Source organism: Equus przewalskii, chromosome 18, assembly GCF_037783145.1.
Source record: "Equus przewalskii isolate Varuska chromosome 18, EquPr2, whole genome shotgun sequence".
NCBI classification, from domain to species: Eukaryota; Metazoa; Chordata; class Mammalia; order Perissodactyla; family Equidae; genus Equus; species Equus przewalskii.
This window is the reverse complement of record NC_091848.1, coordinates 21,935,275-22,007,363: the sequence shown is the minus strand read 5'-3', so window position 1 is coordinate 22,007,363 and position 72,089 is coordinate 21,935,275. Positions and strand designations below refer to the sequence as shown.

At 36.4% G+C, this 72,089-nt stretch overlaps 1 long non-coding RNA gene across 1 annotated transcript; it reads left to right on the top strand.

The window, feature by feature from the left end:
• The first annotated feature begins 29,061 nt into the window (after positions 1–29,061).
• Positions 29,062–58,910, top strand: LOC139077101 (uncharacterized). The gene is made up of 3 exons (XR_011529355.1): positions 29,062–29,161; positions 34,691–35,093; positions 58,479–58,910. It is a non-coding gene; the product is annotated as an uncharacterized lncRNA (long non-coding RNA).
• Positions 58,911–72,089: the final 13,179 nt, after the last annotated feature.

Below are 72,089 nucleotides of genomic sequence, written 5' to 3'. Positions count from 1 at the left end.
AGTTAATGATTCTGAGCAGTCTGTATACAATAAATACGAGGGAGGAAAAGAAAAAGAAAGAGAGTTTTCTATCCATTTGTTTATAACACAACCAGTCTGGGATATGTTAAAATTATTCTTTTCTTTCTTCATTCATATCCTACTGACCCAGATGGCTTCCTCAATCTTTCAGCTTCCCAGTGTTACTGTTTTTAAACTTCTCTAAGTATCGTGGATCGCTACTTAGCTCTTCAAAGTTCTTCACACTCCACTCCCTGCCCATTCGACATGGCTATTACTTAAAAACATGTGGGAGTGTAAAACCAACCTAGTCAAAGTGATTCTTGCTAACACGTAAATGATGGATAGATGCTGGATTCTTCTTTCATACAAGCACTTTGCAAAAAATGCTCAGTAACCTAAGTGAGTATGTAAGGATTAAAATTTCAGGCCTTGAAGCTATGTAAGTAAAGCAGATATTTTCCACAGAAACCTTAATGTATGAGCAGAAGGGATTTTGAGACACATGTGATGGTGCCGTGTATGAGATGTAAGAGACTGTGCAGGCAGGCCAGCGGTGCCTGAGAATGAGCTTCTTTAATGATTTTTAATTTGGGAGGAACAATCATCAATCGTTTTGAGAGTATGTTGAAGGCTATGGGCTACCTCCCCAGTTACATATGATCTTTTTGCATATTACTTCATGAAATTTATAGACCTTTGAGGAAACCATGAGGTTGGAGGTTAAAAAACTCTGCCCAAAGCTGCTGCTTTATGTGTCTGTGTATGTGGGGGGTTCTTTCTCTTTACTTCTAAGCAGATGGATCTTAAACATGATTTCAGGTTAGAAATTAACTAGGGAGGCCACCATCAGATACTCTGATGTAAAAGGCCTGTAGTGGGTCCCAAGTGGCAGTACTCCAAAAAAAAGCTATCCTAGTGATTCTGGGATGTGGTACTGATGTTCAGCTAAGTTTGAGAACCATTGTTCTAAGCCAGTGGTTCTCAAAGCACTGCCCTGGACCAGCAGCATCGGCATCACTTGGAAACTTATTAGAAATACAAATTCTTAGACCCACCCCACACTTACCAAACCAGAAAACTCTGGAGGTGGACTCAAGAAATCGGTTTTGTTTTGTTTTTTTAAAGATTGGCACTTGAGCTAACAACTGTTGCCAATCTTCGTCTTCTTTTTTTTCTCTCTGCTTTTTCTCCCCAAATTGCCCCCCCGTATATAGTTGTATATTTTAGTTGTGGGTCCTTCTGGTTGTGGCACATGGGATGCCACCTCAACACGGCCTGACAAGCTGTGCCATGTCCACGTCCAGGATCCGAACCCAGCGAAACCCTGGGCCGCTGAAGCAGAGCATGTGAACTTAATCACTTGGCCACAGGACCGGCCCCATCAAGAAACCAGTTTTAACAAGCCCTCCGGTAAATTCTGATGCATGTTAAAGTTTGAGAACTGCTGTTTTTCTAAGTTGTTGAACTTCTAACTCCTGAACTTCTAAGCTGTTCGCAACCTTCAGACCTTCAAGTAACGACTCCGTGGCAGTGGCCTCATACCTGCTTGGCTCTCGAGGCCAGTAGGGGCCACTTGTGAATGAGGGGTTGCTTTAATTCATGCATAGCTTGAGAGGGATGAGAGCACAGAAGCAATCATACTGTCAGGACAAGAGATATAGACTTGAGAAACATTGTAACTGAAATGGCAGTTTAAACCAGCGGAGTAGAGGAATTACCTGAAAGTATGTAGCATATACAGTGAGAAAATTACCACAAGGGCAGCAACTCAGAGAATACCCACAGTTTTGAGTTAAGAAGGGGAAGAAACATTGGCAAAGGAGAAAGATAACTGGCAGAGAGACAGGAAGGGAATCTGGACAATGCAGTGGCTTAGAAACTCAAAGATAGGCTGATCAATCAGCAATTTCAAATGATGCCTGACATTGCTTGGGTTGATCTTAGAAAAGGACAAAGGAGTTGGCTAGAAAGAAGTTATTGATAACCTTTGATTGAGGAATTTTATATTGGGTTGGAGGAAAAGAGAGACTGTAGAGATTCAGAAGAGAATGGGAGGCGAGGAATGAGATGCAGTGGCTATAAACAACAACTTTGAAGACTTTGGGAAAGAAGGAAGAGGGTATGATTGGGAGCAGCAGCTCAAAGAAGCCACATAAAAACAGGAAAAGTATACATATTTTAAAAACGAAAGGAAGAAGCCTTCTGGAGACTATATTTTTACAGAAGGAGGGGAAAAGGAGATATCGTAACAAAGTCAGGTGTATGTATAAAAGAAGTAAAAGGACTCAGTTGCCTTTAGGAGTGGAAAAAGAAAGGAAAGATGGAAGGATTCATGGGGGAGAACAGTTTATGAAAGTAAAGATGATGGGGTATGAAATAGGTCATGCCTGATGGCATCAAACTTCTTTCTGAAGTAGGAGTAAAATAATTTACTAAGGCTTTAATTTTTTTTTTCTTTTTTTGGATAAGGGATGGCAGAAGGTAGAGGTGCATAGGGATTTAGAAGAGGAAAAAACTAGAATGAGAAAATATGCATTTCTGTATGACTTGGCACTGGCTACCTCTTCTTACTTCCAAGTTTCTATTTTGCATAATTCTATAATGTTAACTCTCTCCTGCTTGACTTAGTTTTCCTGATTTTTCAGTGCCTCTTTTTCTACGTGCTCCATAGCAGGTCATGGTCCCCAGAGTTTGCCCTGAACCCTCTTCTCTTTTCAGTCGTCACTTTCTCCTCGGACATCACTCCCATGGCTTTATCAATTTGGTTACCAAATTCAAAGCCAGCCCTAATCTTTCTCTTGAGTTCTAAATTCATATTTAACTGTCCACTGGACATTTAGTACCTCAGCTTTACTACGTTTAAAATCAAATTCTTTCTCTGCTTCACTGTGAACCAATGCAAGCATGCTCCTCTGTCTTCAGCATGCTTCCCCATTAATTACTGTGGTCTCCAAAGCAAGAAGTCATCAATGACCTCTTCTCATTCATCAATTCTGATAACTAATAATTGTTCGATTTTATTAATTGTATTTTTAAAATATTGCATCTTTTTAAATTCATATTTCAAAGTTTCATCCTCCATTGTCTCTCACAATAACTTTCTACCAGATCTTTTGGCTTTTCATATGTCCCATCCTCCATTTCACGGAGATGTCATTCTAAAATGCCGGTCTGTCTATGTCTCTCATATTTCATGACTATGCATTTCCTATAGCTATGGTTTTTGAACTGTGTTCTGGAATCAAAGTTTCCTTAGAGTGCTTTCAAAGACTCCAAAATCAAACTATAAATATGATACTGAAAATGCATTTATATCATAGAACAAAGTCTATTATGGAATCATACATGATAGAGATGCACATGCCAGTGGAGAAAAGTGTACTAATAAATAGACTGTTAGAGAAAGACAGTTGACAGCCTTGTCTTATAACACATCCAGAGAAAACTCCAAAAATAGGCATCTATGATGCTTAGGAATAAGCGTGAAGGCTGATACCTCAAGAAAACTTCCCAAACCAACTGGGCCGAAGTATAAATACTACCAATTCTTCTATTTTGCATGCAATAAGAGAGATGTATTACTAATAAAAAACATAATACAAACATAGGAGAAAGTACTTAGATCAGCTTTGAAACATCAGATCTGGTGGGAAGAATGTGGAAAGATGTATTTGTACTCCTGGCATAAAAGCAGTGGTAGGGAAAATAGCAGGCACAGAGATTTTGTATCAAAGCTATCACTGAAAATACGTTTGAGGAGTTATCTAATTTGCATAGAGAAGCATTAACCCTTAATAAAATGTTTTCTTTTCAAAGCAGTTTTAGTTTATTCTACACAGATCACCAATTTTACTAAAGCATAGCTTTTAAATAAAAGACTGCTCAAACTTATTTTTTATGCACTTACATTTTTAAACATTTATTAACTGCCTAGTAGGTGCACTGGGTAATATAGTGTGAATTTCATAATTTACTTTTTTGTAACTGAAATTTGCCATTCCTCTCCCAAAAAGTGTTGGTGTGACTATTCCAAATGAACAATAATCCACACTTAGATAAATCTTTCTCAACTGTACAAGAATTGTGTCAGCTTTCATATCTTTCTGATAACTGTTTATCAGCTGAAAAGCCAAATTTGGTAATGCTTACCACGACAGATGAAGGGCGAGTGATGAAAAAGAAACAAAGTTAAGACTCAATGTATATAAAACAAAGTAAGTGGGAATCTTTAAAAGTTAAATATTTGACCGCATTATATTTTATCAGTTTCAGTATCTATGACAACATCTCCCTGCCCCCACCCATCTTCTAGTCTTCCTTTTACTTTAAGTTGTGTACTTCTATATGCTTAAGGTCACACCCATGTGACTGTGCTCGGGCTGTGTGTGTGTGTTTTCCAAGAAAAGTGATTAAAAGTCTGAGTTCTAGAATTAGACCTAGGTTTGATTAACAACTCTGCCACTTACTAACTTTATAACTCCAAGATTAAACTCTTGGTGACTTAGTTTTCTTATGCATAGAAGAGAATCATACTAATAATGGTAGCTGCCTCATTTAATTGTTAGGGGAAATAAATAACAGAATGTATCGGAAACACTTAGCCTGACATACAATAAACTAAATTTCAATTAGTTGTTGTTATTACTGTTGTTACATTGTTATTTTTTACCTACTCCTATTCAAGAGTCAGTTCAAATAACCTCCTCCCTTCTTGAAGTGGCCATAGCTGGGATGGAATGTGGATTAGACCTTGAAGGGGAGACATGGTCCAGACTGCTGTGCCACGAAGGGAGAGAAAGCAGGTGGCGAAGAGAACAGGTCCTGCCACATGCATTCTGTACAGCTTTAGGCAGGTGACTTAATCCCTTTTAATCTGACTTCATTATCTATAAAATGAGGTTAATAATTACAAATTTCTGCCAAGTTCTTTCGGGAAAAAAATAAGGTAGCCTATGGGAAAGCTCCTAACCCAGTGCCTGGCACTTAGGAGCAGCACCAGTTTCCTCTCCTACTGTCAGCCAGACCATCTGCTTCTTCTTTTCCCTTCTTTGCTCTGCTTGAACCCTAGTTGGGGCCCTTTCCATAGGCTACGCCCACATTTAATCTCCATACACAGCTGCCAGGGACTCCCTGTAACTGAATCGCTTTCTCCTCATCAGAGTGGACACCTCTACTGAAAACAAACTCTGTGTCTCCGTAGAATAGGAAAGAAACTGGCAACATTGTCATCATCATCACCATTTTTTGAAGCATCTCTTTAAAATGTCCTGTAGACTCGCTGAAAAGGCATCTTCTTTTTACTCACCTTATTGTTTTCATTATTTTTGCCCTCGAGCAAGCATATTCAACAATTAAAACAAGTTGGATTCAAGCTTTTTCAATGTTTTGATTAAGATTTTATGTTCAGTAGTCAGTGGTATGTAATTTTGGAAGTGTGATGCCAATTTTAATTAATTTTCATAGGTTTGCTAATTAAAACAATTAAGAGGTAGAGCTTACCCATTGGAAAAATAATTGGAGGATCTCTTGAGTGTTATCCTTGAGGTTTCACATAAGCACAAAATGGTGTAAATTTGTTTTAAAAATAGCTATAAATCTGAAAGAAGTAATTATAATATCAAACCAAAGTTGTGTCTGCATTTATTTTTCTTAAAAATAGGAGATAAAATTTTCTTTGAGCTTCTGGAAGCTGCTTCTGCCTGCCTTTTACTCATGGTGGTGGTAATAATTAGGAATAACAGCAGACTATTTTTTCAATCACAGCATGATACGTAACGTTTAAACTTTGGAGATAAATGTCGACAAGACACAGTATTGAGAGACGAGAAAATGAGGAAAGAAACATTGAGAAAGCTGAGGGAACGGTAGGAGAAATATCTAATGTTAATTAAACCACTCTACTGCCAACAGGAGGCAGTCCTTGAAATAAATGAGTTTCCAACTTCTTTGAAGTCACAGACCTTTAGAGTCAAAACATATTTCCTAGACACTTAACACAAGACATAATCCTTGACAGTAGTAGGATATTATAGGAGTGAATACACACAGAAGAAGGAACAAGACACAGGATACTCAAGCAGTTTAGATAGTGGTTAAATGCAAGAACTCTGGAGTCACACTGTCTAGGTTTTAATCCTTGCTCCACCTCTAAAATAGGGATATAGAGCCTATCCCAAAGGGTTGTGGTAAGGATTAAATGAGGTAATATATGTAAATGACTTAGAACAATGCTCTATCCAAAATAAAAGTTAGTTATTTTTATAATTATCCTCACTCACATTTGAAATAGGAAATACTTAGTAATCTCCCCAAGACACTCCAAGTCAATCTCCACTGGTGTAGTTTACCCAAATGATGTTGTATACAATCCTGCAGAGGCCCAGAGTTTTGGGGAACAAGGATTCAAAACCTCAGTCTATTTATCAGGAGTCTTAAAAATGTTAATACCCTTTGATTCCATTATTTCCCTTTAAGGAACCTAGCCTAAGGAAATGATAAAAATATAAACAATCATATATAAAGATATTCACCACAGCATTTTTTAAAAATAAAAATTTGGAAAATCTAAATGTCTAAAAATAAGGGAATAAATAAGAAATTATTTAAGTAGATGATGGTATATTTATAAGATGGAATATAAACAACCATTAAAAATATTGGCCTCTGGTTATCTTTCATAATGAATGTTAATTACATGCAAAAATGCTGATGGTATAACGGTAAGTGAAATCAGCAAAATATATAACTGTATTTATATTATGATCTTGACTATCTAAAGATATGTCTAGAACATACCTTTGAAAAATGCACTAATAAATTAACATTATTTCAGAGGGTTAGAAAATGGATCAGCAAAGTTTTTCCGTAAAGGGCCATGTAGGAAACATTTTAGGTTTTGCAGGCTGTATAGTTTGTCACAACTATTCTGCTGTTGTGGAGTGGAAAGCAGTCATTGATAATAACAAACAAATGGGTCTGGCTGCGTTCCAATTGCTTACAAAAAACAGGTCATTGGCCTGCTGGTCATCATTTGGCAACCTCTGGGTTAGATTTATAGATATATTTATTGCCTTGTTAAAATATTTTTCTCTACATTCTAAATTTTCTACACTGAGAAAGGCACAAATTACTTTCATAATCTAAAACAACAAGTGCTATAAAAAGTAAAATAACTTTTGCTATGAAGAATAGGAAACACCATAGATAGTTAGAAGTGGCTATAGTAGACTTCTCTAATTTAAAAATGCATATTAGGTCACGTCAAAAATGACATGTTCAAAAATAAAAGCCTCCAATCCTTCCATATCACACTTAGAATGATGTCTGAAATATTTTACCTAGCCTGCAAGGCCTAAAACATCTGGCCTCTGGCTATATCTCAGAGTTCGTTTCCTACCGCTCTCTCTTGACCACCTGCTCCAGCCATGCTTGCGTTGGCCTGGGGCATTGGGGTTGAGCATTTAATACAGACTTTCATAAACAGATAGTAGTACCACGAGCTTCCTCATCTTCTCAGACAATCCAAGGGCCCCGGAAATAACTTTAAGAAATTTACTCAATCTTCTAAATTCTTAAAAAACAATCTAGGTATTTGTATTTTGTACATAAAATATCCTAGTATTTGATTCAGTTTTCTGTATTTTTCATCCAGTTATTTGTATTAAAAAAATACAGCCTATGGCAACAGAAAAAGATCCAGACTCTTACAGATAGACGATTCTTTTTTTTTAAGGTATCCTTTCTTTATTATTATTTTTTTTAGTGGTTGAGGTAACATTGGTTTATAATATTATATAATTTCAGGTGTACATCATTACATTTCGATTTCTGGGTAGGCTACATTACGGTCACCACTCAAAGACTAATTACCACCCATCACCATAAACATGTGCCCTGTCACCCTTTGCCCTCCTCCCTCCCCCCTGCCCTCTAGTAACCATCAACCTAATCTCTGAATCTATGTGCTTGTTTGTTGTTGTTGTTTTTATCTTCTACTTATGAGTGAGATCATACAGTATCTTACTTTCTCCAGCTGGCTTATTTTACTTGGCATAAGGCCCTCAAGGTCCATCCGTGTTTTCAAAAATGGCAAGACTTCATCTTTTTTTAATAACTGAGTAGTATTCCATTGCATATATCTACTATATCTTCTTTATCCATTCATATATTGGTAGGCACTTAGGTTGTTTCCAAGTCTTGGCTATTGTGAATAATGCTACAATGAACATAGGGGACTGAAATAATAAAATTTCTAGAAGAAAATATAGGCAGTACACTCTTTGACTGATGTCTTAGCAGCATCTTTTTGAATACCATGTCTCACCAGGCAAGGGAAACAGGAAAAATAAACAAATGGGACTACATCAAACTAAAAAGCTTCTGTACAGCAAAGGAAGCCATCAACAAAGTGAAAAGACAACTAACAAGTGGGAGAATAATTGCAAACCATATATCTGATAAAGGGTTAATAACCAAAACATAGAAATAAGTCATACAACTCAACAATAAAGAAACAAACAACCCAATCAAAAATTAGGCAAAGGATCTGAACAGACATTTTTCCAAAGAAGATACACATACGGACAACAGGCACATGAAAAGATGTTCAACATCACTAATAATTAGGGAAATGCAAATCAAAACTGCAATGAGATATCACCTCACACCTGTCACAATGGCTTTATTCAACAAGAGAATTAACAAGTGTTGGAGAGGATGTGGAGAGAAGGGAGCCTTGTACATTGCTGGTGGGAGTGCAAACTGGTGCAGCCACTATGGAAAACAGTACGGAGATTACTCAAAAAATTAAAACTAGAACTACCATACAATTCAGCCATTCCATTGCTGGGTATTTTATCCAAAGAACACGAAAACACGAATGTGTAAAGGAGACTCTTGATTGAGCAAGAGTCTGAACAAGTATAAGGAACACAAAAACACCAAATAACCTCAGATCTTATTTTTGAATTTAGAAAACTAAAATTTTATAGAAAGCCACAGATAATTTATTTTCCTTTTCCCCCTCCCTTTTGTGTATCCATGTTACCTACCCTTGATCTTGGGCACATCAATACACAATGTACTGATCAATATATTTATCAAACTTTTTAAGACTTTTGCCAAGCTGGTATAAAAGGAATGTTTTTATGGTTTTAATTTGCATTTCTTTTATTACGAGAGAGTTTAAGCACATTTTTATATGTTTAAAAGCCATTTATGTTTCCTAGTCTGTGACCTGTATTCATGACCTTTGGTTTTCCACCATCTTTTAGTCGTCTGTTTCTTAGTATGTTGTAGGAACTTTTAATATGTTATGGAAATTAGCTTTTGTCTGTCATGTGTGTTGCAAATAACTTTTCCATTTTGTCTTTTGATTTTATTTATATGTTATTTACTTACTTACCTGCCTATGCAGAAATTTTAAAACTCTTTACTGTCAAATTGATAGGTTTTTGTTGAAGTCTGAAATTTATGTCCTGCTTTGAAAGATCTTCCCTACTCCAAGATTGTAAAACAAAATTAATTTGTTCCCCTTAGATCGTTGTTCCATCTGGGATTTATTTTACAGTATGGAGTGATGGAGGGAAAAGTGCATACTGTATTCCTCTGCTAATTTAGTCAGGCAGGACTCTCTGATTGCAGAAGGATACAACTTGGTTTCTTTAAGCCATCAGGTACTTAACACTCAAAACACTGCAGAACCATCCAACAAAATAACTCCCGTAGCAAACAATGTTAACACGTGGCAACACATTTTCAATCCTTTGGATCAGCATTTCCTGAACTTCAGTCATTTGAACGCTAGCTACCTCGAAAACTTTTGATATTTTCACATTAACTCCTATAATATTATCTACTTAATGCTTTTATTTTAATTGCCTCTTTTTATTTAAGCAATTTTAACTAAAAAGGTGACTTTACATCATACTTTAATATTCTAATTACATTTCTGAAAGCATACTAAAATAAATAAATATTAAAATAAAATTTCACCTATACACCACTAATATCTCATTTATCACCTTGAAAAAAGTGATCTACTCAGAGCTAAATACATAGAAGTATGGAGCTGTGTAAAACAAAATATTGGGATGACTGACAGAAATGTTGAGTTTTCATATTTGAAGTGTTGGTGATACTCTTTTTTTCCTGTGTTGTTACCTCACAGAATCTAGTGAAAATTTAATTTACTTACTTATGTTACATTATTTGGTGTTTTAATACATGACAACAAAACCTGAATTTTAACTGGTCTGGTAAACACTATACATACACATACTCTTTTTTACTAAAACAAAAATAAGTAGAAAAGCTCATCCTGTCTCTATGGATGAGGCAGTCTCTACAACTCTAAAGAAACAAGTTCCACTGTTCAAAACAAGTCTCACTCTTTGCAGATTAAAGCACCTGCCACTATATAAAAAATAATGAAACAGGATGGCCCAAGAGGAGTTGTAAAGAATATTCCGTTTTGCCGAGTTTTTGTAAATAGATAGCTTCAACATTAATTCCAGGTAGTACACAATACAAATCCAGGTAGTACAGTTCCTTTGAGAATAATGATAATCCTACTTGGGTCTAACTGGCTCCCTAGACATACGGAATAAAATGTCTGCTGAGGATAGATTCTTTTGACTGTATATTTACATTGTATATTACTCCTCATAACTAAAAGCGGATGATGATTTTACAACCACATATTTGGACAACAGGATTTAGTGAGATCATCTGAAGCAATGTACTGTGTAGACTCCTGGAGAAGAAGGCAGCTGAAGAAGAAATACAGGAAAGGATGTTAGTTTCCATTTGGACTATATGCACAGCCACTAAGTGAAAAGGGAACATGCTGGGTTGGTCTATGGTATCTATAGTTAAAAAAAAAGGTCTGTGTTGAAGTGGTAACTAGTGATGTAAAACCTCTTGGACATCTAGCAGTCTGTATTCAGGACGCAATGCTATTTCTAGTTACTGCTTCATCAATAATGAAAACAATGATAGCTAGTATTTAGCAAGTGCTATGCTTACCATGTACCAGGTGTTTTAGAAATACCATCTTATTTAATCCTCATCATATTATTTCCCTCATAGTAGAGATGAGAAAGTAGAGTCTCTGAGAAGTAAAGTAATCTTGCCCAAGTCACACAATTAGAAAGCAGAAGAGCTGCGATGAAACTCAGGCCCTTACAAAATCAAGCTTTTCCCATGAAATCATGATGCTTCCCCAATCAGTCCAGCACCTTCCACCTCCTGAGGATAGGCCTTCTTCTTCTGTCTTGGAGGGGGAACCCAAGCAGAATAAAGCACCTGACACCTCACACACAGCCTCTCCCAGGAGACAGGGAGAAGAGCAGCTCAGAGAGTTGAGTATGGCTTACACTTAAGAAGGATGATGATGACAAATGGAGTGATTGTTCAAAACACTGCAGGAGCTGCATAAAGCCAATTTCTCAAGACAAAAAGTTTTAGACTTTTGCAATAACTAGTCTGTCATTCAGGCCACTAGTATTTATTCAGCATCCATGGGGGTGTAGAGCTCTGTATTAGCTTCCTGCACCCCTTCATCCACTCCCTGATTTGGTTCAAATGATTCATGCAGTTTGGGCTGAAAAGAAACAACATTTGTAGGACTCCATTTCACAAATCCCCCTGCTGGAAATTGACTGGCAGCTCACTGCATTTCTTCTAGCACATTTCACATCCCCAGGGTGTGCAAAACACTTGACTAATGTAAAATATGAGAATATCAAATGAAATGTTTACAGGGATTTTTCTACCACTGCTACTTAGGAACCCTTTCTCTGTAGAAATGTTGCCAAGATTATCAAAAATTAAACAGAAATATCCTCCTAATTAGAGCCAGCAAATAAAAAACTTGTGTTAGCATTTCCTATAAGGTCATGATGTCATATTCTAAAGGTGATTCTCAGACAATTTGGGGAAATATATTATTAGGTACTATAAAAGTGTAGCCAGTCAAAAGTAGTTGCCTAAAATAAACATAATATTGTTTCATATACAGAGAATAGGCTTGAGTGACAGCTCTAAGTTCTAGACTCTGATCCTCGCTTCTTAGCTGACTAATCCTACCAAATGAAGGAGTCTGTGAGAAACAATGTCCTCGTCTGTAAAATTAGGATACCATCTATCTCAGGGAGCAGTAATGGGGATTAAATGAAATAGTGACCACAAATAAAGCACCTTGCAAGCTTTCTGGCCCTTAGAATGTATTCAACAAATGTTAGTTCCTTTCCCCTTCTGCACCCCAAATAGTTTCAAAATATTGATTACTTACCATTTACTTGATTTCTAATCGACAAATAAAAGCTACAGGGAAAAACATAACCTCAAAGAGATCAAGATCAAGGTGGTCAGATATTTCTTTTAGCAAAGTACTCAGCATTATAAGTACTTTTGGTCTAGGGTTGAAGTTTCTTTGCAGAACACATTAGGATGCCATGTGATCTAGTCTACAGAAAAATACAGGGCATTTCAATAGCGGCTCCATTTTATAATTTTTATGAGTATTATCACCAGAGTGACTTTTGGGTATATACTAATTCTCATTTTGTTAATTTATTTTTGATATTCCTAGAGGTATCCCAAATGTTTTGTGAATTTACTTATTAAAAGCTACTGTAAGATAAGGTATGATGTATAACTTAATCATGGGATAATAATAATGAAACAATAATTATAAATAACGTTAGCTAAAATATAGCAGCTATCACAGCCACACATCTGATGTGTGCATTTTAGCTGTTTTACCCCATTTAATCCACTCAACAATTCAAAGAGAAGGGCACTATTATTCTCCTGTTTTACAGATGAGGGAAACAGGCACAGCGAGGTGAAGTGGTGTGCCCAAGATCTGGAGGAGATGTGAAAAGTAGGAGACACAAAGCAGGGGGAAGGAAGATAAAGCTTCTGTGGCTCTTTACAAAATTTTAGCTTTCTAAACTCAAAAATAAAATCGGAGTCTATCTGGTGTTTTTGTAGGTTCCTTGAATTTGTTCAGGCTGTTGCTCTGTCAAGAATCTGTAACAAGCTGGATTTGTTTTCTGTTGCCACAGGTTGTGTTTTTCTAAAAATAATTATCTGGATGAAAACTACAGAAAACTAAGTCAAATCCTGGAGAGAGTTTTTGTACTCAATACGAACACCTACATTTTTCAAGAAGTATTCCAAGGACTGAATAATTTTTTAAAAGTTATTTCCAAGATCCTTGGATTTATAGGCAGAGTCTTAGTGTGAGAAGCTAGCAATTCCACTATCTGTTATGACATATGTGGTTCTGGGATAGTGGGCTATAAAGGTGAATAAGACATCATTCTGCCTGGAATGAATGAGGTACTTGTATTGGCAATATTAGCTGTTTGATTTCCTGAAATATTCTGCTAGATAATATGGTTATATCTGTACTATCTGGAAAATGACCCACTCATCGGTTCCAAATATTCCTTAACAGCAACTGCCAGTCAGTGTCAAATCTGGCTTGAACACACTATAATTTCAATTAAGTGGCACACCATTTAAATATGCACATAAATAAATAGCACAGAAAAATTATAGAAGGAGAGCAGAATGATCTAACAATAATGCACGTCAAACTTACGGTAAACACCTATCATGACAAATTTCCCTGACATTCTTCCTTCTAGCGAAAATATATACAGTAATATTTCTATTAAAGATGCTTTTAACAATAAACTTTGATGTCAGAAGCCTGGTTATGAGGGGAAGGAAGAATAGAGACAGTTTTTGGGGGCTTCTTGTCTCACCACACTTTAATGGGGCACTGAACTCAAGTGTCAAGTAAATATTGCTGTGGACTTTCGTCTTCTGGCCTTCATGGGGAGATTCTTTCCACTCTTAAGAGGATCTTAAAAGGTCAAAGGGCAGGGGGCATTTTTGCTGGTCTCAGGCCACTCAACCCAGAGAGTAAGGTCTGCCTTTCAGTGAGCTTCTGTCCAGGTTCGCTGTGGAAAAGTCTGTATATGAGACGGTATTCTTCTCTTCTACCACAGTGGTTGCCATGAACCCAGATCTGAGGACACGAGATCTGGTCCAATCTTCCTCCCACTTAAGTGTCCCCAAGTCCAAGTCAAATGTGTGACTGTGAACATGTGACAATCTCTTCATGCCTCAGTTTTCTCATCTGTAAATTTTAGATGACAATAGTACATACCTTATAAGGTGGTTGTGAGGATTAGTGTTACCTGCCGTTAGATGATTGTTTGGTGGGACAGATCTGATCTGGGTTCAAATACTGTCTTTTTTTTTTTTTTAAGGAAGATTAGCCCTGAGCTAACATCTGCTGCCAATCCTCCTCTTTTTGCTGAGGAAGACTGGCCTGAGCTAACATCCGTGATCATCTCCCTCTACTTTATATGTGGGACGCCTGCCACAGCATGGCTTGACAAGCAGTGTGTAGGTCCGCACCTGGGATCCAAACCTGTGGACCCTGGGCCACCGAAGCAGAACATGTGAACTTAATTGCTGTGTCACTGGGCCGGCCCCTCAAATACTGTCTTTGCTATGTCCTACCTTTGTGACCTCGGGCAAAATATTAAATCTCTCTGAGCCACAGTTTCTGCACACTGAAAATGGGAAAACTTCACCTACATTTTAGGGTGGATATGAGAATAAAAATTAATGTATGAAAATGACCTAGAACATAGTAAGTATTCATGAATGTTAGCTATTTAAAGTTAAGCCCTCATTTGTGTGTCTACTATGTTTAAGGCCCTGTGATACCTGCCATAAGGAACATGTGGATTCATAGTGTGGCTGGTGAATATCTTGAATTATGAAGAAGGAAGTTATTATACCACTGTTTCAGCCATTACTTTCTCATATTCCTATCTTGTGGTACAAATATATAATACCCCTAAAGTGGTTTGAGGATAAAGTGCTTAATTGTCTCTAAGCATTTATTAGTTTCCCCAGTTATCAAATGGCTTATTCTGACACTGAGCCCATCTGTTATACATGGACAAAAAAATTATTTTCTTCCAAGTCACTTTGCATCTGACTGATATATAAATTATACTTTGGACTTTTCCACTAGTAAGTACAGTATCTGTAAATCACATACACATTAGCTATTTGTAATCATATATTTTAAAACATGAAGTCCCTTATTTTATACATACAAAACAAAAATGTATATATTGTATTGTTTGGTAGGCATAAATGTTATATACATAACATATCATATACTCTATATTATGTTTTATATAAGTTATGTTATATATGTATTATATATTATATGTATATAATAAAGAATAATAAAACAAGAACCCATGTACCCTCCACTCTACTTAAGAAGTAGAAGTGTCCTTCCCTATCCTCTTTTTCTTTAGGAAAGAGTAACCACTCTTGAGTTTTGGGTTTCTCTTTTTTTTCTTTTTATCCTACCTAGTGTTGTTACATTTATATGTATGTCTACATACACCTCACTAACTTGCAAATTATTTGATGAAAGGGAAAATGTTTTTTGTATCTCTGTATTCCTCTCCACGTTCTAGAAGATACCAAACATAACCAAAAGAACAAATCCTCTACATATGATGGCTCTATCAACTCAAGAAATTCACTTAACCTCTCTGAGACTCAGTTTCTCATCTGTGAAATGGGAATAAACAATCTACTTTGTGAGGAATATTAAGCCTTCAGTGAATTCATGTTTTCAAAATCTTCTTCATAGCGCCCGTTTACTGCAGCTGTTCATCGAATATTAGGTCCGTTCTTTCTCACTGCTTTGAACTGTGCCAGAAGACTTCAAAAATCCCCAGCACACAACTTTATCAAACTGAGGTCTCCAGTTGCTGATATTGTATTCACAATTCCTAGCTATTTCTGGGTGGGCAGGATGAATATTGACATGTCTTTCTGACATGTCACTTCCATTCTCAGGAAGTATGGAAGATATATTCTCAGGAAACATCTTTATTGAATGGCATTGGTTTTATAAACTGTCTTGTACTGAGATAGGTTCGGATCTCTCAAACTCTTTTTTTTTTTTTTTAAGATTTTATTTTTCCTTTTTCTCCCCAAAGCTCCCTGGTACATAGTTGTGTATTTTTAGTTGTGGGTTCTTCTAGTTGTGGCATGCGGCATGCCACCTCAACATGGCCTGATGAGCGGTGCCATGTCTGCGCCCAGGATCCAAACCAGCGAAACTCTGGGCCGCTGAAGCAGAGCGTATGAACTTAACCACTCAGCCATTGGGCTGACCTCTGATCTCTCAAACTCTTAATGGACAAACTATTCTCATTACTTATTTCATCCTTATATGTTTCTCTCTATTGTTAAAATCATCATTGGATGAATGTATTTTGCATGTGTCTTACATTTCCCCCATGAAAAGGCACACCTCGGAGACTTTTAACTGGAGTTATTGCCCATGTGGATGGCCAGGGCTTAGAAATTATTTTTGGACATAGATTCTACATTGCTGTGCAAATGGGCCTGTCTTTATTCTCACATTGTCTTTCAGTGTTGTAATGTTATTTTAAATATCCTTGATCCAAGATTATTTGATGTCCCATCTCTAAGAAAGATAAATCATAACCCATATAATGTCAATGTACACATTAGCCTGTATATGCCAATTGCTTCTTGGAATTATTGAGAATGATCATTAATGCTAACTTTGAGAAACCTTAATGCCAAGTGGCTAAGATTATTTCCATTTTGCAGAGAGAAAGTAGAGGTAAAACGATTTGTTTTAACCTAGTGGGGGAATATATCAGAGGGATATTAGTCATTCACAGTGCTACCTCTCGATTTTAGATTATCTTTTAAAAGGAAGACTTAGGGGCCAACCCATGGCCAAGTGGTTAAGTTCGTGTGTTCCACTTCAGCGGCCCTGAGTTTCACCAGTTGGGATCCTGGGCGTGGACATGGCACCGCTCATCAGGCCATGTTGAGGTGGCATGCCACATGCCACATGCCACAACTAGAAGGACCCACAACTAAAAAAATACATGTACAACTAAAACTGGGGGGATTAGGGGAGAAAAAGGAAAAAAAAGAAGATTGGCAACAGTTGTTAGTTCAGGTGCCAATCTTTAAAAAAAAAGGAAGACTTAGATGCTTATGAAATTTTTGCACAGAAAAATAGATCCATTCCTATAAATCATTCCTTTGCTCATCTTTTGGATTACACAATATAAATTCATTTAAAAATAAACTACCAATATTTATTTTAAAAGACCTACTTATTCCTTACATAATTTTCAAAATACAATGAGAGAAAATGTTCTTTAGCTGATTTCAGAAAAAAGAACAAAGAATTATCTTATTTGATCAGTCTACCACTGCTCTGAGGCAGAAGAAATGTAAGATTCAGCAGCCATGCAAACAACCAAAGTCTGGAAGAATCTTCATGAGTATAATCTAAGTTGGCTGAAACTCTGGCATGGTTCCAAGTGATCCCAGTAGGCCAATCATGAAAAAACAGTATTGGACAGGCTCCCTCGGAAGCACTCAGCAAGACAGATGACGTCTGTGATACAAAGGCTTGGAAGGAAAATAGTAAGGCTTTGACCTCATCAGGAAGAGACCAAACTATACATATATTTCCACTTCCCTCACGATCCATTCATCCACCCATCTATCTATATCTATCAGTCTGTCTGCCAATGTATCCAACAATCACCAGCTTTTAATAGAGCACTACAGGCCCTGAAGTGTTCACCAAAATAGACTAAATGAGAGTGAGTGCTCTCTACAAGACTGCAGTACACATCATCAGTTCTTTTTCCATAAATGGTTCTGGAAATTCAAAGGAATACATGAGTATCCAAAAAGAATTACATTAGGTTCAACTTTACTAAACAGTCATAGGTTCATGAAACTGGAAGGGAACTTGTGCAATCATCTAGAAGGAGGAAGAAAAGAATGCAGTCTTTACTTAAATAGAAAAAAATCACAGTTATGTAGACTTAAGTTTTCCAAAAGAACAGGAGACTGACACGAAGAAATAAACACAATCTATAAAGCGCTGGTGAGCGCACTTTTAGCACAATTGACTAACATGTCCAGAAATGGTAGAGATACCTTTGCCATAAATAATAAAATTTTACTCAGACATTGCTTACTATTTGATAATGTTGCCTCTGAACTTTCAGGTCAATAATACAAATTATATTAAGATTTCTTTTAGGTACAAAATTCTATCAAAATACCAGGAAATTATGTCATGCAAAAAAAAAAAATAACAAATGGCACACTGGGGGAAAGAGAAACATTTAAATAAAATACCTTCAATTTTCCCTGAACTCAAGTAATAGCTTTCTATTTTATCATATTTTTACAGTTTCCTTGATAGAAAAGTGAGACCAGAAGTAAGACCCTTATTTTAGAACACATGGTCACTGGACAGCATTTTTCCCTAGAGATAAGGTTATCTCCTGACTTTTGAAAGATTATTTTGACCATCATTTTGCTGTTCTCATATAAATCTTACTCTCATCCTGAAATGAGACCAATTCCAGTATGGAGACCTCAGTTACAAATTATCCATGACCAAAATCATTACACTGGGAAAATGAAGTTCAAGCTAGTGTGAGCTGTGGCATGAAGAAAGTCATTGAAAGGTTCTGCTCTTCGGGTTCCTATTATCTTAAAGCCTGATTTATCCAACTGCTCCATTCATGGAAAACATGGTCTGATTCAAAAGCTAAAGGCGCAAGGTTGTTTTTAGTTTTTACTTGTTTTTATTGCTTTTATTTTTATAGGAAAGTATAACCCAAGCAAAACAGATACAACTATGTTGGTTACAGATAAAAAGATGGACCAAAATACGCTCATTTTAGAGGAAGAAAGCATACCTTTAAAAAGTGAATGTGGCCAAATACTTTTCATTAATAATATTTGAATGAGTAAATAAATGAATAAATCTATCAACTACGTATCAAAAAGTGCATTGCACGCATAGTGTGAAAAGCTCAGTGCTAGTTGTTGTGAGGTAGACAAAGATGCATACATTGCAAAAGCCATTGGGAATTAAAATCTAATGGACACTCTTTGGAAAAATGAGTAATATCTAGAATCTTCCCACTGCAAAGTTACAGAGTTCCCATAGTAGCTTTTTTCTTTCAGCTCTTCTCACAACATATACATTTTATTTGTGCATGTAGTATGAAGTGGCCATCTTAACTGGCAATTTTTCAAATCCTTAGCTCCTATTTGCTGAATAATCCTTTTCCTCATTAACTAGTTATGTTATACATTATTTTTCATATATTAAATTGTTATATATAATAGAAACTAAATGGAGTAGAAATTATATATGCATATGTGTGAATATGTATTTGTACATAAATATATATTTTATGTACATAATATCTGAACTATTCTACCCTAATGCTTAATTAGTATTCTGGCACTACCCTTTTTATTATCATAGCTTAAGTATGTTTTAAAAAATGGTAGGGTGGGTCTGGCCTCGTGGTGTGGTGGTTGGGTTCACGAGTTTGGATCCCAGGTGCAGACCTACATACCACTCATGAAGCCACACTGTGGTGGTGTCCCACATACAAAGTAGAGGAAGATTGGCAGAGATGCTACCACAACGACAATCTTCCTCAAGCAAAAAGAGGAAGATTGGCAACAGATGTTAGCTCAGGATTAGTCTTCCTCCTCAAAAAAAAAAAAAAAAAAAAAAATGGCAGGGTTACCTTACCTCTAATACATTTCTTTTTCAAAAATTTCTTTGCATTTTGCTTGTTTAGTCCTCCAGTGTATTTTAGGAACCAGCCCTCAATTTGTTTAGGCTATTTATTGAAATAATATTACATGTTTACATTATTTGGCAAAATTAGTTTTTACAGTGTTTAGTTTCTCCAATCATGAATACGTTATAGCCGTACATTTATTAGTCTTTTAACAGTAGTTTTTAGTTTTCTTCACATAAGTTACGTACTTTCCTTGTGAAGGTTTTCATAAAACTACTTAGAAATTTAAAAGTATATTTTTTGTTTCTTTTGCAGATAGGACCCCTTTAACACTTCTATTTTCCATAATTTTCCAGCTATACTGTTGATTTTCTGTACTCAAGATGTGTTGAATTTTTATTTTTCTGGCCTAAGTTTACAATACATCTATAAAAATGGAAACTGTTTTCCAATATTTATAATTCCTATTTCTGTTAAAAGTCTAATCATGCAGTTGAGAAAGTGATGATGCTATAGCAGACACTGAGGCAGATATTTCAACAAAAACAGATATTTTTAATTCTTGTTACAGATGTAAGTCCAAACTCTTTTGTGAATCTCAAGCCTGTAGAACTGGACGAAGCTGAGTGTCAAATTTACTTTCTTCTCTAAACCTGTCAGACTTGTTTTATTCCTTTAAATACGTAATCTTTTGAGAACATAAGGCAGACAACATTGTTTGTTTTCCTCTTTACTATAAATATTGTTCAGTTCATAGCCAGTCTTTTGGTTAACACTTTACTCTTTCTTTTGCAAAAAACTCATTGCTCGAAACTATTCTGTGCTTACAAGATAAAACGATTTGTAACTTCCTTAGGGAAATTCTGAATTTTTCATTGTTTCCATCTCTAATTTTGTGTTGGTTTTCCAAAATCATAATATGTCTCAAATCATTTGAAAAAAATCACTCTTCTAATGAACTAACTTTCATTCATTTTTTCCTGATGGTTTGTATTTGATCATAACAAGTTTTCTTGGGTACCTATTAAGAACTGAGCACTATGGGACAGAACTAGAGAAAATGTTGAAGAAATAAAAGAAATGGTCCCCAGGCTGTAAATATACAAGAGGGAGAAGTATGGAACCTGGTGTCACTCAGCTTTATTGAGGAGGTCCTTGAAGAATGAGTGGCATGTAAAGATGAAGATAGAAGAGGCTTGGGGTGGTGGCATACCAGGAAGGTGGGAAATCTGAGAGCCTGGAAGTGGGCCCAGATGAGCACTGCCTTAGTAGAGAAATGGCAGGTGACATCTGAAAGCTCAAGGAGAACATATCCCCCTTCACCCTATCCTCACCTGTACTACTCCTGTGATAAATATTTCAGTTTTATTTTTACTCAAAATAAAGTTATTTAAAATGAAATGAAGTAAGAAAATTTGGTAAATGTCCTCTATTGTCTCTTACCATTGGATTACAACAAGAAAAAGGAAGAAAACAACAAACTGGTGACATATTCAAAATCTAAAATGAGTCTAAAATAAAGAGTTCACAGATCTCCAAGTGTCTTATATTTAAGCATCGACCCTTCTTATGAAAGAACTTGTATGAACTGACTTGGACAATAGAGTAAAATAAACATGCAATTTGTTAGACACTGTGGATTTATAAAATCATAGGATTAAGTCTTTAACCTTTATTCATAAAGGATTAGTTGGGATAATTTTTAAATTTATTTTAAGGAGATATTTTCAGAATTAAACAGTTTACAATGGCCCAGACTAAAGGAGTTCACCTTAGGTTTAATTTAGGTCCAGCTTCTATCATTTATCCATGACAACTGACTTCTTATCAACACATATTATTTCATTCTTGAATTAGATACGGAAAAGATCTAATATGCACAATCTGTGTATCTTCAATTGCATCATAATATATTCATAATCTATTCAAATTAGGAAACAGAAATAATACATCTGAATAGAGTTCTCACTTTGGGAGGTACAGAGACATTAGTAAATTAATGTAGAGGTTGATTAGTGAAAGATACCCTATTGACCTGAATGACTTTACCTGCTGAGCCGTTTATACACAGTAACTAATTTACAGACTGGGAAAATCTTATTATTTGTTTATTCTCTCTTCCTCTTAATATATTGTTCAACAAACCTTTCAAAACAGTATAATGACTTCTAGGCATAGACATGGGACCACAGTAATCCAGACAAGTGATTAAAAAGAAATGAATTCAGAGTTTTACAGCATGTGGAAAAGGCCAAGCTTTAACTTTTGTAGTACAACGAGGAGAACCAAGAATCAAAGGAATAAAACATTATTTTACATGCAACTTTTCTATCCCATTTTAATTCCTCTTCCAGAATTACCTGGGGAATATTTGACAGGCAGAAGGAGAGTATAATTCTAAATCAATGATTCTGAAAGTGTGGTCTGAAAACCCCTAGAGATGCTGAGACCCTTTCAGGGGGTCCATGAAGTCAAAAATATTTTTAAGATAATACTAAGCTATTACTTGCTTTTTTTACTGTTGGTATTTTGCACTGATTACACACAATGGTGGGTCAACTGCTGGTGACTTAAGGCAGTGGCACTAAACTCTGCCAGCAGTCATTATATTCTTCACTTCTGCACACTCCACTACAAAAAAAAAAAATCCAGTTTCACTTGAGAATTTCCTTGATTAAACAGTAAAAGTTATCGATTATTAAATCATGTCCCTTGACATGTCTTTTTAACATTCTGTGTAACGAAATGGGAAATACGCATAAAGCACTTCTGCTGCGTACTGAAGTAGGATGGTTGTCTCAAGGAGAGCACTAGTGTGATTGTTTGAGTTGCAAGCTGACTTTCTGATGAGATCAGTGATGATATTAATTAATATGATTTGATTTTTAAATATTGCATAATGAAATATGTCAACATTGGAAGATCTGAAGTGAATAGATATTTTCCAAAAGACTAACAAGTTATTTCAAAACCATGCAGGGGTGAAAGACCCATCCAAGGTGCCAAATACACCAGTGGATTTTAATACGACAGTGTACAAAAGTTCACTGATAGTATTTCAAATTCCATATTGAAACTAACCTTTAAAAAACCACATTTGCCAAGTTTTTGTGTCTTGTCAAAAAATAATATCCATAATTATCTGAAAAGTCTATTAAAATATCCCTCTCTTTTCCAACTACACATTTGTAAGAGGCCAGATTTTCTTTTTCTTTTCCTTCTTTTGAGGGAGATTAGCCCTGAGCTAACATCTGCCGCCAGTCCTCCTGTTTTGCTGAGGAGACTGGCTCTGAACTGACATCCGTGCCCATCTTCCTCTACTTTATATGTGGGATGCCTACCACAGCATGGCTTGACAAGTAGTGTGTAGGTCTGTACCTGGGACCCTAACCGGTGAACCCTGGACCACCAAAGCAGAATGTGCAAACTTAACCACTGCATGACTGGGCTGGTCCCCAGATTTTCTTGATATGCTTGAAAAAACACATAGCAATGGAGATTGGATTGGTGGTTACGATAGGGGAAGGGGTGGGGAGGGCAAAAGGGGTGATTAGGCTCACATGTGAGGGGATGGACTATAATGAGTTTTTGGGTGGTGAACATGATGTAATCTACACAGAATTCGAAATATATTATGATGTACAACTGAAAGCTATATAGTGTTATAACCCAATGTTACCGCAATTAAAAAAATAAAAATTTAAAAACATCACAACAGATTGAGTGTAGAAGCAGACATCAGCATTCAGCTGTCTTCTGTTCAGCCAGATATTATAGAATTTGAAAAAATATAAAGTAATGCCACTTTTTCATGAAATAACTGTAGCTATTTTTCAAAACATATATTAGTTATATTCACATCTAATGGGTTATTGCTATTTTTAACTAAATCATGAAATGTTTTAAAAGTTTCTCAGTTTTAATTTCTAATCTGATAAATATCGATAGATATAATTTATATAAACAAAAGGTCTTTGGCATCTTCAACAATTTTTAAGGATACAAAGGGTTTCTGAGGCCAATAAAATTTGAGAACCACTAGTCTAAATGAACGCTTTCAATATGTAGAATTAGATTTTATTATCACCTAAGAGTTAAAAGGTAAAGAAATGGTTATATTGCTCTTTTCTTTTTTCTTTCTTTCTTTTTTTTTTAAGAAAAAAGGAATGCCATTCTTTTAAGGCTCATGTCCAAATCAGCACAATAAGTTTTGTGCAGATCATTTGGAATTTCCACCCCAGCACTAACAGACTATATAACTTTGACCAGGCTTACTCTCTCCATGAACAAGTTTCTCATCTGTAAAATGAAATAATAATGACGATGATGATGATAATAATAATAATAATACCTACCTCAATAGTGTTGTGAGGATTAAATGAGATAGCCCATGTTGAGTACTTGAATACAATGCCTGTCACTGAATAAGTATTTGTTGTGTTGCCTTGAGGATAGTTTCCTCCTTGATTTTATAGTAACGGAATGTGAATAATACCTCGTATATCTTGAAGTTTTCAGATATCTATATAAATATACTGGACGACATAATCCAAATATTCTTTTACTATTGCTTCATGGAATTGTAGAAAAAAAAATTTAAGGGAAAATGCTTAAGGGGAAATACGTAGTGGCTTTCAGAAAGGTAGGCAAAGAATCTTTTTTCCTGTCTTTGGAAAAGATTGTGTTTTCTGAACATTGGCAATGTTCAGTCTTACGATTTAGAAATATTTTTGTGATGAGTCCTTTTCTTTTTTTGCTGAGGAAGATTAGCCCTGAGCTAACATCTGTGCCAATCTTCCTCTATTTTATGCATGGTTCGCTGCCACAGCATGGCTGACAAGTGGTGTAGGTCTGTGCCCAGGATCTGAACCTGCGAACCCGGGCCTTGAAAGTGGAGTGTGCCAAACTTAACCACTAGGCCACAGGGCCAGCCCTGATGAGTTCTTTTTAATGAGTTAACCCAGCAGGAAGATTAGTATCTGCTGACACATGGGTTTATGCTTCATTGTAACTGAAGGAAAGAGGTTAATTTAAGACATTGAATAACCTGTCTTCTGACACAATTCAATCAATGGGATTCCACTAATGAAAGGGAAGGGAATTAGCCTGAATTGGGAGGAGACTGTGTTACTGGAGGTAATATGCAGGTCTGCGTAGTAATCTTTAATCTTCATGATGAATCTAAGAAGTATGTATAATTGTTTCCACTTTATAGGTGAGGAAACTGAGTCTCAGAGATCTCTAAGTAACTTTCCTAAGAAGGTGAGGGAAGAGAAACAAAGAATGAAGCTTTTTTTGACTGAGAGGAGAGGAGAGAGCGAATTTCAAATATAACAGATAAGGAATATTAACTACAAGGGTGGAAAGTCATGATGTTTGTTTGTCCTCTATTAACTATAAAGCTAGAGAGAAAATGGTGGGTTTGAAGTGCCATACAGACTGAATAATGGGAAGCACTGCTGCTTGATTGTTAAAACGCTATGGCTGCACCTACAAAATTCCAACCCAACTGCCCGTTAAGCATACTCAGTGGAAAAAGTCAAACTGTCAATTTGATACAATGTGGATAAAATAATCACTTCATTGAGCAATAATTTCACTTTACACTTTGGGCTTTCTTCATTTCATATAGTTATAGTCTAGAAAAATGAATGTATTAATGTAGGTTCTAACACCACTTGGATTCTAAGAATTAGTTTAAATCTAACTTCATGTATTTTCTTTTACATCTGTCAAAAGAAGAATGTAGGAGAATGAATTAGGTAGGAGTGAAAGTTGAACCATATAAGGTGCCACTTTTATAACCCTAGGATTATTCAGCAGATGCGAGGTTCAGAAAGTTTACCATAAATCTCTGAATAACCATAAATCAGAACTATGAGTAGTTGGATAGAAAGCTAGAATCAATTCTCTTTCTACATTCAAAACATAGTCTTGTAAATATGCAGCATAAATAACATAATAGCAAATGTTTAAAATAGTATTAGTGAGATATGCTACTATATTTCACTCTTTTTCTGCATTTTTACATTTTTATTGAAAAAAAGAAACAAAAGTCAAATCTTTTTAGCTGTAATGAAGTTGTAAAAGTCATAACAAGGTAACTTTAGGTACGATTCTTCAGTGGTTACTTTCTAGCATTAAGAAAATTAGACAGCTTTCCAAAAACATTAAAAAAAAATCAAACACGCCTTGATTCACTTTTCTGATAAGGCTCCAGTTTCCTGGAAAAAGTACAGAATAAATATGATGAGCTCAGAATATTTTAAAACTTTCAACCTATTTTCTACCCATGCAAGCTACATGTTTTTATCATTCAAAATAAATAATTAAATAACAAAAATGTATATATAAAATAAGGCATCTAAAGGAAAGCTTTTTGTATTTTGGATACCACGTACACCAAATTTGGAAAGACAGAGTCAGAAAAATAAGGGAAAATGAATCCAGAATTTCACACACTCTGTGTGCTGTACATACCTTGAAGGAAGAAGGAGCTAAGAGAAATAACTTTAATACTCTAATTTGAGTCATGAGACTCAAGATTCTCCTGTGTCTCACACAGAGGCCCTGTTGCATCTCAGCACAAGAGTCCATCCAGCGCTACTTACATGTTTTGAGCTGGAAGATGACCAATTTTATATACTCTAAGTAAGCATAGTGTTTAAAAAGTCCATGATTCATTTAACCTACATTAGCCAGTAATTTAAGACTTCTGCGCCCTTCAAAATGCTTAACAGTCACGCTGAATCTATATCTTGAAATTTATAATGTGAAAGTGTATGTCATATTTTAAAAATGGTTTTATGACAACTAATAAATCATTTTTTTTCCTTCCGTGAAACTTTTAGTCTGAAAATTTCTTTTGGTAAAAATTTAGTCGGACTGAAAATTCAACACTAGCATTTATTCTAAGTTTCTAGACCACAAATTTTGGCGTAACTATGAAATAATAAGACTTTGGTTCTGGCTTTAAATTTAGCTTATTTAGTTGGCTTCAATGACTACGTTAGTTGTTAACAATAAATCTTAATTCATATCAGGTGAGCTAGGAACTACATCTGGGACGTGTTATGACCTGATCCTGCATGGGTTTATTTCAACAAGGAAAGGAAAAGCATTTCAACCACAGCTCTGATTCAGAAATAATTCTGAATTCAGTTGTTTTGTAGCATTTGGACCTTGTCCATTTTTAGTTATTATAAATCTTCCTCCCACATCTTGCCCTTCCAATTTGAAATAAGCAAAATGTATTTTTATCAGTCTCTAAGTATTTGAATTTGCGTATGGCACTCAAAAGTACTTTGCTTTGCACTTGCAAACTTTGGTTTCTTTCTTTTTTTTTTCTCAAATAATGTGTCTTCTTGTGAAGAATTACACGGACAACATTTTGTTGTTAATCGTTATTTAAATTATTTACTGGCTTTTTTCAGTTTCCTGGAAAACACTAAGGGTGCTCTTACAATTTGTCTGGCTTGCCTGGTGTTGGCACAACTGGATATGGAAAATCATGTCGGAATGTGAATCCAAAGAATCAAAATTTGTGAAAGCAGAGTGTTATCCTAAAAGTGTCAAGCAGCCAAATGGTACCAGTTTCAACAATGGTGCCAGAGTGTTTTTTAGAAAGACAGTTTCTGTTTAAACCCCTGATTTTTGTCCAGCATCTATACTTTGTCTATTTGTCCCAGAGAAAGACAAAGAGCCAGCAGCACCTGAAGCTTTTATCTTTTACTTCCTTTGAAGTCACTTGACATTTCTGTTGCAATTTCTTTATTTTATTGTATTATTTCTTTATTTTGTTAAATCATTTATTGATCAGACAGTTGGGGGAAGATTCATAGTTTGTAAAATATTTCATATGTTTTAGACAAATAATATAGTACCTTTTATATTTATTATTATAAACACAAGTCTAGAAGATCAAAGACAAGTTTTGGTTGAATATTATGTATCATTCATTCATATATATATTTATTAAATACATACAAGGCAGTTGCTAGGTTTTATGAAGGAGTATAAAAACGAATCAGACACAAATATAATCTCATTTCCCTCTATTAAAATTATTCAAAAATATAATATTACATAATAGATGAATGAGAGAAGAAGGAAGGGAGAATGTGTGAAAGAGAGAGAGAAAACGGTAATAAAAACAAATGTGGCAAAATGTTAACAATTGGTGAATTTTAGATGATGACTATGAAGGAGTTCTTTGTACTATTCTTGTAACTTTTCTGTATGTTAGATGTTATTTTAAAATAAAAAGTTACTGAGTGTATGCTCTGAAAAAAAAAAAAGCAGCTGAACTATCTAAGAGACTGAGGGTTTGCGATTTCTGGAGTCCTTCTCAGTTACGGGAATCGCATCTCAAGTCTCTTTTACTTCCCTATTGTTTCTGGAATCATTCTTTAAACTTGGGAGGCGCTCAATAAATGTATAACCTTTGAGTGCTTAGTTTTTCCTTTGGAATCCCAATTTTCAGCCAGCATCTCTTTAGATCAGACCATGAAGCTATTGTAAACTGCATACAGAATACACAAGAGAGAACTTGCGAGAGACAGCTTTGTCAACGATCGTGTGCAAGCCTCACCAACTAGAAAGCAATGGATTTGGACTGATCTCTTGATCTCTTTTGCCATCTACTATTAATTTAAAACTGTATCCTCACTCTCAAATTGTAAGAAAGTTGTAAGCTGGAGTTTTATCTTTCTCATCTTTATGTATCCAGCAGAGACCTTCGTGTGTATTAAGTGCTCAATTCATGTTTGTTGGCTGTATAAGTGAATACGGATTCAAACATGTTTGTGCCAAAGATCTTCAAACCGATTTCTCTTATTTTGTTTCTCACACCAAAGCTATACTGGTCTTCACGAGGCCGAGTTAGCCCGAGAGTAAAATCGTATCCATATGAACTGTAATGTACAAACTATATTTAGGAAAAGGTGTACAAGGAGAGCAGATTTCAAAGCTGGAGAATATTAATGGTCAGTTAATATATTTAGCATGTGGTTAAATACTTAATACATTTTATTGTCTCTTTAAAATCAAAGGTCCTATATCATGTATATGTTTTGCAAATGACATTTGAATAAAAATGTAAAAGGCATCTAAAGGGATGAAGGGCACTTCTGGACTTGAAGAAACCTCTCAGGTTTGATAATCACATTTTGAGTCATCTAAATTCATACCTATTATCACTTAAGTGAACACTGATGCTGCCACTGGATTTTATACAAATATTCAGATTTTTGTTTTCCTCATCATTCTGAAGGTTATCTCCCTGGTCGCTCTGAAAATCAGGTGACAACCATTTCCCATGATGCTTTAAGGGCTGTCAAACTGTCCATCAAACTGTCACCTGACCAATCGTTCCCATGGTTCTTTTAGACTTCCAGTATGATAAATTGAAAGGCGCTATTATCTGTCTGTTGTGAAGAGGAACTGTTTGGGCTTTGATAAGATATCACTACTCCCAGGTGAGAGGCGGCTGACAGCACATCAAGGCAAAACAACACGTAGAAACACCGAACAGGGGAGCACAGGTTTACAAACATCTGTTGTCATTATTTATTACTTTTCTTTGGGTTTAAGTTTCTGACTCATCCTTAGATAATTCAAGAACAGATATTTTGCTTTCTAGCTTACAAATAACAATTGCTGCTCTTTTCATCTGGGGAGGAGGATCTTAAAATTGAAAATCCATCTGCCTACCTTTTTGACTCATGGCACACAAGCTTTCCGCCCTGTAACCAACAACTTCTGTATTCCTGCTGATGCCATCATTTGCTTTTTTTAAAAAAAAAATCTGAGAATAAATGTATTTCACTGTAACAAATAATTGAATTTTGCGGGCTGAATATTAATATGATTAATTATGTCTTAGAGGTCTTTATTAACATACCAATGCACAAAAAATATGAACTGGTTTAAGTGTTGGCATATATTAGTTAATTTATATTTTAGTATTGATAAGGCTAAGAAGTCCAATATTCCATGAGAAATAAGGTTTGTCACTCATTACCAGCTTCGCTTTTTAATTGTTCGAAGTTATGCTAATACAAATCTAAAAATGTAAATTTCTCTACAAGAAACATGAATAGAGGAGAAGACGTGGCCCTCGATGGATCAACACTAGTCAGGATTGGGATCAGGAAAGCTGTTTGTAAAGGCTGAGGAGTGTTGTAAAGCGAAGGCTTTCTGAAGAAATCTTTCTGGGAAGTGGGAATATTTTGTTAGAGCTACAGAAACAATTTTACATTTAGGATTTAATTCTTTGGACTTAAATATCCAAATAAGTGTCAATAGAAACTTAGATATTAAAAGCTGGGTTCTTGAACTGTTACTACATGTAAATACAATTTTTTTCTTCAGAAGTTATTAACTCTCCTTTTTGTGCTTTGTCCTCCTTCTCTTCCTTCCCTGCTACTTTAATGACGTGTGATGACAAGTTTTCTATGTGCTCTGTGCTCCTACGTGCTATCATTATATGAACACCTGAACAGACTTTTTAGCAATCACTCAGGGAAAATAATCTGTTGTTATTTATTGTGGTTTTTAGCAGAATAAAAGTACTGTAGTTGGTTGCTAACATCACCACCTTGTGTACAAATATTTTTTTGCATGCAGTTTCCCGATGTCATTAAGCAGTACTGTAATTTCATTACATAGTAATGTAGCACTTCGATTACAGACAACATTTAAATAATTTTGTAATTCAAAATCTGAAAAAATAAACTATGGTTTATTTTTAGTCCTTTGTAATTATTTAACCACCTAACACTCCTCTGCACTCATATAAGGAAACAAAAATGTCCCAGAGCCCTCAAGAACTGAGAATTTGTCAAAAGACTCTCTAAAACAATGGCCAAGGAATTGAGTAAAAACAAAAAGAAAGAATTAAATTTCCTGAATATTCAAAATAATACCAACAGTACATGCAGCCAGTGCCTGGAGTATCTGATTAATGAATCTTTAACTCCAGTAAATTTTTTCACTAAGGTGTTTTTCCACCCAATACGCTAATATTAGAAATTCCTACTTACTTGAAAGTATCATTTTGGTCTCTATCCAAAGATGAGGAGAAGCTCTTGATGAGGTTCTGAATATCAAACTGCTTTTTCTAGCAGCTTCTGGCATGTCAGAGTTCCACAGAAAGTTTTATAATTTTCAACGGTCCTTGGAGATCAACAATGTTAAGTTGACTGGATTCCATTACTTTTCCAAAACGGCCTTCCTTGTGGTCCAATGAAGGAGGTGGTGGCTAGAGGGCAAAAGACCAGAATATTCAATAAATTCAGCATAGGTCCCAGAGGAAACAAACAAATATGCTCCCTGTTACTTCTTCTCTCACAATAAAAATTCCAACTCATTTGTAGAAAAAAACAATTTTGCATTTGGATTTTTGTGTTACTTCTTTCAGAGTTTCTCAATCTTTCTCTCTCTGTCTCTGTAAGTGATTTATTTTAAATTACCTCACATAGTAGTTAAATAGGAACAGTTACAAATTGTTGAAAGTAGTACCCAACGCTTCTTTTACTTCTAGAGTTTTCCTACATAAAGATAAAGTTTGATTATACGGTAAAAACTTTAAAATACTCCTAAAGATAGAAGGCAAAGCATAGCAACCTAAATTTGGGGTGTGCATGTGTGTGTGTGTGTGTGTGTGTGTGTCTGCCTGCTCGTCTGTGAGAAACTTGGATGTTTTCAAATGGAAGTTCGCTTGACAAGCCTAACAGATCTTGTTATATTGATTCATGATTAGTCTAGTTTTCTTCTAGTCTTGACCTTAATATGCTCTTCTAACAAGAGATTAAGAAAATCTTGAAAAGGTAGGTAGGTTTGACCAAAGGAGTTTGGGGTTATCTTTACAATGATAGTTTCCCTGATAAATTTAGCAGCAAAATCATAAAGTAAGGATAGATTTCAGTCCCTCATATCATAAAAACTTCCTGTCAAGTCTTTTAGCTCTGGTTTCTGACTAGCCATACATGGGAGGGCAATTAAAAGGAAATGGACTTTTTCAAGATTATTTCTCATGATTTTTTCTATACTCTAATAATATTAACAGTATACTTACAAAACATCTCATGGTTTCCAAAGTACTAAAATGATTCCTTTTGTGTCAACAGCAACATTATAAGGTTAGAGGGGAAGGTACTCAATTTCATAGACGAGCAAATTGAGAATCAGAGGCAGACAGAGAAATGCTCACTATCATATGGGTGTTAGTAACAGAGCCAGAAAAGAACTCAGGTTTTCTCATTCTTAGTTTAATATCATGTTCTCTACTCTCACACTGCCTTTGTCTTTGGGGACAAGCATAGCACTTTAATAATGCAGATATTAGGAGTTAAGGCCAGACGGGTAGATATTTCCCCCATGTTTGGCGGAAGTCTACCCATATAGGATTCTATGCCAGAAATCACCCTAGTGCCATGCTGCCAGACACAGAAGCAAGCTCACCAGTTACTGTTTATGTCCTTAACTTAGAATCAAACACAGAGTCATCGTGGGAGGCTATTTTATTTAGCTCTGACAACAAACAAATGTGTGCACACTTACATGCATGACAAATATGTAAAACTTATGAGATATCTAATGACTTTTAAAAAGCATAAAATGAAAATTTTTTGAAATGTACCTAAAAGGAATAAAAATCCATAGACACTTTCTGATGGCTATTATTTTAGAAGGCATCAGGTTCCATCCTCGTGTTCTTTATTTAATATTAAACAATTGTTTCAAGTGTTTGATGTTTAAAGGAGGCCAAACACATAATATTTAAAGGGAGAAAATGAACTTGCAAAAGCTTCAGAATGTTTGGTGGATGTTTTCCCTTTATGTTGTATCTACTTATGTCAAACAAAGTCACTGAATTGATTAAAACCATAATGTAAAACTGAGATTCATTAAACTGTTCACTTTTTTCTTTGGTTACTTACATATATAAAAAGCTGCAATGGAAATGAAAATCAATGCTGCCACATTTTAAGAAAGATGACTTTTTGAGGCTACAAAAATAGAATAAAATAGCACAATCATTTTTTAATTTTTGATGAGGAAGATTGGCCCTGAGCTAACATCTGTTGCCAATCTTCCTCTTTTTGCTTGAGGAAGATTGTTGCTGAGCTAACATCTGTGCCAGTCTTCCTCTGTTTTGTATGTGGGACGCCACCACAGCATGGCTTGATGAGCAGTGTGTAGGTCCATGCCAGGGATCCGAACCTGTGAACTCTGGGCCACCTAAGCAGAGTGTGTGAACTTGACCACTACACCACCAGGCTGGCCCCTAGCATGTACATTTTTTAAATTTCACTCTAATGTTTTAATTTACCCAGGAGAATAAACAAATAATACTTGGTGGAAATCACTTAATTTCTTTAACTTTTTCCAAAAGATTCAGAGAATGACACAGACTTCTGTAAGACAAAATGCAGCTAAATGGTCTCTTTGGCAGATATTCGAACTTCTATGCCTGAGACATGATGAAAATGCCACGTGAATAAAGATAAAATTGAACAAACCTATTACTACCTGGAAAAGAATGAAGTAAACAGTGGAATTTGATCTAAGCTAACTTTATTTCCCAAACTCAAAATCATAACAACAAAGTTCTTTACATGAGACACTTTGAAACCTGAAAGAAGAAGCTGTCTAGTTTCTTTCCATGCATCAAGCCAAGGAAATGAAGGGAGAAAACCATTCTTCTCCGTTTGCCTCTTGTGTAAAATTTCTTTTCTTATCATCCCATCTAGTTATATCTTTCTGCAGTTTGAATTACCCTCTTTTCCTCAGACTGGTAAGGCAGTGAAAGGATGTTTGTTCTGCTAATTAACTTTATTACCCTGATAACTCCCTGCAGCCTTTGACGAAAACAATTACCGTTACTCCTTTTTTCCCCCACTGGCAAAAAAAAAAAAAAAAAAAAAAAAGGAAAAGGGGAAAAAAAAAGACTATTAATTAGAAATGAGGCCCAGGTCCCTGCCATGTTATCCTGCCACGTTCCCAGGCCCTCGAGCAGGATAGCATTACATTGTCAGTAGTAATTTAGCTCTCATCTGTCTCTGCTAATTATTGTCACATTCATCAAATTCATCAACAAAAGTGCTCTCAGAAGGATTGCATATTTGCAGTTAATACAGCATAAACTGGTATTACCCATCACCACATTTGTGATGATGAGAGGGACACAACTTATTCATCCCTAATTAGAGCAAGCTGGGTAATTAATTATGCATTCCGCCTTATTACTTCTGAGTTCCCAGATATTGTTTGTCTAAAAAGGGGGAGAAAGCAGGAGAGAGAAGCCTGAAAATGCAAAAAAAAAAAAAAAAAAAAAAAAGGGTGATGTGTTTTGTCACATGCGCTATGCCATAATTCCCACCTGACAAACTAGCTGAATCAGTGGAAAATTGCGAGTTGTCAGCAGCAGAATAAACTGCTGTAATAGCTGATTAATGATCAGCACCTGTGACAGGTGCTGTACGGGACTGTAAACTTGGTTTGATTAACAGTCACTGGACGAATAAATATTAGTGACAGTCAGCGGAGAGCAAGTTTGCTTGTTTGCCTCCCTGTTAACAAATCGCTCGCATTAAAGTTATTGATATTTCTGTCTGAGACACTCTTTTTTTTGTAGTTATCTGGCAACATTGGCAGTGAGTTATAATAGATTGTGTTTGTTTCTGTTCTGTTATTTTATTTCAGAACGAAAGTTGTATTTTGACAAGATGACCTGTAGGGGTTTAAATCTACCAGGTGTGGAAGAAGAGATGAAAAATAACAGGATTCACACTTTGTTTAATTTATGCTCACCTGCAAGTAATCTTTGTACGCGTGTGTGTGTACATATACATACCATGCATACATGCATATATTCATTATATCCATTTACATGCATGTACAATAACTATTAAGGGATGTTCAGACTAAAAAAACACAGACGAATTTAGGGTTTGTGATGTTCGCGTACTTTAATAATTTTTTTAATTGATTTTTTTCCTCAGAGTTGGATGTTTTCCCTGAAAACATTGGCAGTGTGGCTCCTCCTAAGCCTGTGTCTCAATCCCGAACTGAAGGGACCATCTTCCTGAGGCAGCTATTCAAAACTGCTGCCAGCTCGCTTGCTTCTACTGAATTGGCCAGTTACAGACAGACTGGTCAGGAGGTGATGAACCTGTTTGAGCTGACTGATTATTAACCAGGAATCAAGTTTCATGCATAGGCGAGCACAGTGGAATGACGGAAGGAACCAAGTCTGTCTCTTTTTTTTAGGTCACAGTAAAGGAAGCCATTTGACTTCACTGTGGTAGTTTTGGATTGTGTAGAGAATGGTTAGGACTGTGGGTTTGCGAATCCTAAAGACCTGCTTTCAAGCTTTGGTCCTGCTAACTAGCTGTTTGAGTTCAGGTAAGTTACTTAATCTGTTTGATTTTTCAGTTTCTTAACTATAAAATGAGGGCATTTCCAACCTATGTTATGGTGTGACTGTGAGTATTACATGAGGTAATGGATGTAAATCATCCTAGCACAGTGCCTAGCATGGAAAGTGCTCAATAATTAACAATTTAATTATTATTAACACGACAGTTTGAAATTTGAATAGTCAAATTACCTTCAGTTTCTGTTTCACATGAAGAAATGTTTTAAAAACAACTAATTATGATTTTTCCTCCACACATCCAAAATAATAACAAAAATTAAAAAACAAAAACAGCCAACTTTATGCTCACTTATCCCTGAGTGAAAGCTGAGAAGAGTAGTCCCTGGGTAGTAGATATCCCACGGCACTGCTCTGATTTATTCAGATATTTCTCAGAGGCACAAAAGTTGGAATGGATAGGGTGGGGCAGAGGCTAGAAGAGGGCAGCCTGGTTCCTCCCAAATCTCCATAAGAATGTCTTCAGAAAATCCAAGGGTGACGGTAGAGACAGATCTGAGTAATGCTTAGCACAGTCCCATACTCTGCTGGAATCGAGATAGTGAAAAACCAAGCAGGAACGACAAAAATAACATCAAAGCCAGTCCATTTTGATAACATAGTATATATCTACTTTGATATTAACCATCGAACAGAGAATGAAAGTGATGAAAGTACAGACAGAGGCAGTATAGTGCAATCCCAGTTTTTGAAACAGTGCTGAGAAGTGACAAAACTGCCATATTTCTAGAACATTAGGGAACACGTGCCTGTTGCATCATATTTAATCAATATCTAAAGCCAACTTATCTAGAAAAAAAATAAAAGAGACTTACAGCTTCAGTTGTATCTATACTGATTCTAAGAACATTCTGGAAGTAGTTTTCATGAAGAATCATAATGATTTTTTTCTTTTAATAGTGTTTCTAATTCATTTTTAAACTTAAAGTGTCCTACAAAACTTTCAGAAAAAAATAGCAATGTCTAACAATAAAGTATGTCATTCTTGTTTGATAATTGCCAAAGCAGTGGTTCTCAACTGCCACACATTGGAATACCTCTAAAACAGAGCTGTCAGGACCCATCACCAGGTATTCTGGTTCTATTGCTGTTGGCGAGCCCATTGGGCATTGGCATGTTTAAAAATTTCCCCAGGTGATTCTGACGTATATCCAAGTTTTAGAACTGGGGATCATACATAAAATTAGAAATTTATGTAATAAGATTTAATGTAAAAAGTAAAACTTCCTTCAGATTATACAACTATTATTGTGAAATGTACACATCACATATGGGGCCTTTAGAGTTCCCTGAAGTTGCTACTTAAAGAATCATGATTGAAAACTTTTTTCTTAGTTAATTCAATCAGAGAAAAATATCTAATAATTCAAACAGTAAGAAATATGCCGAATTCACCAACTCACTTCATATCACTAATTTGAATTGTAGGGTCAATTGCCTTATCTCCTTGGAAAAATAAACTCACTGGAGGTGTCCAGACCATTTCTGTGATGACAGATGAGCTAGATGGTGGCAGGGCTGACTGGTGATTGTGGCCCGCTTCCTAGTGGGTTTCCTGCTGCACAAATCATGACAGAAAATCAAGAGACGAGAATGTTCCTGCCATTTGGTACATATAAACATGGGTTAAAAAGCAGGTAACATCCTCTACACCTGCTTCTGTCTGCACTTTGCTATATGAGCTCTGATCCTTCTCGTCGCATGTGAGTGCATGTGACCGTTCTTGTTGTAGGAGGGTTCGTTGGTCTATCACTTCCTCACTGCTTCTCATGGGCAGACAACCTAGGCAACCACGTGAAATCAACTGGAAATTCCCTGTTTGACTAAAGCACTGATATTCCGGATTATGGTACGCTTCCATCAGGGAGGTATCTACTCTCTGTTTACTTCTATATCTATGTTCTAGAATTCCTGTGCTCCCATAAAGTCTTAATTTAAACTTTTAATTATTAAAAAAACTGAATTATATTTCATCAAGTTTGCTCAAAACAAAAATGTAACCCATCTCTGGATATTTAACGAGGAAAAGTTTCACTTGGCACATGGGATTTTGGGGTGGGTCAACTGGAATGCCTCACTTCATTAACTTGATCTTATTGAATTTCCCATGGTCTAGAACAAAGGCAGGCAAACTATGGCCAGTAGGATAATCTGGCCTGCCACTTATTTTTATTTAATTATTTTTTGAGGTCATTTTGGCTTATAACATTGTGTAATTTCAGGTGTACGTTATTAAATATCAATTTCTGTATAGATTTCATTGCCACTTATTTTGGTAAGGCCTTGCAAGCTAAGATTTTTTACAAGTGAAGGTTTTTACATTTTTAAGTGGTTGAAAAAAACTTTCAAAATGTTTTGTGATGTGAAAATTATATGAAATTCAAATTTTACTGTCCATATTTAAAGTTCTTTTGGAACATAGCTGTGCTTGTTTGTTTCCATATTGCCTATGGCTACTTTCGGGCTAAAATGGCAGAGTTTAGTACTTGCAACAAAGACCTTATCCAACAAAACCTAAAATATTTACTATTTAGTCCTGTCCTGAAAAAGTTTGCTTGTCCCTCCTCCAGAGTAACATTTCTCAAATTTTAATTTGCATACAAATTTGGGATCTGGTTAAAATACAGATCTGATTCTGTAGGTCTAGAGTGGGGCATGAGAATTTGATACCGCCCTTCTAACAGGCTACCTGGTGATGCTGATGCTGCTGGTTTCAGGACCACAGTTTGAGAAGCAAGGCTCTAGACCACGATCCTCACCATATGGGCTCACAACACTGATAGCAGTCTGATAAAGGACAAATCTTTCAGGAATGGGCTCATATTAACTAAGCTCACAAGATCAATGTAGAAACCTAGAAATCTCATTTATTAAATGGTTACTGAGAAATATGATAGAGATTGATCCAGAGTCTTCTGTTCCCATAGACATGCCACCTGAGATGCTGAATTAGAGAAACGGATAAGAATGCACAGGAAACAGTAGGAGACAGTTGTGTATTTAGATTGTTCAAAGACTTCAGGTTAATAGAGATTTGCTAGCTTGCTGCCACTAGCACCAGGGTGGTAGTTTCAAAATATATCTAGGATTTGTTTTAATCAGGTATGGCAAGACACACAGACATGGAAATGACTGTCATGAAAGAGAAAATTTTTATATTCTCAGATCTCTGGAAACAGAAGGCACAGCATACAATGCAGGGGGGCCACACAGGGAGCACCAGGGTTGATTGGGAGGCAGAGGGAGTGAGGGAAAAACACGGTCAAGAACCTTTATTGTGGTTTTCAAGGGAAGGAATGGGAGAGGCAGGATAAGCAGGCTTAAGATTGGCTAGTTTGAATCATTTCAGCAGGCTCTGGGGTTTAGGGCCTGTTGCTGGTTGCCTGATACCTGGCACTGGGGTGATTAGGGGAAGTGGATAGCGGTCCAGAGTGTGAAAGCTACATAAACGAGGGAGCTGGGAGTATGGGCTTTGATCAGTTGGTCTGTATTTGAAAGTGAGTCGCTTTAAGTTGTTTTCTCTCTAGAAATTAGCTAGCCCTGGCAGGGGCAGTCTCTTCAGCGTCAGCAAGGCCCCAGATGTGAAAACACCAGAAAATCCAGAAAATAAAAAGGCATGATTGATACAAGTGGGTCTTTGGACCAAGGCACCCTTATTTAAAATGGTTATGGGATGGACACTGCCCATACACACCTCTTTGATTATTTCTTTTTTCTGTGTTTTTGTGATTGACCAGCTTCCCTTCGAATTGACATATTCCTCCTTCACATCTGCTCATTATTTTAGGGTATGGAAGAGTCCTTGAGGTTTGGGGATCTTTCAGCCTCTTTTAATTGATCTTGTGTGTTGATTATCAAGTTCAACATGGCTCCAATCCATCATGTGTTGATTACCTAGTTTAATTCAGAAAACAATCTTACTTTGCTCACTACCAGGCTGGAGAGGGTCTGTTCTCTATAGTGCCCAACACAGACAACACTATAATTAATATATACAATAATTTCAACTTAATATAACTGTTTGAATACTTGTAACACCCTGCTTCAGACCATAGAGCCCTCATTCTTTTCCAGTGGGTCACAAATTGCTGATGGTGACATTTAAGTGGTGGATCTGAATGGGGACCATTTTTAATGACTCTATGGTCACCAAGAGGATGAAGGTGACACTGTGGTCATCTATAAGCTTCTGGACATGCCTCTTTCTCCACAGAGATGTCTACAACCCATAGGGAGAGAGAAAAGTTGTGGCAGATGCCATTTGCTTAATCTATAGGTTGATTTTGAACGATCTTTCTGGGAGTCCTGCCCTAGCCACTCCAGCCAAAGAGAATTGCTTGTAATTGCTGCAAGCTTCATCCCACCTCTCATTTATATCACATAGTAATTCCCTAGTCTTGGGTCACTGTTCATTATCTTATGAAATTATGCCATGGTCTTTTAAAGGATTTCCCTGCCAATTTTAAATGTGTCTTAATGTTAAAGTCAAGAGGAGGAGTATTGAGAGAGAACTGGATCTGTGTCCTTGTACTAATTACAGTGTGACCACGACTGAATCACTTCTTCTCTTTGGCCATCAGTTTCCTCATTAAACACATAGAAGAAGGATTTTGGATTACATAATTCCCATGGGCGCTTCCAGTTTTAAAACACTAAGCTTGACTGAAGTGCTTCTGTAAGGTATTCATAAAAATGGGGTTCACTTCTTTATTGGCACATTCCTGAAATATGCTGTATGGTACTTTGGACCTCCATTTAGCTTTTATTTCTTTTTCCTGCCTGGTGTTCTTGTTACTTGTTTAAAAATCTGTTTCAATTTCTTTCATCAAAAAGTAAAAAAAAAAGGTTATAAACTTTTTGGGGTAGACATTTTATTCGACTTTGTATCCCCAGAATTTTGAAGAAAGGGGCCATCTAATAGATTTTGGTTGAATTACATTAGCGTGGGAGTGCCCTTGAAGCAAATAACTTTGCGTAGCAGGATCTTAAAAGGTTGAGAAGTTGTAGCCCCGCACAATAAGGTAGGACTTTGACAAGCTAGTTGATTGGATGTGTGGCAACCCCTGGTGTCATGTAGCACTAACTACATTTATAAAATTATAAAATAATTTTGTTTCTCTGGGAAACATTGAAAGAGTAACTTGACTTTAAATTTCTTCATGTTCCATTATATTTCTCATGATTAAAGTAACTTCTGATAGCTCCGTAATTAGGTTTTATCTTACTCCTGCAAGGATCAAGGAAATTTTTGCATTGAGATGGGAACTTTCACATTACTCATGGCTTGTAGAAGGGAAGACAGTCCAGCTAGAGTAATGTGAACGCCATACCTATATATGTTTTGTTGGATTTAAGAAAAATCTTAAGAAGCATAATTTTTTCTCTTAAAGCATTTCCACTTACATGCAATGTTTTTGATCAGAAAACTAAAATGTAGCAGCGGGTGGGAATGGGGGGAGCCAAATATAGAAGTGGTGCCAACAGATGCAAAAATGCCGTGGAAATCTTTGGCCCAGAAATAATAGCTTACCAAAATACACACACACAGTTGTTGGACTCTTGAACAGATACACAGCCGTCTGTAGAGACAACAGTGCTGTTGGCCAAGAGTCCCGGAGACAGGCCAACCTCCCATCCAGATGCCACTGCCAGTGAGGAACCATTTGGCATCTAATTCTCTGGCTGCCAACCTTCTTTCTCACTCTCTGGCATGAATTTTTACAGGGGCTGCTTGAGTAAATTAAGACTCTGAAGAGTTCTGTTTTACTGTGCTGTAACAACACAGTGCCACAGGAGCCCTTTACGCTATTCGAATGCTTTTATCTTTTTTTTTTTTTAAGTGTGAAAGAAACCTGACTTCTATGTATTTGCCTATAGATAAATGCAATTGCTTTGGAAATTAAGAATGATATATTTTGATTTCTGTATGGAGCCAACTTTCCTTAACCCCAAAATACCTTGAGACTTTTTAAAGCATGAGCAATTTGAAAGAAACAAGCCCCAACCTCCAAAAAAAGAAAGAAAGAAAAGGAAGAAATAAAAGATGATAAAAGGAGAAAAAGAAACAAAATATACTGATCTTTTTGGGAGAGTGAAAGAAATTGTTCATATCTCCTCAGCCCTGGCAAACTGCACGCTGAAAAATTTCCTACTAGTCAAAAGAATGCAATAAGCACACATATTTTTTCTAATGAAAACTGAATAGGTATCAATATACTTCCATGAGAGTTTGCACATAGCACCAACTTCCCAGGAAGGAAAAATCAACATGAGCAGTGTCTCCTCATCTTGTAATCTCATCAAATTCCAATTTCTGCTTAAGTGAGGTTGTACCTGGCACTGGTGCCACTTTGTACTTCCCAGCCCCTCCTACCAGGAGAGGCCTCTTCACCCACTGCCTGCTTATCCCCTCCCTCACATCAGTGGAGCTGGGCACCAGACAGAATCTGCTGAAAGAGCTGGCTTCTTTTCAGCAGGCTCTTTGCAAGAGCAAAGTTTTGAGCTTCTTCTGATCAAAGGTGAGAATTATCAGAGGATGGCATAATACGTGATGATTTTGATGAATTTAGAAACATGCCATAGTTTAAATCACATATTTTAATTTGTACGACAAATAGTACTTTTAACTTAAATTTCTGTAACGTCAAAATAAAACATTAAACTGCTATTTCATGCTTCAAGAGAAAAGGAAAAGCAAAAGATCAAGCTTCCATGGCTTATCTGGGCTCTGCTAGCTAATTTTATGTAAATATAACATTTGAACTGGGGGGGATATTTTTTTGTGGACTCCATATTCTTTCTCCAATTTCCCCACAAAAATACAAGGAACTCTTGAGGTTGTCTTGTTAGAGTTTGAGGCACAAAATAAGTGATCTTAGCCATACAGAAAGCAATGTTTTCCCTGGAGACCTTCAATGGGGCTGCCATGTTAACTCTACCTGAAGCAACACTAATTGCTCTCAGATCTCTAAGTATCATTGACTTTGATAAATTATCCTCAGAGAGTCATGAACAAATGAATCAAATGCTCATCATCACATTCAGGAGATAGAAACATTTTTACAACAAGGAATAATATATCAGGCAGCCTACTTATGTACTGCTGTGTTGCATAAAGATTTCTTGATGAGCCATACAACCCTGTCCAGGTATAAATTGTGTGACTAATGCATTGAAGAGATAGCTTAATCATAGAAAAGCATGTGGCCAAGGTACACTGTAGAAAACATAATATTTCATTCCTTTTTTGACCAAAACAATGTCTATTCTGTCATTAGGGTCAACTGTAAGTATTCATTTCCCAACTGTACATTAATATTAATAAAATCTTCCATTTTTCTGTTGTGCAAATGTGATGAAATTGTTACTGAAAACATCGAAGTGCTGTTTAGGTAAAAGTTCTTCAATAGCATGTAAAATACTTTACAGAAAAGTAACTGCTATACAAATATATGGACAATAGCAATACTGGTGGTCTAACGTCTCCTTAGAAATTTTCTAATTCACCAACCTAAATGGAGTCTGCTGTATTTACTCTGTATTCTCTTCTTTTATGATTTCATCTAACTCTACATTTTAGAAGAAAACCAACTGGTATTTTCTCTACACAATTCTTCACTTTCTGTTTCAAAGAAAGAGAACATTATTTATCTTTTTTGGGGAACAGTAACTACTAAGAAGAGCATCCTTTCTCTTTGTGAGTTGAGAAAAATGGTTAAATTAATGGAAAGATAGATGTTCCTTTTCCGCTGGTTGGGGTGAGAGAAGCAGCTCTGGTCAGTGCTCCCTTCCCCTCTGCCCTGTCTTTATCTCCCTCTGAGCACCAGCTCTCCCTTTATCCTTCTGTGGACCATCTGTGTGCCTGCCAACATCTAGCAAGACATCAGCAGGTCCTAGCAATGGCCACAACACTACGTGGTTCTTCATCCCTGAAAGAAAACTCCAAACTTTGTGCCATGATTAAAAATAATCTTCCGTCTCACAAACATGCACTACCTGAAAGCCTTACAATAAATTTTGTATTCTCAGTGGACCTTGAGCAATTACTTGTGTATGAATTTTTATGCTTTTATCTGAATACTTATGATGGCATTTTCAAATTATGTCCTGCAAACACTAATTTTAAGGAATGTGGACAACAATTTTAGCTAAACTTGTTGAGTATTTAGTATATGCTTTACGCACATTTTGTCATCCAATATGCACAAGTCTTTGAAGTAGTATTGGAATTATTTCCATTTTATGGACGATGAAAGTGAGGATTAGGAGGTGAAGTGACATAGCTGAGCAGTGGAGCAGGGATTGGAACCACGCTGTCTGACTCCCAGGCTCACACTGCTAAACAGGGCAGCCTAACTGTTAGGTCTAAGAGGATTTGAGGACCAATGAATTTGGAAATGCAGAGTTAAACCAAATCTAAAAAATTTCTTTCTTGCAGGATTTCTCAGTCTTTAATATGCTTGTGGACACTGACTCTCTGAGGTGGAATACGACATATGACATTTCCCAAACTTACTGAAACCCCTTGATCGCTCAAGTGCTTGAGCCAGAACGTTTAGTTTCAGAGGCTGGTTCTGCCACTCACTGTGGTTGTAGACCCAGGCCAGTGACTTAACCTCTTATTATGTTCCTTAATCCCTAACAGAAAATTTAACTATATACCTACCAAGACAGAAAAATGGCCAATGTGTTTTTGTTTAAGTTTTCAGAATAAGAGTTGAAAAAGATTTTTTATTAATATTCTGTGAATGAGAAATATCTAACTAACCAGAATATCTTTTTTCTTTAAAGAGTTTTATTAATCAGTGTTTGACTTTCTCCGAAGACTTTCTTGATTTAAAGTTTTTCAGGTATTTACATTAAAAAGGCAATAATATTAATTATAATAATGTTCTCATTAACGAATGTTTTTTATAATAATAATTTCCCTGGATGCTTGTATTAGTTACTCTGGTTACCTTTTCATAATGTTAAATATGGGTTTTTTAGCTGACATCTATATAAAAGAGTAGGGCAGAATTCCCTAAACTGTCTTGGTATTTTTTTTCACAGTGCCCTTAGGCCAAAGGAAATACTTCATAGTTTCACTTAAGTAGTAAGGTCCAAAGTACTTAATAAGTATTTACGTTTTAATAACTTAGTAGCCTTTGAAAAAGATAATACATACAAACTGACAGAGAAAATATTTTTAATCTAATCTTAAGTAGCCAAAATTAGTTACTACTGGGATATGTGTACCTGTTGGCTGCTGTAAAACTTCTCAATCCTTGAAATCAGATTGATTCCACCACCCTTACTTTTTGTTCCACATTGATTTTAGTATGGTACTTGCTTTTTATCAAAGCAACCACAGAAAACTCAGCTTTGCAAAGATATGAAATCATCAAAATAAGTGTAGACAATCTAATGGTGAAACTATGAACCACTTGGAGCTGGTAGTTTGCAAGCTCTGTGTTTTCCTCAAAAGCATAAAATATTCCATGGCATCTCCTGTGAGTTCACTATGGCACTCTGGGCCACCTCTGCACACATTCTGGGAATCATGGGACTAGGGTGATATATATGATAGCCTATCTTTCAGCACATAGTATTTGAACTGTATTATTTGTGCGTGCGTGTGTGTGTGTCTATGAGAGAGAGAGAAACAGAGAAACTCTGTTATTTAAAACTCAAATTGACTGTAGATTTTTCCATCTTCTAAGGGAGGTGACCTAATTTATATGAGGAGAGCAAAACATCTCTATACTATTCTTTTCCTCTTGGTAGAGAGGGAAGAAGGAATGTTGAGACCTAGCACGAGAATGAATCTGTTGATATGCAATGGGATACTGGAACCTAGTTTAGAAGTGACTTAGGAACTAAGCTGCTCTGCAGAATAAAGTGAGCAGTGAAGGGAAAGAGAGAGGGGAATATGAAACCCACTGGGAGACCAGACCTCCAATCAGCACAAAATGGCTGAGGAGATTTTTCTAAAATAGTGACATTTGATGTTACTAGATTAAGAACCCAAACTAGCCACTCATATCTTCAGTGGAGTCTTGTCTACACACATGCCTTGTGTGAGCATTTTTTAAGTGGAAATCAGAGACGGCTGAGGCCCACCCTTGGATCAGCCCAGAAGAGAGAGTAGGAAGTGGTAATGTACAAGCGGCACTGAGAACTCTGTGGAGATAGGCTCTCAAGGCAAGAAGTGACCATAACAACAAAGTCACCAGGAATTCCCAGAATGCTTGAGGAAGAGAGGGATAAGGAGCTTGACAAGAGATGCTGGGAGGCTGATGTAAGGCTTGGTAGATCATGAGGGCTGAGCAAAGGGCCACAGCTTAGGTGTGGTGGGAAGAAGTCATTATGTAGAAACTGAGGTTCTGCAGATAATGTCAATCTAGTGGGAAGAGCTAGGATTAGAAACTAAAGTGTTTTGGGTGAATCAAGAGACCAAGTCCCAAATGGAGGGCCAAGGCAGGTGTATAGTCTGGATCCACAGACAGAAGTAGCATAAACCATGATCTAAGAAAGTGCCAAATTATCCAGGCTAGCAGCAAAGATTGTATGTGAGATACTTGCCAGAATCAGGGATGATTCCCTCCTTTGGCAAAGCCTAATTTTATTCCTATTAGATAAGCAATGACACAAAAATTTCAGTACTGCAAGAGACCCTGAGACCAGGCAAAGAGTTATTTTATGTCTCAGTTATTCTCTGATCAAGACATTATGACATCGAACACTCTTTCAGGATTAAAAGAACTCAGAAAACTAGGAATAGAAGGGAACTTCCTCAACATAAAAAAAGGCATTAATGAAAAAACCCATGCCTAATATATTCCATGGTGAAAGACTGAAAGTTTTCCCCTAAAATCAGAAACAAGATAAGATTACTCAGCTATTCAACACTGTACTGAAGTTCTAGCTAGAGCAGTTAGAAAAGAAAAAAGAAATTCAAGACATCCAAACGGGACAGAAAGAGGTAAAATTATCTTTATTCACAGATGACATGATCCCATGTATAGAAAATCCCAAAGAACAGTCAAGAAAACTACTAGGACTAATAAACAAATTTGGCAAGGTTGCAGAATACAAGATCAACTCAAAAAAATCAGTCGTGTTTTTATACAACAGAAATGAACAATCCGAAAGGAAATTAAGAAGGCTATACCATTAACAACAGTTTCTAAAAGAATAAAAGACCTAGGAGAAAACTTAACCAAGGTGATGAAAGACTTGTACACTGAAAACTACAAAACATTGCTGAAAGAAACTGAAGATCTAAATAAATGAAAAGACACCCTATGTTCATGGATAGAAAGACTCAAAGTTTTTAAAATGTTGATACTATTCAAAGCTGTTTACAGATTCAATGCAATTCCTATAAAAATTCTGACTACCTTTTTTTTTTTGAAGAAATGAGAAAGTCAATCCTCAAATTCATATGGATTTGCTAGGGACTCAGAGTAGCCAAAACAATCTTGAAAAAGAAGAACAAAGTTGAAGGACTCACACTTGCTGATTGCAAAATTTACTATAAAGCCAGTAATCAAAACAGTGTGGTACTGGCATAATGACAGAGATATAGGCCAAGAGAATAGAACTGAGAGTCCAAAAGGAAATCCAAACATCTATGGCCAATTGATTTTTGACAAGGGTGCCAAGTCCATTAAATGGAGCAAGAATAGTCTCTTCAACAGATGGTGCTGGGCCAACTAGATTTCCACATGCAAAAGAATGAAGCTGGACTCCTGCTTCATTCCATATACAAAAATCAACTCAAAATGGATCAATGCCCTAAATATAAAAACTAAAACCAAAAAATTCTTAGAAGAAAACATAGGGATAAATCTTTATGACCTTGGATGTAGCAATGGATTTTTAAATATGACACAAAACACATGAGCAACAGAGGAAAAAATAGCTAAATTTGACTTCATCAAATTCAAAAACTTTTGTGAGTCAAAGGACATTATTAACAAAGTGAAAGGGGCTGGCCCAGTGGTGTAGTGATTAAGTTCACATGCTCCACTTTGGTGGCTCAGGGTTCGCTGGTTCGGATCCTGGGAGCAGACCTAGTGCCACTCATCAAACCATGCTGTGGCAGCATCCCACATAAAAGAGAGGAAGACTGGCACAAATGTTAGCTCAGTGACAATTTTCTTCAAGCAAGAAGAGGAAGATTGGCAACAGATGTTAGATCAGAGCCAATCTTCCTCACGTACAAAAAAAGAAAGTGACAAAACAACCTAGACAATGGGAGATAATATTTGTAAATCACATGTTGATAAGGATTTAATATCCAGAATATATAAAGAACTCCTACAACTTAACAATAAAAAAAGAAACAACCCGGGGCTGGCCTGGCAGTACAGTGGTTAGGTTTGTGCACTCCACTTCAGCAGCCTGGGCATGGACCTATGCACTGCTTATGAAGCCATGCTGTGGTGGCATCCCACATGCAAAATAGAGGAAGATTGGCACAGATGTCAGCTCAGGGACAATCTTCTTCACAAAAGAGAGAGAGAGAGAGAGAGAGAGAAACAACCCAATTAAAAAATAGGCAAAAGAGGGGCCAGTCTGGTGGCGCAGTGGTTAAGTGTGCATGTTCCGCTTTGGCGGACCGAGGTTCCCTGGTTCAGATTCCGGGTGCACACTGGCACCACTTGGCACACCATGCTGTGGCAGGCGTCCCACATATAAAGTAGAGGAAGATGGGCATGGATGTTAGCTCAGGGCCAATGTTCCTCAGCAAAAAGAGGAGGATTGGTGGCAGTTAGCTCAGGGCTAATCTTCCTCAAAAAAAAAAAAAAAATAGGCAAAGGACTTAAACAGAAACTTCTCCAAAGAAGATATACAAATGACCAATAAGCACATGAAAAGATGCCCAACATCATTAGCCATCATTAGGGAAGTGAAAATGAAAACCACAAGGAAATACCACTTTACACTTACTAGGATGGCCATAATAACAAAAACAAAACAGAAAATAAGTTTTGGTGAGGATATGGAGAAATTTGAACCCTCATACGTTGCTGGTGAGAATATAAAATGGTGTACCGGATGTGGAAACCAGTTTGGAGGGTCCTCAAAAAGCTAAACATAGAATTACCATATGACCCAGCAATTCAACTCATAAGTATCTAGGTATATTCCCCAAAGAATTGAAAACAAGGATTCAAACAGATACTTATATGCACTGCAGAATTATTCGCAATAGCCAAAAGGTTGAAACAATCCAATAGTCCATCAACATATGAATGGATAAACAAAATATGATACATGTATATATAAATGTAATACATATATAAACATATATGTACAATAGAATATTATACAGCCATAAAAAGGAATCATGTTCTGATACATGCTACAACATGGATGAACCTTGAAAACATTATGCTAAGTGAAATAAACTAGACACAAAAGGACAAATACCACATGATTCTACTTATATAATATATCTAGAATAGGCAAATTCCTAGAAACAGAAAGTAGAATAGAGATCACTAGGGGCTGGGGGAGGGGAAAATGGGGAGTTATTGCTTAGTGGGCACAGAGTTTCTATTTGGGATGGAAAAGTTTTGGAAATAGATAGTGGTGATGGTTGCACAACATTGTGAATATAATTAATGCCAATAAATTCTACTTTTAAAAATTGTTAAAATTGCACATTTTATGTTATGTCTATTTTAACACAATAAAAAGGGTACAAAAAATGTGGGCAATCTTATTTAGGGAATCTGAGGGAGCAGATAAGTATCAAAAAAATTATTCTGTTTTAGGGTCTTAGAATTCTTAAGATGGGAAAATCTGAATAAATCACTCAGTCAGAAAACCCCATTAGGGCCAGCCCTGTGGCGTAGTGGTTAAGTTCGGGGCACCTTCATTTCAGCAGCTCAGGTTCACAGGTTAAGATCCCAGGCATGGGCCTGCACCACTCATCAGCCATAGTGAAGTGGTGACCCATATACAAAGTAAAGGAGGACTGGCACAGATGTTAGCTCAGGGCTAATCTTCCTCAAGCAAAAAAAAAAAAAAAAAAGGAAGATTGGCAGCAGATATTAGCTCAGGGTGAATCTTCCTCACCAAAACAAAACAAAACAAAACAAAAACCCAGCCCATTAGTATATACCATTCAGATATTAAACATTAGTTTCAGGCTCCTGCTTTCTTCTTTTTCATGTCTAAGCATATCTACATTCTCTAGATGGTAAGTAATCTGGGCATTAGCTTCAAGGACCTGGGAGGTACTCTGAACATTTTCTATTGCAATGAGGGCATCCATTACTTCATTGGTGGGACTTATTGGACAGGTCCCCCTTTAGGTGCAACATTAAACAGAAAACTAGTAAACTTTTGGACAAAGATTTCCCACAAAAAAGTTGCAAGCATTGACCTTCCCATGAATTTAATAACGTGAAATTTTTCTTTCTGAGCAAAGTGAACATGGAAATTGGTTGACTTCCTTGAGAATATTAACCATCACCATTTATTGTTTTCCTTATTTTTTCCCCAAAGAAGGTCTCTAAAAGAGAGTTTGATCAAGGCTTCCTTAGAAAAGATTGTGATGTAGCAAGTCTGGTTATCTGTGACCTGGGTATTAGAAGGAAGGGTCTTTGGGGCCAACAAGACAGGATCTAGGTGGTGGCAGTGTGTGAGCTCTGTAGGAGAGAGCTGGAGCTATTCGCTCAGACCTGGCTACAGGGTGCCTGAGCAGCAGGTCATTCACTGGGGAGGCAGGGTGACAAGTAGCAAAGCTAGTGTTGATACTGAGTCGATCTCTTGCTATCTGTCTAAAATCCTTCTTAAGGAAAGAAATGGATTTAAATAAACGAGTAGTAAGTAATTCATGCTTCCTGTTTGGAGTTGAACATAAACATAGCTGACCCTACAGGTGGGGGCAAGGAGACAGCCTGAGCTAAAGGAAAAGAGTTTGGGAAGAACCCTAAGTGCAATCACGTATGTGAAAATATACTGTCAGCAATGAAGCCCTAATTGAAACTTAGTTCTCTGATTATTCATGGATGCAGATTTAAGAGAGATTCCTCAGTAGAAGGTTCTAGTCATCTTGGGAGACCTACCAGTAAAACAAAGATGATTTATCTTTTATCATTTATCACTATATCACTCATTTATCACTATATCACTGCAACACGGTGAGAATTAGGGTCTTAAGAGGAAAACACAGAAGGCTAGAATGGTATGTTTTGAACCTAGAAAAAAAAATCTCCCTAGTTTTAATCACAAGTTTTAGACTTTTAGAAAATGGGTTTATCATCTGTAGTCTTGGGGAGAAAACTTCCCTGCAAAATAAAGATGTCCTGCATAGCATAACTTAAAATAGATTTGGAGTTGTTCTAATAAAGAAGGATATTTACTTGGTGCAACTGCTTACTTGCCTTAGTAGCCAAGAGCCAGCATTGAGAGCTTGCCAAATGCTAGGACATGTTCTAGGTACTTTAAATGTATCGAGTTATCTAATGCTCACAACTAATTTCTCTTAGCTAGATATACTATTATGCCCACCTTAGAGATGAAGAAATAGAAGCAAGGAGAGGTCAACTAACTTGATCAAGAGCCCACAGCAAATCACAGAGTTTAAATGCCCTCAGTCTGGCACCAGAGTCCACATTCCTAACGACTGCATTATCCTCCGTTTCACAACCAAAGAGAAAGGCCTCTGTTGGTGGAGAGAAGCAGTGCCAAATCGGTGCATCTAAAGTGTGATCCAAAAGACATTGGTCCCTTGACATGTTTCATGGCAGAAAAAGGGTCCCCTGTGAAACACTGAACAATGTATTTCCTATTCCCCCCACCCATTGCAGATCCACAGTAAGTACTAGTTAAAGGCTCTGACACATTTTGTCGTAAATAAATCGTTTTATAATTTGTTTCAGTGAGCACAGGATCTTCGATTGTATAATATTTTATTACTATATCTCAGAATTGATACTATATAAATTATACTTTTGGAAATGATGCATTAAAATATAAAAATGCTGGCCATGTTACATAAATAACTGTTGCTAACTGTTTCTTTGACTAATGCAAACCTGCAAGCTTATTTTTGAGAACTATATGTAGTTAGCAAGGCAAACCCATCATTTAGATTTAGTGAAATGGGCCTTAAAGTTAAAACCTTACACTGTACCTCGATCAGGGAAATATCCAAATTAGATTTTTCTTTTTCCAGGTTATAGAGATCTCTTTTCGATCTTTTTTAAATTTTATTTTGCTTTCCCCATATTCTTCTGGTCTTATGATGGCCTATACTGGCTTTAGTCATTCTCCTATTTTGGAACTTTTTACTGTTTATGGACTGTGTTCAGACTCTGCTGTGGAATAGCTTAATATTTGCTTAAACGAGCAAGTCTTTATCAATTGATTTTTGTGAAAGTTTGTTCTTTCTAATACAGAAAATATGAGAAATGGCTTGTCTTTATAAGTGTCTTGGGTCTGTGTTGCTGACATGCTGTCACAATGGAGGAGGAAGGCAGTTAGAGTCTTCCTTTTTGGCTAAAAGTCATGTCTAAATTGGTTATAGAATTGAAAATAGATTCCCCCAAATGTCCAGAAACAGAAGCACTGTGACACATTCCATCCTTCTGTCCTTTCCCCTATCCTGCCCCCCGGGCCCCCACATCCCTGTGTCAAATTTCTCAGGATTCTGATCTTTTTAAACCACTTTATTCTACATTTACAGTTTTTACACTGCTTTGCGTATGACTAATATTACTATTAGGTAACAAATGATAATTTCTTTTCTATTATGTGATAATATTCTCTCTCCACTAATGTTCTGATAGCTTTATGAATGCCAAAAACCAATATTTCTTTATAGAAGTGAATTTAAGAGACACAAGTTCCACGAGTGACCATAAAATGATGACAGATTCCACAAGCCACAGGACTAAGTCAGTCTCATTCTTTCATAGCCATTACATAAGGACATTTTTGTCTTGAGATGGCAGAAGTTTCCAGAAACACGCATGCCTCCCTACTTCTTTAAACTACTATGTCCTCTTGTATGGCCAGAGTTCTTGTTTGAAGTGAGGGCTAACTGTAGACGTCTTGCGCTACCATAGCCCAAACTGGGACTACCACTTATACACTCTGTCTGTGTGTATGTTCATGCAAGGATGTGTTTATAAAATGAAATAATTTTAAAGGTAAATCAGAGAGAAATATTACCCATAAATCCACCATCATAAAACAACTACTATTAATACTTTCGTGATCTCCTTTCAATATTTTTTCCACCATGCCCTTGTCAGCATTGGGTATAGCATTAAACTTTTGTTGCTGTTGTTAATTTCACAGGTAAAAAGTTTTCCTCTTAAATTTCCATTTCTTTGATTATTTTTGAGCCTGAACATTTCTCATAACCAAGTTATTAGCTCTGTTTCTTCATTTTCCATGTCCTTTGTTCATTTATATATTTTTTTGCATGTTCATTTATAAGATTTTGGGGTTTTATCCATTAAAAATGGGCTGTGTTTGAATCTTGATTCCACCATTCACTAACCGTGTGTCTTGGGCAACTTACTTAAACTTTCTGCAGGTTAATAACATGCAGAGGTTATAATATTCTGTGAGGATAATAACATCTACCTTCTAGAGTTATTATAAACATAAAATGAGTTAATACATGTAAAATACAGTGCCTGGCTGTGGCAGATACAACATTATGGGTTCACCATCCATTTAATTTTCCTTGGCATTGAGCTAAACTATATTTCCCAGCTCCCCGAGAATCTAGGTAAGGTTGTATGACTAGGTCTCACAATGGAATATAAAGAGAAGTGATATGTCACTTGTAGGCTGGGGCAGGTAAGATTCCTTTCTATTCCACCCACACCGCTAGAAGTGAGCGACTCTGAGATGGCAAAGTTGTAGAATGGAAGGAAGGTGTTTCCATAAATCATCACTTGGAAGACCACAAAGAAGAGCCACTGAAGCCATATCACTCTCTATTGATATCTGTCAGATACTGTTTATCAAGAACTGGGATTTGGGGGTTTACTTATTGTAGCACTACAGTTATTTATCTTGCATTACATTTGCACATGGTAAACACTTAAGGAAATAGAAGGTATTACCATTATTATTATCAATCACGGTCAAAAGGAAAAGCCAGTGTCAGCTTTAGCTTTGAATCATACTTAATATTCTTTGGCCAGATGGACTAAAACAATTTCCTTCTGACTCTGAAATCTTCTCTCCTTACTCCACTTAAAAAAAATTGCATATCTCAGGAGGCTGTTTTCACAAGACATGTGCAGAAGTATGAAGTAAGTAGTTTATATTTTATTATAATCTATTTCATTTCTTTAAGGTCTCCACCTAACCTGAACTCCTTAAAGCCACTGGCTCTTATTCATCTGAATGATTGCTATTATGAAAAGGAAATTAACACAATATGTTGGTGGAAGGTAATGATTAGTAAAGTTTGATCTATAGTTATAGATCTGTTTGGACATAATTTTGGTATTTATAGACTAAAAAAAGTGCATGGACATGTGATCCTGTTAAGGTAATTTATTCACAGGCAATGAATAGGTATAAAATATCTAAAGTAAGACTAGGTAGAATCATTTAACCTCATTTTAAAAAACCCCACTTTTACATGTATATATTCCTAGGAACGAGAAACAATTTTAAAGTGCTCTGATATGAAGTATTTTATAAGTATTTTATTATTCTTTTAAAAAGTTTTACTCTAGGCATCCATCCAGTGGCCAGCATTTTGTGAGCCTGGCAGTAGCCAGCTGAGGTGAATGGAAGAGGGCAGAGGGCAAAGGACAGTGTTAGAATGGTTCTTCTTGGTTGAATTAATTGCATTTTTTCACGGTGAATCTGAGGGATTCTCCACTTTTCCTTTCAATCTCTAGTTTCTTCCCTTTAGATCTGCTCTTCCCTTTCCTCTTTCCCATATTTTTCACAAAGGAAAACTGGCCCAAAGAGTTTGCTGTATAAATAGGTGTCAGGAGGCTGAAATCTTTATTATTTCCATTCCCTGGATTTCTTCGAGTGTGGTCATGACTAATTGACTTTGAAAATGGGAGTCAGCAAATGAGGCATATTTGGGGTTGATGACTTTCCCTCACACAATAAAGGTACACCAACCTTAAGGTAAAACACCAAGTACAAGTACCAAGCACAATTAGTAAATGGGTCATCGCATTTTCATGTTATTATCTCATTTGACCCACATAGCAGCCTTCCCTTCTAGATGTGAAGAAAACAGTATTATCTTCCTTTCATTGAAGAGAATACAAGTTAAGAGATGGTAAGGTAGTGAGAGCCAACCTGTGCTCCTTAAACCTGTCTCTCGACTCTACCATGCTAATATTCAGATGTTCCAGAAATTATGGAGAACCTACTATGGCCAAGTGCCACTTTAATTACTGTGTGACCTTTGGAAAGTTACTTAATCTTCCTGTGCCTTAGTTTCCTCATCTTTAAAGTCGGGATAATAATACTGACTTTATAGGGTTGTTGGAGAATTAAATGAATTAACCTAAACAGAGTCCTGAGAATAGTGCCCAGCATATAGCATGCATTCAATAAGCATAAGCTATTATAACATAAGGTGGTAATTATTAGTAGTATTTCTAATCAACAAGTGGAAGAATTTTGTTTTTGAAACAGTCTTCTAACTCCACATCCAGTACTCTTTTAATCATAGCACAATTGTCTCAGATTACCTTACTATTTCCCAAAAGTCAATTAGGTGCCATATGACACCACAGAGACACACAAGTGAATACAATTAGTATTATATAAATATCATTAATTTACTGCTAAAATGCTAGCTACTTAAAAATTATAAGCATACTCTAAAGTACATGGTATTTTTACTCACCTTTAAAAAATTTATACGTAGTAAAATTCACCCTCAAGTTCTGAGTTTTGACAAACACATACCGTTTTGTAACTACTACCACAATCAAGGTATGGAACAGTTCTTAGAATTTATTTTTGAGTAGAATCCTAAGTAAATATTCTAAAATAATTTTTTCTAACATTAGAAGCCCATATAAGCACATCTCCTTGATTCAGGCAAAGATAATGCGAAACTTGGATAATAATTCTCATTCATTTATTCCTTGACTCAAAAAGTATTCACTGAGTTCTTCCTCCTTGTGTAGCATTGTGTGGTTGTCTATAAAGATGAGGAAGTGTACCCAAGTTTCCTACCCTCAAAAGGAGAAAATATAATAGTTTTGCTTTACACTTCCGCCTCAGTGCTAATAGATAATCAGAAGAGGGAGATAATAGGGCTTTTCCTAAACTCATTTCAAGAAGAGGGCGTGAAAGAAGGATGACAAAGTGTCAGTGCTTCTCTACTTAGCACATATTAAAAAAGATAATATCCTCTCCCTCTATAAAACCTACAACTCAGTTTAATTCCTCAAATATTTGTTGTAGGTAACATATCACTGGTTGGACACAGTCCCTGTCCTCAAGCAGTTTTAGTATAGTAGAGCAGATAATTATAATCCAAGACAAAAAATGATCAAGGGGACAAAATGATATGTATTCAGAGAGAGGTGGGGGAATGTTGAGGTGGGAGAATGAATAAAGGCTTTATAAACGAGGTGGTATTTAAACAAGGTCTTGAAAAAGAGGTAGAATTTTGACAAGTGCTATTGATGGAGAGAGGAGAAAAGTTTAGTATGCTACAAAGCTGCTGCACTGTTCAGTATGGTAGCCTGTAGCCACAAGTGGCTATTTAAATTAAAATTAAATAAAAATACACCTCCTCGGTCGCACTAGTCACATTTCAAATGCTTAATAGCTACAAGTGACTAGTAGCTACCGTATTGGACAGGATAGAGTAAAACATTTCCATCATAACAGAAAGTTCTGTTGGATAGTGTTTCTATAGAAGGAACAGCAATGAAAGGTCAGGAGGTGGAAACAATGAATTATCCAAATCTCTGTTCAAGCCCTTGGAGAAAATGCCAGAAATAATGGTATATTCATGTATTTCCTCTCCAAATAGAAATTGGAAATACATGTGTATGTAAAGATCAATGACCCAATTGTTTCACTGGCTGGTCTGGTTCAATAATCACGCTGAGTTCATACTATAAATCAATAATGAAGACATAAGACTTAACAGGCCTATCTAATTGCTCCATCTATCTGAGCACACAGATCACAGCAGCTGAAAGCCAGGCCCTAGGGTCCAGCCAAGTGTGGGTGCTGCTGTTCCTTCTGGCAGGGACCTGTTAGCTGACTGGGTCCAAGCCGAATGGCTTGGGCCTGTCACAGCTGCAGTCACCTAAGAACATGTTCATTATTAAAACACTTGCTTCTTTAAAAGTAATGGCAGTATCCACTGCAAAACCTAAAGGCAGGTAGAACTTTGAAGAAATGATAACTCAGAGAAACAAAACAAGTCCAGCTCCATGAATATGGATGAATTGAGTGATATGTGACCGCAGTCATTGATAAACTTGTGAAGGTGCAGACTTCAGCATTTTGGTAAGAGCTGTTGCCTGCTCTGTCAGAAGGGTGGTTTGACTAAACCACCCAAAGCTGTAGTGGTGTTTTTACAGAGCCAGCCAGGTCATCATTTCCCTGGGGTCCAAATGGACTGAGGTATGTAGTGCCAGGAAACCACGTATCACGGCTTTCTAAATCTATGAGACTCTAAAATGTGTGCCTTCATTGGTTACAAAAAAGTCTAGAAAATGAATCATCTGGGGAAATCAAAAGTAGCTCCAAATATACTGAATATAGATTCTTTTGGTTGGGTGGTCCCTCTTAACTTTAGATTTAATCATTGCTCACTTGACTTTGAGTCCTTTAAAATATTATTTGATAATAATTGACTTTTAATGTGCATGTGGGTATTTTTGGACACCATCATTAGGCATTTTACTTATACAGGCTCATTGGACAACACATAGTTGTCTTCTCTTAAAAGAGATTAAGAGTACTAGGAAAAGGGAGAGAAAAAAACAATGAGATACTAACTTTAAATAATTACTTTTTTTAAAGTAAGATATACTATATGGATAATATACATCCTATAGATATATATGCACTTATTTTGCTTTTCTTAGGAGGGAAGCTTATAGAACCATACTCTTCCCTTCCCCCACAAAGACTGAAATTTAGAAGAACCATCTAAGGGTCTTTATAGTTCCTTAATGCTGTGGACTATGTATCAGAAAGAATGCAACTACTATGCCATGAAAAGTATTTTTGCAACTCTGTTAACATATGAACACCTGTTTCTACATAATGGTAACCAGTAGAATGTCAAAGGCAAACTTGAAAGTAAATCTGCATGCCAAGGAAACCTAGATTGATACAGATTCAATATTTTTCAGTTTGTTAGATTTCTTGGAAAATACTTGTAATCATACACGCATTTCAATTTTTGATGCCTCTTGACCCACATTTGTTTGGGAGTGTTTCCTCAATGAACTCAGCATTTTCAAAAGATTGAAGGAGACATTTTGTTTTCTTTTCTAAACAGTCAAATAAGGGAAAAAATTATTAATTTCAGTTTGCTTTATTTTCAGAAGGATTCTGTGTTTCCTACTGGGGAAATCATACTAATGACTCAACCATTCATAGTGTTATTTTGCTGGTTCATGCTACGTCAGTGGAAAATAACGAGTCTAATTTTTTTCCCCTGCATGATAAAAATCTATTACATTTACTGGGAATCTACCAGTCAGCAGGAACTCATTTATTTCAGGGTAATCTAGCTCCTGAAATACTATTGACAACATTTACCTTTAACTAGATTGTAAGAACAGAATGAACACAAGTCATTTGGTTCCTAGTTTCATAATTTTGCCACCCATACATTATTTAGACAGCCTTAAGCTGCCTTTGCTTGGCTATGATAGATATTTTAGAATATCTCTGACTCATGAATATAAATAGTCGTGCAAAAATAAATTTTATAAAACCAGAGCTGGTAACAAAAATCACCTAGAGATCAACAACTCTGAAAGAATCTAGTGTCACATTCCTTAGAATGTCAGATTAAACTAACATGTGCCAGTCAATATTGCTACACTGCGACCCTTGATGCCTCCTAAGCAAAACTATTAAGTCCAACATTCTCTCCTGTAAGCACTTATCTGTAAGGATGGCTAACATGTCCTCTGAAGCAGATATTGAAACTGATTGGACAATAGGTAGATACCAGACAGGGGCCTGGGGGCCGACCTCTAGAAATAGGGGGAGAAACTCTTAATCTGCAACACAATGCTGTTCTCTTGAAACCCTATCATTTTCACTTCCCATGTGTCTGCTGCCTGACTGTGAATGGATTTGAAAAGGAATGGTTAGTGCTGAAAATTGGATCAGAGCTAACATTCTCTCATTTTTATCAGCAGCTGCCAAAGGTCATCTGACATAATAGCTGATGAATTCAAGCCCAGTGGATTTCATTTGCAATTTTCAATTTACTGAGGCCTCCAAACCCCACGGTGATAAAAGCTTCCCCTATCGTGGCCTGTCACAAACATCAAGAAACTGCACAAACCCACAAGAAAGAAAAAAGAGAAAGCTGTGCATCCTCGCAGGTACAGATAAGGAGAACAGGAAGAAATGGTATCACGCAGGAAGGTACGGAGCAGCTTGTGTGGCTAGTTCTCCAAATGCCAGTTGAAAGGAAAAGACTATGAAGAACAATCAAATAACTTCCACAGAATAACGTCATGTTTCTTTGGGGCTTTTGTGTGAAAATTGCGTTCTAATCTCTTATTTGACATGCCCCTAAACAAAAATGTGAGTGTAAATATGCAAATAAACAAATGAATAAATAATCTTTGCTTAAACAAATGAATAAATAATCTTTGCTTATTTGATCATTGGAAAGAAAGCACACTCTGTGTGTTGTATTTAGCATAGTTTTGATTTACAAAATGCGTGCTCCTAAAGGATCTTTTATCATGGAAGTGTCAGTCAGCACTAAGAAATCATTTGGTTTCTCGTAGAGAAATGGTAGATCCTTTGATTGATTTGCAAGGGCAGTCAAAGGACTGACATAGCAACTACTTGTAAGTGGATCTAGACACAGTGTATATTGAAGATGTATTAGCAAGGGAAGAAAGCCATTTTCCCCTCCTGTCAAGCTATTTACAGTGAACTTTGGCGGGATCTGGGACTGAATCTTGCTCCCAGCAATTGTTCAAATTGAGGAGACTATATGCGTGTTCCTTGCAGAATGGTAAGTTTAAAAGTTGAGCAGCTCATCTTCATCCTATCCTACACAACTCATACGATAGCTTACAAAGAGAAAGCAAAGAGATGACCACTGTTTGAGGTACAACTGCTTGGAGAATTCCATTTCAGACGTGGATGTCTGGATCCCATTTCTACCAAATAGATTCAGAAAGGCTTATGAAATTGGTCTAATGAGGCAAGAGAACTTGGCAGAGGGCATCTAACAACATGCCTCATGACGAAATTTCTCATGCCAGTTGACAAGAAAACCCAAGAATGACATCAACAAGACCAGGATATTAACTCCATTTGTGTATTGGTAACTGTGAGACATGCACAGGTTGGAAAGGAAAAGAGACTAATTCCTGGTTGAACTGATGTGATTGTGAGAGGCTGCCTACTGTAGAATGATAACTTAAACTGTCACAGCAAAAAGCAAAAATGTGGGCTATTCATCATAATTGAATCCTTGGTTCTTTGAAATTAAACTATTTCTTAAGATTTTCTATTAGCAAAAAATTTAATGATCTTTCAATTCTTCAAAGTTTTAAAATAGAAACTGTTTCCTCAAGTAGCTAAAATGGCAGGAATTAACATTTTGAAATAAGGCATAAAAAAGTTTATTCTAAGATGCAGAAAATACAGAAGGTAGCCATATTTTAGCATTTTATTGTTTTTTCTCCTACACAAAATTGTCAGGATGTCACTTTTCAAAAGTTGCTTCCTCTTTTCCCCCTTTTGTAGTTTCTATAGGTTCAAAGAGAACTCTCTCCATAATTTGAAGTTTCTATGGGTTCTCTTTGGATTGTTAGCATAATACAGAGACCCTGGTGATGGTAAAAGATTGCTTAATGGAGTCTTAATTTAATCAGTCCTCTAAAAAAATACGTATAACTTGGTGAGGGTTTTTCATTATCTCTGTTCTTCAATGGCAGTGATACAAGGCAAGCTGTACCAATGGGTCTGTAGTTACATAGCAGAAAGGTTAATCTCTTTTATGTTCCTTCTATTAGAAAGGCAGTTCTCGAATCTTCAGGGCAGAGTCCTAAATTGGTCTTGTAGACTGGTTCACAGAGACTGTTCCCTCTTATGCCCTACGGCTAATTACAATCAGTCGGCCAGAGCATTCACTGTCGTTTGAATGATGCGATAGACTATTTCCCGTTTCATTAATTAATTTTTTCACCCCTTCGCTTAGTATTTATTTAGTATCTACTAAATGCAGGACAACTATGAATGAGACTTTCCTTACTTTCAAGCAGTTTACAGAAGAGTGAAATACAGAATGTTTTACATCTGCTCTCCCCACCTCCCAGAATTGTTTTTCATATAGCCATAAAAACTTTAAAATAATGAAAAGTGTATCTTGAGAATTTGAGCAATGGAGTGACACCATTGACATCTGGATATCTTATTTCGGGTGAAAGCTGTGTTTCCCATTTTTTTTTTGGTAATACATGCATCATCATAATATTTTTGCCAAGTCTACATACAATCTGTACTTATTTACTCAATACTTTCCTTTGACAATTCAGCTTTTTAAAATTAACTAAGGTCAATTAGAAAGAGATAATTGTCTATAATACCACAAATGGAAAGCCTGTATCATGAGCTGTGAATAAATAATCATAAATATAAATGCATAACGATTATTGTATTAGTCTGTGCACCATCTACATAATTTCATATTTCACTACTGGTACGTGTTTGGAAAACACTGGTTTGGCGTATGGTGCTGATAAAGACCAGTGTTGCAGGCTTGACCTCCGTAAGAACAGATGTCCCATGAGAACAGATACTTTGATTTGTTTCTTGCTGTACCTCCAGCTCCTAGAACAATGCCTAGCACGAATCAGGTACTAAAAAATATTAAATAAATAAGCAAATAAATAAGGGCCAGTTAGCTTCTCAAAGATCAACCTGTATTTCCATTATAGTCACACTAATCATACTTAATTGTAGTTACTTGTCTAAGTCTCTCAATCACTAGATTGGTCAAAGACTTGGGCTTTCTTGTTCACTTCTGTTATAATCAGTGCCTAGACAATGTCTGGCACACAGTAGGTGCTTAATAAATACTCACTGAATGAAGGGAGAACACCATTCCAAGGTCATACAACTTTTTTGTCTATAATCTCACTGGTCATTTTTATAGAGGAGTTGAATTGGCCAACAGTGGCTTAAAACTATTCAGTACCCGGCACATTAAAAAAAAAAAATGAATGAATGAAAATTTTTGTGACACCATAAAAAGAGAGTCAACTCCTTATATGAAAGAAAGAACTTTAAAGGAGAATAGATAATCCTTTTTCAATGTTTATATATAGTGCCAATTTTCAACTCTTGAATAAGTCACCCAGGCAAGCCTTTTCTACAATTTACAAATTAAGATTACACTGGAATCTATGTGTTTATAGAAAAACTGACAAATATTGAGGTCAGCAAATTACACCAATGGTACCAGTAGCCTGATGGTATATTTCCATTTAGATTGCTTTTTGAATTCCTTGATTCATTTAAGAATCAAATATCCTGACTAGACAAGTGGTATTTGCAAAATCTAAGTTCGTGCTTTTCAATTACGAGGACATCCATAAGAAGAAATAGTTAGTGAAGAATTAGCTGCATTTCTCTGGGCCCCACCCCCAAAAGAGTACTGTCAATCACTGCCCCAAACATAAGCTTTTGTAGGTTTTGAATGCTTTGAACTGGAAAACGACTATTTTAGTGGATAATTAAAGGGTGTTACAACTGATTGAGCTGGTGTAGAATCAGGAAAATTGGTGGGATTGGAATGGACATATAGGTCACATCACTTTTCTTTTGTAATATTTTCTGCTACAAATGATTCTTCACTTGAAAATCAAGCCTTGAACTAAGGTATCGCAAATGGGTTGATAAGGTATGACTGTAAAGACAAACACTGGGAGAACTGTGTCTATCATTTGAGAAATCAGACTCAGCTTAAACAAAGGGATGATTTCTTTAATAGCATAATTCTGTTTCATAAATTTATTGAACTAATTATGCATTTCATAACCATGGTTTATTTGAGCAAATCAGCACTTATCTAATCTGTGCTACACAGAATAGGGTTCAGTAAAATATCAATGAATATTATATTGAAAAAAATCTGGGGTCAGAAAAGTTTGGGTTAAACAGATTTAAAAAAATTGCTCCCCTTGTTCTTCAGAATATGCCAATATGTATTGTGACCAGTCAAGAGTCAACTTATTCAACCATGGAGGCTTTTTTTTCTTATTGAATATCTATTAGAATCCTCCAGAACACAGGCTGGGGAACTCTCAGAGCACAGTCATCCCTATAGGAATGAGTTTCTTGAAACAATAGTGCTCATGAATACTGATAAAACATCTTCTGCGGGAGACAAATGATGGACATTCCACCCATTCCTTCTTGTAAAAAAATATTTTATTATAAAATATGACATATAGAAAATTATAAAGACTAATAATGTAAAAACATGGGTACACAACACTCAACTCTATTCGGGCAGTATTTTCTATTTTTATAGGATCTTTTAAGAAGTAATAAAATATTACTGAAATAATTAAATTCTCCTGTAGGCCTCTTCCCAATCCTATTCTTTTCTTACTTTTCCCAAAGGTTACCAACATCCTGAATTTGAAATATTCCCACATATATTATCACTAAATACATTTGTATGGTTTTGCATATGTTTAAGTTATTATAAATTGTATAATATGTACGATACTTCTGTAATTTTTCACTGAAAATCATATTTTGAGATATATCTATGTTGATACATGTAGGACCAGTTTATTGTAACTCTATATTGACTGTTTTATTAATACATCATATTTTATTTATCTGTTCTGCTACTGTTGCAAGTTCATTTTCAGTTCTTTGGTAAGACAATGTGGCAATGAGCAGTCCTAAGCGTCTTTCCTTCTTGGTGTGCTCTTCTTCCTTCTTGCTACGGTGCTGTTCAGTGGGTACTCCTGTACACCCAGCGGAGCTCACACCCAGTCAATTTCAGACACCCTTTCCCCCTGACATGAAGGCGGCTTCCAGCAATGCAGCAGCTGCCCCAGGGGGCAGGTTCCTCTGAGTTCCCAGGCACGCTGGCCAGCTTCCCAGAGAGTTCAGAAGCACCCTTCATGGGAAGCTTCCCAGGGAGGGTCATGAGCACCCCACCCCCTAAGCTCATGGATAGCCTCGGTCCACCAGCTGTGAGTCAGTTCTGTCCTGGATCAACCCAGCAAACCTGTCCTCCGCCCGGTGGGCTGTAATGACAGTTTTCCCATGAGGTCTGAACCCAAGTCCTGGGGAAGGTTCCTGCTCTCTCACCTTTCCAAGTTTGTTCTTTCCTTGAGTACTCTCCCTCAGCTCTAGGGTATTCTTTAAAGTTTTTCCCTTTAGTAGTTAATTTCCTGTAAACAGTTAATAACTCTTTATATTAACTTTCCTGCTGCATGGTTTCTGTTTCCTGACTGAACCCCAACTGATAAAGGCAGCTTTTCCTCTTTTTCTATTCTTTGAAATAGTTTGTATAAAACAGAAGCTACTTATTCATTCAAGATTTGGAAAACTACTCTATACAACTGTTCACTGTCACGTTCTCTCTTTCTCTCTCTCTTTTTCCTCTGCTTATCTGTCTTGCTAGGAATCAGGTTTTGGTTTTGTCAATTCTCATTGACATTTTTGTTTTTATTTCATTAATGTCTGTTTATATTACTGGTTTTTCTTCCATTGTACCTTCATTAGATATACTCTGCTGTTCTTCTTCTAGTTTCTGGAATGTATTTTCAGAAATTCTGGTTTCAAATTATTTTGAAATTCACAAGTGATTTATACCTTAAGTAAAAATATTTATGGATATATTTTAAAGTTTTTGAATACACATTTAAAAAATTATTTTTTTTGCTTTCTAACTTAATTGCATTTTGGTCAGAGATATGTTAGATATCTATTTTATGATTTTTTCTCGAGATTTGCTCTGTGACCTAGTATATGGATAATTTTTATAAATGTTCAGTGCCCTTGAATGTTATTTTGTGGATGCCCTGTCTTCTACATCTCTATTAGATCAATTTATTATTTTTGGCATCAAATCTTTTATATTATTGTTAATTTTTATCCGCTTGATCTGTAAATTTCTTTAAAAAATGTTTTAAAATATCACTCTAAGAATGTGGATTTGTCAATTTTTACTTATAATCTGTCGTTTTGCTTGAAATATTTTGAGGCTATGATGCTGGGTGCACACAAGTTCATGATTGTTATGTCTTTTTGAAGGATTACTCCTTTTATTGTCGTGTGTAATGTCATTTTTTTTTTCTTTTTTAAAGATTGGCACCTGAGCTAACAACTGTTGCCAATCTTCTTCTTCTTTTTTTTCTGCTTTTTCTCCCCAAATTCCCCAAGTATATAGTTGTATATATTTTTTTTAGTTGTGGGTCCTTCTAGTTGTGGCATGTGGAACACCACCTCAACATGGCCTGATGAACGGTGCCATGTCCATGCCCAAGATCTGAAGCGGTGAACCCCTGGGCCACTGTCAGATCGTGTGAGGCCTTATAGAGCATCAAGAGTCTTTGGTGTTTTCTTTTAGTGAAATAGGAAATCATCAAAAGATTCTGAGTAAAAGAATGACGTGATATGACATACGTTTAAAAGGGTCACTCTGATTGCTACGTTGTGAATAGACAGAAGGCGGTCAGAGGTGGAAGCTGGAAGAACAGTTAATAGGCTATCACAATGAAATTGTCAAGAGATCATGGGCATTTACACTGTCTGCAATGGCAGTCTAGGTTGTTCAGAGAGAACAATTGATTAAGCAAGACAAAATATATTTTTTAAATATTTCAAAACATTTGTAAAAGCCCTCAAGAAAGTAGAGATTTATAGGTCCAATATCTAGGGAAAGAAGAAACCTAGAGAGCTGAGTCCAGTGTCTGTCTGGTTTTTCCCCTCAAGTTTTTTGCCAATTCTAAAGGCAGTGGCAAAGAGCCTGAGAAGCGGTGCAAAGCTTTCAGGGCTCTCAGAGCCCACTGAAGAGGCAATGTCTTGGTACTAATCCAGGCTTTGGTGGGTGAACCAGAATGTCTATGTTCTAAGAGTAAAGATAATCTGGAAATAGATCATCCTTTACCATGAGCCTTACCCTCAAAACCCAGCTTTGAATAAATTCATTTCCTAATTGGATTAAGATGATCTAAGATTGGTAGTAGCCTAACCTAGCTTTTTACTAGAAATCAAAGGAAATCGTCTCTAGAGAAAGACGCTATGATCCAAAACCTCAAAATATTCTAAAAATAATAATGAGGGAAATGAGAAGGTATGATACGACTAAAAAAGAAAAGAAAAGAAAAGAAAAAGCCGATACTAGAAACAAATACACAGGGGATATAGATAATGGAGTTATCAAACATAGGCTTAAAAATAACTATGTTTCATATGTCCAAGGAATTAAAAGGCAAGATGGAGAATTTCAAAGGGAATTGAAAACTATTAAAAAATCAAATAAAAAGTCTAGATATGAAAAATATAATAACTGGGTATAACAGCAGGTTAGACACAGTTTAAGATAGAATTTTTGAAGTGGAATACAATTCAAAAGAACATCAGGCAAGCATGAAAAGATAAAAGAGTGGAAAATACAGGAAAGAGCATAAAGGAGTATGAAAGGCATATGAGATATATTTGTAGATGAGAGTGCAGAGAGAGACTAGGGAGGAGGCAATATTTGGAGAGATAATGGCTGAGAACTTCCCAAACTGCTGAATATCAAGCACATTTTAAAGAAGCATGGTAAACCCTACACTGAGCAGCTGCAAAGGCAACCACTGCTCAGCACATAATAGTGAAACAACTAACAACCAAAGTTAAGGAGAAAAATCTTAAAGGCAGAGAGAAAAAAAGAAACACTACTTTCAAAGAAGCAAGAATAGGACAATTGTTTCCTCAAAAGAAGCAATGAAACCAAAGCACAAAGGAATTATGTTTTCAAGGCATTGAAATAACGTAACTGTCAATCTAGAATTCTACACTCAGTGAGGACACGTTCCAAAAATGAAGCCATTTTCAGACAAACAAAGCCAGAAAATAAGACACTGGTAGACTTATGCATTTCATAATGGCAAAAGTTTCAACCTAACAAAAAGATGAGAAATTCTGACTTTCTAGGCATGTAATGACACTGCCTCAAAATATATAAAGCAAAAATGAACAGGATTAAAACAAGATATAGATAAACCTGCAATCATGATGAAAGATTTTAACACACCTCTCTCAATAAATGATGGAATAAGCAGACACAAAAAGGTATGAATATAGAAGATTTGAACAACGTAATTAATAAACTGGACTCTTCACCCTCAAACTGCTTTCTTTTTAGTGCACATGAAACATTATCCAAATTGACGTATGCTAAGCTGCAAATCAAGTCGTAAGAAATTTCAAAAGATTAAATAATTCAAAGAGTTTTCTCTAGCTATAGTCGAAAAATACTAGATATCAATAACAACAACAATGCTAAAAATTCACAAAGATTAGAAATTAAACAATAAAATTCTAAATATGCAAGGAGGGGTCAAAGAAAAAAGTCACTTTGAATATTAGAAAATATTTGAGTTGAATGATAATGAAAATACTACATATCAGAATTTGTGAGATGCAGCTAAAGCTATGCTCTCAGGGAAATTTAGAATCATAATACATATATTAAAGAAGAATGAAGATTAAAAATAAAAGAGTTAAGTATCAACTTCAAGAAACTGGCAAAGGAAAAGTAGTTAAAACTATAGAAAGTAAGACTGATCAAAGAAAAAAAAGAAAAGGTACTAATAATATCAGGACGACATTGCAGATGTAAAAATAATAATTAAAAGATACTGTAAAATGTTTATGCCAATACATATACAAATTTAGATGAAGTGTACAGAGTCCTAGAAAAATTCAACTGACCAGGAGGAAACTGAAAATCTGAATTATTTCACATTTATTAAAGAAACCTAATCTGTAATTTAGAGCTCCAGGCCCAGATGGCTTCTACCAAACTTTTAAGGAAGAAATAAACCAACAATTATACAAACTCCTCCAGAGAAAAGAGAAAGAGGGAAAATCTCTCAATTCATTTCATGAAGCCAGTATAACCTTGATGCCAAAACTTAATAAAAATACTCTAACAAATAAAATTACAGGGCAATTTCTCTTTCTCCCTCTCTCCCCCGCTCTCTTTCTTTCTCAGGAATATAGATGCAAAAATCCTAAAAAAAAATATTAGCAGACCAAATCCACCATTGTTTAAAAAGGATACTACACCATGACCAAACTGGGTTTATTCCAGTTTATTCTAGGTTGGTTTAACATTTGAAAATCATTTATTTTAAATCACCACATTAATGAAATAATTAGAAGAAAAATCATATGATCATTTCAACAGGTTCAGAAATAGCATTTGATAAAATTCGATACCAGTCCATGTTAAAAATTCTTAGCAAACCAGAAATAGGAGGGAACTTTCTTAAACTGATAAGGGGCAACTATAAAAAACTTACAGCAAGTATGATAATTAACCGTGAAATCTTGAAAACTTTGTCTCTGACATTTGGACTGAAATAGGAGCGTCCTCTATTACTACCATTCAACATTGTGTTGGGGTCCTAGTAAATTCAGTAACGCAAGAAAAATAAAAGGTATAACATTTAGAAAGAAAGAAAGAAAATTAGCATTATTTGCAGATGACATAATAGTACATGCAGAAAATACAAAATAATCTACAGATAAACTATTGGAATTAGTAAGTAATTCTAAAAAGAATAATGGATACAAGGTAAATATATAAAAATCAGTTATACTTCTATAAATCAGCAAAAAGCAACTAGAAAAATGAAATTTTTTAAATGATACCATCTACAATAGCATAAGAAATCATTAAATGCTAGGAAAGATGTATAAGATCTCTATAAAGAAAATTATCATACATAATTGAGAGAATTTTTTAAAGACCTAAATTGCTGAAGGAATATAGCATGTTTGTGGATTGAAAGACTTCATATTAAGATGTCATTTGTCCCCAAATTGATCCACAGATTAATGCAAATCCAATCAAAATCTCAGCAATATACCAGCGCAAGTATTAGGATTAGTGAAGAATTAGGTCTCATCAAAAGAAAGCTGAGCTGAACAGCCCCACTAAGTTAGCTGAGTCAAGAAAGGAAATCCAATATTAAGAAATCTGGGCCTTAAGGTATGGGAAAACGATTGGAATTATTAAGCTAAACTAAGCTGTATGAGGGAAAGAAAATGTTTCTCTTGTGCTTTATGGCCTACACTCATCTTTCACATCCACGATCTCCTTGAGACTCCCAGCATTCCAGGATGGAGGATTATCCTTTTCATTTTACCAGCAAGGAAACTAAGGCTCAGAGAGCATTTAAGTGGTCACAGAGATTTGAAATTCTAGAACGGAGGTTAAAACACAGTTTTTTCTACATTCTTGTCCAAAGTCCTTTTCAGAAAAAGATGTTAAAAACTAACACATGTGTACCACTCAGGGCATATAGGTACATAATAAATATTATTTGAAATTTACGATACATGCAAATATGAAATGGAAGACGTACACAAATGCCTATTATGCAATGCATGCTTTTGAATGCATTCTTCCCTCAATTTAGAATGTCCCTTATTCATTTATTCCCTGGAAACTTGAACTTGTCAATTCAAAACTCCACTGTAGCATTTTCTCCTCTGAGCAACTGTCCTTTCCACATAAACAGAGTTCAACACTGAATTCATTTGCAGAAGCAGCATTGTGTAGAGATTAAGAGCAAGGGCTCTAGAGTCAGATTCTGGGTTGGCATCCCAGTTCTGACACTTAATAGTTGTAAACTTTGGACAGGTTACTTACCCTCTCGGTGCCTCCATTTCCTATCTGCGAAATAGGCATGATAACAGTATCCATCTTACAGAACTGTTGCAAAGATTAAATAAGTTAATATATGTAAAGCGCTAGAACAGTGCCTGGTACACAGTAGGTATTATATAGGTGATAACTGAGATTAATATTATTCAAAAACAATTTATTGTACACCTACGAGATTCCCGGGACCATGCTAAGCTTTGTTGCTAGGCAGAAGTGAAATAGTTTCCTACCTTGTAGTGAGGGACACAGACAATAAGTAAGTAAATAATTTAACAAGATAATTTCAGATTTTGAAATTTGTATAAGGGAGCTGACCCAGTGGTGTAGTGGTTAAGTTTGTGTGTTCCACTTCAGTGGCCCAGGGTACACGGGTTGAGCACAGTTCATCAAGCCATGCTGTAGCGGCGTCCCACATACAAAAAATAGGGAGAGATTGGCACAGATGTTAGCTCAGGAACAATCTTCCTCAAGCAAAAAGAGGAAGATTGGCAACAGATGCTACCTCAGGGCCAATCTTCCTCACACACACACACACAAAATTTGTGTAGAGTACACAAACGCAGGGATATAATAGAGAGTAGTAGCGGGTAGGTATTGTCTGCTTTAAGTAGAATGGTCAGGGAAGTGACCTTTAAGTGATCAGAGGGGGTATAATTCTTCATTGCTAATAAGAAATAATCAGAAGAGCCATGAGGGGATCGGGGCCGGGGGAGAAGAATGTTCCAGGCAGGAGGAACAGATTGTGTGAAGATGCCAAGATTAGAGCAAGTTTGGTGTGTCTGAGTATGGAAATGGGACCAGCGTGGAAGGAAAATAGTGGAGAGGATGAGAGAGGTAGGAAACGAAATTGGTGAGGGGAACAGAGGTTGGATCATGCAGAACTTTGTGGGCCACGGAAAGAAGTTGTGATTTTATGTGTAGCTAGAAACCACTGGGTAAGTTGTAAGCAGGGATGGTTTGATTAACATTTTGGAAAGATCACCCTGACTTTTCTGTGGACAATGGATTGCAGGAAGGCAAGACAGGAAGCAGAGACACTCACAGGGAGACTGATAGGGCAAGAGATGGTGGTATCAGCAGAAACGGAGAAAAGTGAATGGATTCAGGACATGTTTGGAAGTGCAGTTTAGAGGCTTTATAGACTGGATGTGGGGGCTAGGGGAGAAGAGGACTCCAAGATGAACACTAGGGTTTTTGGCTCAAGCAACTGGACAAACGGTGGGGCCATTTACTGAGATGGGGACTGATTATGCCTTTGGGACACTGATGTATTTAGTATATGTTTCTCTTCTTGAATTTTTCACATTGATTCCCATTATTTCCCATCTATACTATTAGCTTCTTGATGACATGGAATATATTTGTATGTGCGTAGCTGAATTTCCAGCATCTGGTAGAATACCTCATACATGGTAAGTGATCGATTAATGCTGGTTAGATTGAATTGAAAGAGCCCTAAAAGGAGGAAGAGGAAGTTCAGAGTTGGGAGAAATTATTTGCAACAGAGGAGAGGATCAACTAAAGCTTTTCAGACTAAATGGCACTTGAGATGGGACCTTGAAGCATGGTTGAGTGTAGATATCCAACAATGAGGAAGAAAAGCCTTACAGGTGGAGAAAACAGTGTGTACAAAGGTGGGAAAGTGGAAAAGCCAGTGTGTGTCCAGTATATAATCCTATTTGGATGGAGCATAGAGCGCATGAAAGAGAGTACAGGGAGGTAAAGTTGTAGAGGAGGTTGGAGCCAGGTCAGGAAACACTTTGAATGCCAGACCAGGAAATCTGAACTTTCTCTCACAGTTATTGGGGATAGGGGTGACACATGGAAGGTTTCTGAGGAGAGAGTGTTATAAACTGTCAGAGTTGTGCATTAGGATGCTAAATATTGCACAGTATGCAAGACGACTCCCACTTTTGCTGGCTGTAGTCTCTCTCTGTAAAAGTAGCTTCTATGGTTATTATGATTACCATTACTTTCTTGCCACTCATCTGTATTATTTTATCTTTCATTGGGTTGACTGATGGAGAAACCGTAACTATTCTCATCAACGGCTCTAGTTTGATTATCACACTGCATTAAACTACATGTTTCTGTGCTTCTTTCTTACACTATTTTTTTGCATACATATCTCAAGATTTGCCTTTCTCTTTCTTCCCCTACCTGCCCGTCATCATTCCCCCAGGACAGGTATCAGGCTTCTTATCTGAGTCATATTGCAAGGGGAGGGCGACCAGTTCAGGTTCTGTTGAGCCCTGTGTCACACACTAACCATGCTTCACCTGATCATCACATTGCCCAGGACACTCTGAAAGTCACATCTCAGTCATTTCATAATCTCAGTTTAGCTCTCTGGGAAGCCATTTTTTTTCATCTCTAGCATGAAAACATTCTGTTATAAAGCTTTCCTTCTAACAACAGAGATCCCTCTATCGTTCTCTTTTTTCCCAAGCTGCTTCCTGATTCTTTCTTTCATAGGTATTTCCCTTCTTGTCACAGTTGTACTAACATTCAAAGGACGGCTATCCAAGCAGAAAGTCCCCTTTCATCACTTTTACACCCGTGACTTCTTCCAAACTCGCCCCATGTGGGTCACACATATAAACCACCAAATGTAGAGCTGAGACTGTCAGATTGGACCAAAAGACCAAAAGAATTATTGACTGCACAGCTACAGGAAAATAAAATCATTTCTCAACTACAACTAAACTATTCATCTTTTTTTGGGGGGGTGGGACCCAGACGATACCATTCTCAGTGTTGTAATGAATTTCACATAAGCAAAGAATTAATTATTTTTAAAAAATGCCTTAGCTACCACTTGAGTGTGACAAATACATTGATGTTTTAAGCTTCAAAATAAAAGTCT